At 40.1% G+C, this 58,806-nt stretch overlaps 2 protein-coding genes and 1 long non-coding RNA gene across 5 annotated transcripts; 1 reads left to right on the top strand and 2 right to left on the bottom strand.

The window, feature by feature from the left end:
* Positions 1 to 19,116: 19,116 nt before the first annotated feature.
* Positions 19,117 to 58,213, top strand: LOC137193554 (tissue factor-like). 3 transcript variants are annotated; one of them, XM_067604764.1, is made up of 7 exons: positions 19,122 to 19,326; positions 20,687 to 20,801; positions 21,673 to 21,762; positions 28,028 to 28,134; positions 29,481 to 29,659; positions 43,432 to 43,582; positions 57,274 to 58,213. In XM_067604764.1, exons 1-7 carry the CDS (start codon positions 19,260 to 19,262, stop codon positions 57,420 to 57,422), a joined length of 858 nt encoding a protein of 285 aa, XP_067460865.1. In that variant the 5' UTR covers positions 19,122 to 19,259; the 3' UTR covers positions 57,423 to 58,213. The 3 variants fall into 3 exon arrangements, with proteins under 3 accessions (XP_067460866.1, XP_067460867.1, XP_067460865.1); XM_067604765.1 differs by lacking the exon at positions 57,274 to 58,213 and having other exon boundaries at positions 19,117 to 19,326; positions 42,157 to 43,520; XM_067604766.1 differs by lacking the exon at positions 43,432 to 43,582 and having other exon boundaries at positions 19,119 to 19,326; positions 57,274 to 57,387.
* On the bottom strand, positions 34,764 to 39,908 carry LOC137193553 (uncharacterized). Its single transcript, XM_067604763.1, has 2 exons — positions 35,000 to 39,908; positions 34,764 to 34,834 (listed from the first exon to the last, which is right to left on the bottom strand). Exon 1 carries the CDS (start codon positions 39,849 to 39,851, stop codon positions 35,376 to 35,378), a length of 4,476 nt encoding a protein of 1,491 aa, XP_067460864.1. The 5' UTR covers positions 39,852 to 39,908; the 3' UTR covers positions 34,764 to 34,834; positions 35,000 to 35,375.
* On the bottom strand, positions 40,882 to 41,687 carry LOC137193555 (uncharacterized). The gene is made up of 2 exons (XR_010930844.1): positions 41,492 to 41,687; positions 40,882 to 41,326 (listed from the first exon to the last, which is right to left on the bottom strand). It is a non-coding gene; the product is annotated as an uncharacterized lncRNA (long non-coding RNA).
* Positions 58,214 to 58,806: the final 593 nt, after the last annotated feature.

The raw sequence follows: 58,806 nt of genomic DNA, 5'->3' as shown, positions 1-58,806 counted from the left end.
CTTTGAGTGGTCAGAAGACTAGAAAGGCGCTATACAAGTACAATCCATTTACCATTCCATTTAGGAGAAACTCCCATCTCAGATATCTACGAGTCAAAGGAATAGCGCCAAAATGCTCCTTACAGAAAATGGGAGTCCATTGCAAACTCCATTTCCACGGATGCTGGAAACAGTCAACATACAGTCTCTCATTGGCGGAGACGCTCCTGCGCAGCGGAGCGTCCTGATGACGCAGCCATGACACTGCCCCTTTTAAAAACTGAACGTGCTCTGAAGCATACGCCTTTCCCATGTCACTGAGCTAGGGGTAACTTCTGTTCCTCTGTGAGTCAGCTTGACTAAAGGGGGTACCCCACGCACGTGTTTTCCCCTCATCGAAGACTCCCCTCGCCGGACGAGACGAGACTTCGCCCGTGTTCACCTAAACACATTCCTGGATCCGAGAGAGACCGCTGCTGCAACCAGCGTCCTCAAATTCCCTTGAGAAGGAAGAAACGCTCCTCTCTTCTTCACTGAGTTGAGCTGTTCTCTTCGCCACGCCGCTGAGAGCCAGCTGCCATGATTTTCGCCGACTGTGCGAGAACGGCCACCGTCTGCATCTGAGCCAAGGACAAAGCCAGACAGAAAGACGGACTACACATACACCCTGCTCGCTTTCTGAAGCGGCCAAGTAAGAGGCATAAGTCTGGGCAGTGTTAGTTGTGTGCTCTTTTCAGCATTAATTGCTGTTGTTTAGCATTTAGCTTTTTAGCTTTATTGGTATTGTTTTGTTGTGTGAGTTGACGGACCGCCAAGTCCATTTTTCTCTGCTTTAATCTGAGGAGTATTTTAAGTTTGCTGCCTGTTTAGTTGTGTTCACCATGCTAGACTGTTTTGTGTTTGTGACTGTTTTGTGTTTGTCCCGCTCAGGACTACCGCTGTGTTTGTGCCATGGTGAGTGAGAAAGTAAGTTGCTTTGTTGATCAGAAACTAGACAACGTGCGTCACAGACTGCCGTCCGTACGTGTGCTCTCTGTGGACAAAGGAACCGCTTCTCTCTCTCTCACGATCACTTTCTCTCCTTCTTCTCTCTCTTTTGACTAACACATACACGCGCACACACACACATACACGCACCGACATCTTTTTGTACATCTGATGGTCAGATAATGCTTTGCTTTGTCTTTTATTATCCGCCATCAGACACATGTGTTTTGCACTGAATTGGGTGAGTGCAAGACGCCAACCACCAGGCGGCGCCATCTTGCTTCTGTCTAACCAAGATCCCACCATACTTCCGCCATTCGGTTCTCGCGTGACGTGACTTCCTCCCATAGTCATGTCTGCGTCACAGACCGACAACGTCATCACGTCAGGCCCCGTCACCACCATCTTGTCGCGCGCGCGCACACACACACACACACACACACACGTATTCCCCTGCATGTGTCCAACCCTGTACGTAGCTGTTGTGTTTTGTTTGGTAGAATTAGATTTTAGAATAGTTGTTTATTGAATGAAGTATTTGTTAACTTTGTTAATTTTGCTAAGTTTAATAAACACTGTTATATCTTTAAAGAGAAGTTCTTTTGTCATTATCGTGTGTAACATATTGTGAAAAGTGGTTGATTGAAGGAGTCAGAGCTCGAATTCAACCCTTCTTTGTTCACCCTTGAACGTTGATATCTCTCAGATATTAACATTCTAGGTGAACTCCCATTTATGAGACTACATTGTTTGGTTATTGGTCCCGGTTTCCAGGTGGTGCCCCATATTTGTTAATTCATATTAAAAATTCTATTAATTGTTATAATTAGTTAATTATCTTTGATAATTGATCATTTTTGCAAATAATCAACTGTGTTCCTCACAGATCCAACAGTTGGTGCCCAAATGATTAATTAAGGTTAACAATATCTTGATTTCATGCTAATAACCAAACACACTACTGCCCGTCCCAACACTAGCCATAATTCTAATTCCAGATATCCATGATATAATTTTGAATATTTAAAAATACATTTTGACTAGTAAAAATGTCATTACAGAAATCTACAATTTCAATTTTACTAGGAAAAATACAATTGTGGACATCTATATAAATATAGTGGATATCCATAATTTTAATTCTTCCTCTTCAGAATGCAGTTTTTGATGTTTGAAATTGTAACTGACGTAGATCGACATGTACTGCAAGTTGGGCGGTACTTGGTTTTTGCTCTGCCGTTTTCAACATGGTGGCTGCGTTACAAACAATCTCACTTTACAGCTAAACAGTAAAATACAATATGTTTCTGAAAACATTTGATGTGAGAAATAGGCACTATAGTAACAGAATCTTGTTTCATATTTGAACAACACTGCCTAGTTTGACCTGATCATCACTCAGTAACAATCATCTCTGAGTTTAGGACATGTGTGTGTATTTAGTGACCACTTTTGGTGGGATTTTTCTTTTTTCACTGAAGGCAAATGCCGATTTAAGTTATGACTAGTAAGAGCTGGATTGTAGATATCTGCAATGGGAGTTTCTCCCAGTAAGAATTGTATTGCAAATATCCAGAATGTTCATTCTAGATATCGAGAGTGTAATTGTGGATATTTGAAACTGAAAGCCCAATACACATGAATGGCAAAAGTGACATCATGTGTCCTAGGAAGAATGTCATTGTGGATATCTGAAATGTTCATTTTGACTAGGAAGAATTGAATTAGAGATATCTGCAATAAATATCCAGTCTAGCTATTAAATGTTAAAACAGCCACTTATACTTTTTAAAGATTTTTAGATACCTTAAATGTATTTTTGAATAGCACGATCAAAGTTGTAGATATCTCTGAAATACAATTTCTACTAGTAAGAAAGCTATGGTGGATATCTTTAATTACCATTCTGACTAGTGAGAATACAATTTTGACCGGGAGTTATGGATATCTAAAATGTAATTGCGGATAGTCAATGAGCACTTTTTATGTTAAAATGGCATCCTATCCAACAGATATCCACAATACATTTGTGGATATCTGAAATTGCATTTTTACTAGTCATAATTCTAATTGAAGATATCTGAAATTGCATTTTTCATAATACAAATTGTTTATATCCATAATGTCATTCTTACAAGGCACATTGTATTTTGTACTTTTCCAGTCTAGCTATTAAATGTAAAATTGGCCTGCCATACTAACATAACATTGACAAATCTGATTCGCTTGCAATAAAAATGCCAATGAAGTAATTAATTTACTTATTGGTTAAAAGTTGTAATCTCCTCTTTTTGCATGTTTTTCTTTTGTGTAGGGGGAATGAGTGGAAAATGGTGATCACTGGAAGAGGGTTCAGTGTGGTGAAAGTAGATGGAGGAGGCGTGTGTCAGTGCACAGGCCTTGATGAAGCCTTCAGTATGTATTTTGCTTTCAACATTTTATATCCAACACACCTGAAAAACATGACTTTCTTTCAGTTCACTGCTGTTTGTAGTTGTCGTGTATCTATTGTTGTTGCTGTTGGTGTTCTGCCCCCACCCCTCCCTTCTTTCTCTCTCAACCCAACCGGTCAAAGCAGATGGCCGCCCACCTAGAGCCGGGTTCTGCATGAGGTTTCTTCCCGTTAAAAGGGAGTTTTTCCTTACCACTGTCGCCAAGTGCTTGCTCATGAGGGAATTATTGGGTCTCTGTAAATTTAAGAGTACGGTGTAGACCTGCTCTGTGTGAAAAGTGCCCTGGGATGACTTTTGTTGTGATTTGGTGCTATATAAATAAAATTGAATTGAATTGAATTTGTTACATTATGTGTGAAACCAAGTTGTGAAATGGAGTTTTAATTCACTCAGTGATTAGTGAATGGCTCCTTAGGTCCTATGCTTCAGCTTAATGTTGAAACAGACTGCTTATTGCTATGTGCTGGAACTTGTTAAGGACAAATCAGTTCTAGTAGAAAAATGCATTGATTGAAATGCACGAAAACGAATTGGTTTACATGTGAAATATTGATTTTGTTAAAAGATGTAAATTAATTGTTATTCAAATAAATTTTGGTGAATGATTGTAAATGTTTTTGTCTCTGAATTTAAGGCTATGTTTTTGCCTCATAAAGGTACAAAATGACGTCGCTCCAGCTGTACCTCATTAGGTACCAATTCTGTACCTTTCCAATGGATACATTTTTGTACCAGGACATAAAGGTACATTTTTGTCTCTAGGGGTGCAGAAATGTTCTTTTAGAGGTACAGACAAGAAGGTACAAAAATGTACTATGTTCAAAGGTACAGTGCTTGTACCCTGCTAGGGTACAGCTGGAGCAACAAAGCATAAACATCACTGGAATCCAAACAAAAACTACACATCATAAGATCAGTCTTTATTATTTAAGTTATTATGCATCTCAAACATCTTTCAAATCCTTTTGCAGAGACTGGAACATTTAATTGGCATTAAAGGAACTGCATTAAGCTGGTTTAAGTCCTATTTATCAGACCGATTTCAGTTTGTACATGTTAATGATGAATCCTCCGTGAAGGCAAAAGTTAGACACGGAGTTCCACAAGGTTCTGTACTTGGACCAATTCTATTCACCTTATATATGCTTCCTTTAGGTAATATTATTAGGAAACACTCCATAAATTTTCATTGTTACGCAGATGACACCCAATTATATTTATCAGTGAAGCCAGATGAACCCAATCAGTTAAACAAACTCCAAACATGCCTTAACGACATAAAGACTTGGATGACCTGCAATTTTCTACTACTAAATTCAGATAAAACTGAAGTTATTGTGCTTGGCCCTAAACACCTTAGAAACACATTATCTAATGATAAAGCTACTCTGGATGGCATTACCCTGGCCTCCAGCACCACCGTAAGGAATCTGGGAGTTATCTTTGATCAGGATATGTCCTTTAACTCCCACATAAATCAAATCTCAAGGACTGCCTTTTTTCACTTACGTAATATCACAAAAATCAGGCACATCCTGTCCCAAAAAGATGCAGAAAAACTAGTTCACACATTTGTTACTTCTAGGCTGGATTATTGCAATTCCTTATTATCAGGCTGCCCTAACAAGTCTCTAAAGACTCTCCAGCTGGTCCAGAATGCAGCTGCATGTGTGTTGACTAAAACTAGAAAAAGAGACCACATTTCTCCCATTTTAGGTTCACTACATTGGCTTCCTGTAAAATCTAGAATAGAATTTAAAATCCTTCTCCTAATTTACAAAGCCCTTAATGGTCAGGCACCATCATATCTTGAAGAGCTCATAATACCGTATTATCCCACTAGAACACTGCGCTCCCAGTATGCAGGCTTACTGGTGGTCCCTACAGTCTTTAAAAGTAGAATGGGAGGCAGAGCCTTCAGCTATCAGGCTCCTCTTCTATGGAACCATCTACCGGATTCAGTCAGGGGTGCAGACACCCTCTCTATGTTTAAGAGTAGGCTTAAAACTTTCCTTTTTGATAAAGCTTATAGTTAGGGCCGACCAGGCTCGCCTTGGATCAGCCCTTAGTTATGCTGCTATAGGCCTAGACTGCTGGGGGACTTCCCATGATGCACTGAGCTCCTCTCTCCTCCTCCTCCTCTCCATCTGTATGCATTCATGTAACATCAATGCATGTCACTAACTTTGCTTCTTCCCCGGAGTTTTTTGTGCTTTCTCATCTCACAGGAAAACCTGAGTCCCGGGCCGAACCTTCGCGGTCCTTCACAGTCCTGATGGCATCCTTCCCTGGCTATTGCTGCTTGTGCTTGTTGTTGTTGTTGTGATTGTTTTTCTTCTGTCCCCCCTCCCCCTTTCCCTCTCTCTTTCTCTCTCTCAACCCAACCGGTCAAAGCAGATGGCCGCCCACCAAGAGCCGGGGTCTGCTTGAGGTTTCTACCCGTTAAAGGGGAGTTTTTCCTTACCGCTGTCGCCAAGTGCTTGCTCATGGGGGAATTGTTGGGTCTCTGTAAATTAAAGAGTACGGTCTTGACCTGCTCTATGTGAAAAGTGCTTTGAGATGACTTCTGTTGTGATATGGCGCTATATAAATAAAAATGGATTGATTGATTGATTGAATAACACTCTGATCACATTCCCTCATTTGGTCCAGAAGTACGGCATTGGGGAGAATCACTTTCTAGAATTTCTACAGGTAAAGTCCTCCATTCAAATCAAAATTAACATCAAATCATCTAACTTGGAATTACAATCATTACAATCAAACCTAATCAACAGCACAGGTAAAAAAAAAAACTAATCTACAAGATAATCTCCACATCTGACCCTTCCAAAAAACTGGAACAGGTTATACATATTAACCCCAGTGCCGACTTCTGGACTCAAATCTCCAAAAACATCTTCTCTCAATCCATTAACTTGAACATCCAGCTCATACAATATAAGATCATTCATCCAATACACTACACCGGAGAAAAGATGTTCAAAATGGGTTTTATAGACACTAAAATTTTTCCTTCCTGTACACAAAACACTACTGACCCCTACAGAGGGGTGACAAATTAAAGAAAAAATGGTCCAAGTCTGAATGCTTGACCTCTACAGTGAGGGGATCCGGTGGCTCTGTTATGCTGTGGGGGACATTTCGCTGGCATGGTTTGGGTCCACTTGTCCCCTTAGAGGGAAGGGTCACTGCAAATCAATACAGAGTTGTTCTGAGTGATCACTTTTATCCTATGATGAAACATTTCTATACTGATTGGAGTGGTCTCTTCCAGGATGACAATGCCCCCATCCATAGGGCACGAGAGGTCACTGAATGGTTTGATGAGTGTGAAAATGATGTGAATCATATGCTATGGCCTTTGCAGTCACCAGATCTCAACCCAGTTGAACACCTATGGGAGATTTTGGACCAACATGTTAGACAGTGCTCTCCATCACCATCATCAAAACACCAAATGAGGGAATACATTTTGGAAGAATGGTGCTCATCCCTCCAGTAGGGTGGGAGAATAAATGCCAAGGTGCGCTGAAGCTTCTCTGGTGGCACATGGTGGCCCAACACCTTACAAAGACACTTTATGTCCTTTAATTTCTCACCCGTCCATGCATGCCACATGGGAATGTACACAAATTAAACAATTATTCTGACAGGATACACTGACAACTTCTCTCTTCTTTTGGGCTGCCACATCCCACAATCCCCTTCATTTTGCCTACTAAGATACATTTCCAACATCAACCTAAACACATCCAGTAGAATACTCTCCATAGCTGTAACCATTGTCAAGAAAACTATCCTCATAAACTGGAAATCAAGGAACACAATCAGTATAACAATTTGGAAAAATCTACTTATTGAACACATATAAATGGAAAAATTATCTGCCTCCATCAAAAACAAAAGCAAGCAGTGATTTTGACATAATCTGGAATCCATTCATCAATAGTCTTAATTCTTAATCTTCACACATATTACACTCATAACCTCTTTTTGCCTGTCAACTATCCACAATAAATAGTCACGCCATCATTGCCCACGCATATATCTGTCATTCCATTTACATCGTGATCCCTACAAATTTTTAATCTGATCTGCACTTATAATAGCACATCACAAACACCCACAATGTCAACTAGAAATTAATAATGTAAGCTTGTCAAATTAAAAGCAAGATTATTTGTGTTCATGAACACCCCCAGTGGGGCCAGTAGGGGCCTGTCTAATAACAGGGACTGACTGGGATGGACAGACCCCCTCCTGAAGGTCTGTGGTTGCCCTTCAGGGTCCCAGCTTCAACCACGTTATTTTAGTAATAATAGTAAATTATAATAATAAATAAACACATAATTTTCTTTGGTTTCTGTACCTCAGAGCGCCGGCAGCATCCTATCATGCAGCCCTGTGCTCATCTACCATGTAGGTGTGGTGCCTTTGCTATGGGCCGGCTTCACTCCCCCTACCCCAACTCACACTCAAACACACACATACACACTGACATTCACTCACCCAATCACTTGGGACAGATCTTGCATGAGATCAACTGAATCAATTGACTGATTTGCTTATAAGTGTCCACTCTATTTACATATATATATATATATGTATATATATATATATATATATATATATATATATATTTATTTATTTTTACCACACATATAAGGGAGGAGGGATATATGCATTATGTGCATATGTTTGTATATCCAGTATGTGTATGGGTATGCGTGTATCTGTGAATGAACGCTACTATCTTGACTCATCTAATCCCCCCCAGTCCCCACTCCCATCACCCTGGTCTCATACAACACATGTGCAACAAACTCCACACACAGACACACATCCATCTAATCGCATACCTCTGTCAGAGATGTTATATTCCTTAGTTTGTCTTATCCCCCTTTGTTATTGCCCTTTCTTTTTGTCTTGCCATCTGTTATCTCTCTTGGTTGTTTATGTGTTCCTGTTCTTACTGTAACTTCATCTGTTTTGTACCCATCGTTAAATACAATAAAAATGAATAAGTAAATAATAAAAAAGATTTGTGAAAGATCATGGTCATGGATTTGACATGGTTGATGAGGTGCAGTGTTTCCCCTATAATAGTACAGGCCTGGCAGGCCGCTAGACCAATGAGAGCCCCCGCCAGGCCAAAACAATTTTTTTAATGCCAAAAATAATGCCAAATATCCACTCATTGGGAAATCAATAGCAATTGGGAGCTGTGCAGCGCTGTTCCGAAACGTGAGTTAACCTCTGTGTCATTGCCTAGGAAACTCTTCCTTTTAGGAATAGGGCAGTGCGTAAAATGTGGCATAGCAGGCAAATGAGTGGTTATGTGAAAGTAGCAGAAAAGTGACGGTGAATGCGAGTGGAGCAAAGGAAAAGGTTAACAAGAAGTTGTCAATCTGGTAATAAATGTACAGTACAGACTACAGTGTGTCAGTTAATAAATGTGGTAGCTTCTCAAGACCAAGAAAAGTCACGTCTGTTGTTTCCCAAACTGCTGGAAAAGTTAAGGGGTTTAGCTCCAAAATTAGCAACAATGGGTTAGCCTTACCTGCAGATGCTAAACAGAGAAATAGAGAACGGAGAAATGCATGGCTGCTGAGTCTCCTGCAACCTCTTACTCAGTAGTAATAATAATAAACTAACACAAACACAGGAGGGTTCTAACACCTTCAGGGTTTGAGAATAGAGTAACAATAAATAATACTCTGACTTCATAGACTAGTCAAGATTCAGGCTGTTAAGAAACACAGCAATAATTTCAGATTTAAGTGAAAGGTTTTAATCTGAGCTTTGTGAGTTTCGCCCTCTTCTTCTGTTAGAGTTTATGGCAGTTGGCATCCATAAGTGTTGCATTACCTCCATCTGCTGGACTGTCCCTTGCCCATCTATTGCTATGGCATGTGTGAAAAGGTGCAAGACAGAAATGTTCCTGAATGTAGCTGCATTGTGTTAATAGTGAAAATCACTAGTAGTGCCTGAAAGGTTATCCCAGTAATTTACCAGGAACTATGTGTAAAAGAGGCTATAGCGTGCAAGACTGCCACAACACTGCCTTTACGACATGAAATACAATCTAGGAAGTCCAGTTGGAGTAACAGATAGCATGTTAAAAGGCTTATTAGACTACTTGAGTGATTTTGTCCGGGAGTTTTAAGGTTGCAGTCGCCGGCTACAGAGAGTGAATGGGAGTGGGTGACAGCCTTTGTCAGTGTTGGACATTGTTGGATGTCTTGGAAGTAATACATTAGGTACCAGTGCACACCTGGTGTATACTAAACTTGGAAAAGTATTTGTACAAAAGATAGTTCATTCACTTTTATGCAGCTAATCTCAGAGGGAATGGATGGGAATGACTACAAAAACTACAAAAATAGTTGTAAGTTGTAATAAACCAAATTATAAATTTCTCTGACCTTAAATCCCATCTGTGGATCTACTCAGTGCTTCTGTACTACTAATAGAAATGAGTCAACTGGGATGTAGATGTTCCAGCTGCAGCTAACAGCCATTTATGACTACAAGGTTACAACATGGAAATCCTACAGAACTGTGACTGGGAAGTCATGAGTGATTGAGTGGGTCAGCTATTACATTTCCATTCAGCAGAAACAGCATGCTGAGCCTTCTCATTCACACCACAAAATGAAACCTGCATTCCTCACACAAATATCAACTGATAGACTTTTCCACACCCCCGGATAGTGAGGACATTTTAGCTATTATTCATAAAAAGTCTGAGTTTCTCCAGACTTGCTATCATATTTCCTGGAATCTGCCATCCCTAATGTATCAAGCCAGACTGAGTCGCTGCTTCAATCCCAGTGGAGTACACTCAGCTGAGTACAGATTTCTGGGATGTGTTGTTGTGTATAACTCCAGGGTCTGGTTGGGTAAAGGTTCAGATATTTTCAAATGTCATGTATGAAGAACTAGAGGCTCCTTGCTTACAAAAAGTGGAAATTTTTAGTAAAAAAAACATTGACCAGAGCACACAGAGGACAAGGTGTGAGTGCAACAAAATATACAGAAAAAAAGGAACATGTTCAGAGTTTGGAGGACTGATAGAAGAATATATTGATGGATTGCATTTGACTGTACGGGTGTTTGTACTCAATAAACTGATAACTCGGTAACTATACAAAATAAATGACATGTCTATGGCACAGTGTTCAGAATCACGCAGGATAACAATGGATTTTAAGAGCTGTGTTGGAAAAAAACATAATTGGCCAGGATTTTTCATTGTCATTGCCATTTGCAAGATGTTCTAGTCACCAGGCAGAGTCTTTGTTCATAGGGTTGACAGTACCCCAGTGTATTTTGAGAGGTTCACTGACATTTGTAAACAGTCATTTTATTGTCCAGTTGTCATAGTCCAAAATAAGAGATGGCAGATATGCACATCTGGGTCACCTTGCACTCATAGATATACAGGTTTCTAGCCTGGGGTTTCCTCTCATTTACCGGCTGTCCTAACCTCCTTATTGTTGGAACCTTGCTTGGGCCATAGTGAGACACTACTCAGGGGATGAAAAAATCCATAGATTTATATTTATAGTGACAATAATGATAACATTCTCCTTAAAACATGTGAGAATTGATCAATGCTCAGGCAGCAAAGGACAGTTTTTAAGAGACAGGAATTCATCTTTAGTGATTCAACATACAGTATATTCAGACTGAACTCTTTGTATACTGTACTATATTTTATTTCATTTCATTGTGTATTTTCTTTCATTGTTTTATTTTTGTGAATGATGATGTTAATACAGTTTTATATGTCAGTTTGCCATGAATGAAATAATGTTAAGTATGACCCAGTAGAGTCACTGCATTAATAATACAGGAAATAACCCAAAGCTTTTGTTTGTTTGTTGTTTTGATAGACCTACAGATGGCACAATGACCAATTTCATCATGATTTTCAATTCAATTTTCAATTAAATTTATTGATATAGTGCCAAATCATAACGAAAGTTATCTCAGGGCACTATTCACACAGAGCAGGTCAAGGCTGTACTCTGTAACTTACAGAGACCAGACATTAACCCACATTCACCCACAAGCAAGCACTACAGGTTGGGGCAGCTGTGGCTCAGGAGGTAGAGCGGGTTGTCCACTAATCGGCGGTTTGATTCCTGGCTCCTCCAGTCCACATGCCGATGTGTCCTTGGGCAAGACACTTAACCCCAAATTGCGCCTGATGGCTGTGCCATCAGTGTATGAATGTGTGTGAATGGTTAGCTTCCTCTGATGGGCAGGTTGGGACCTTGCATGGTAGCCCCTGTACCCATTCAGTGTATGAATGTGTGTGAATGGGTGAATGTGATTCATAGTGTAAAAAGTGCTTTGAGTGGTTGGAAGACTTGGAAGGCGCTATACAAGTACAGTCCATTTACCATTTACTTGGTGTCAGCAGTAAGGAAAAACTCTTTACTCTTTAACGGAAAGAAACCTTAAGCAGAACCATCCTCTAGGTGGGCTGCCATCTGCCTTGACTTGTTGGGTTGAGAGAGAAAGAGAGGGGAGAGAGAGACACAGAGAAGCATAATAACAACAATAAAATAACAATTTCAACAATAATAATAATAGTGATATGACTAGTAATAATAATAGCGGGCGTGGGATTCAAGGCAGGACACCCACAGGACCATGCTGTCCATAACCTGGATTCTGGATTTTACAGGAAGCCAAAGCAGGGGGTCTAAGTCTTGTGAGACGAGAAAGCACAAAAACTCCAGGGAAGAAGCCAAGTTAGTAACGTGCATTCATGGCACAAGAATGCATACAGATGGAGAGGAGGAGGAGTAGGAGAGAGGAGCTCGGTGCATCATGGGAAGTCCCCCAGGAGTCTAGGCCTATAGCAGTATAACTAAGGCCTGGTCCAAGGCAAGCCTGACCGGCCTGTAATAGAAAAATCACACTTTGTACTCTAGTCCACCACACTTCATACTTTGCACTTTGGATGAACTCACATTGTATAACCTTGAACATGTAACCACCTTGCATATATGCTCATTATTGCTTTTTTGGCACTGTCTGGTATGAAGTAGGGAGTAGCTTTGCCTTGAACATGTAATAGTTCCTCTCGACAGATTGACAGCTTTGACGACAACCGGCACTATACCACACATGCACATCCCGACACTGCCTTCCTTACTCCTTGTCTATAAAATGCATGTACACTTTGTAACCAACATCAGTTTGCAGTTAAACTCTGTATACTTAACTGTGTATATTGATCCCTTGCAAGGTTCTCATGAAAAGACAAAAAGACAACTTGGTTATTTGTCAGTTTTTTTATTTTCAGATTTCCACCACAGGCAGTTAGGGCCTGTGGTAAAACTTTCCTTTTTGATAAAGCTTATAGTTATAAGCTTATAGTCATAAGCTTTATCAAAAAGGAAAGTTTTATGCCTATTCTCAAATGTAGAGAGGGTGTCTGAAGATGGAGAGGGGCCTAATAACTGAAGGCTCTGCCTCCCATTCATTTCTTTTTTGGAGATTCTAGGAACCACGAGTAAGCCTGCATTCTGGGAGTGCAGTGTTCTGATGGGATAATAGGGTACTATGGGCTCTTTAAGATATGATGATGCCTGACCATTAAGGGCTTTGTAGGCGAGGAAAAGGATTTTAAATTCTATTCTGGATTTTACAGGGAGCCAATGCAGCAAAGCTAAAATGAAAGAAATATGATTTACAGTATCTTCCTAGTTTTTGTCGGTATGTGTGCAGCAACATTCTGGACCAGCTGGAGAGTCTTTGGAGACTTGTAATGGCCTGATAATAAGGAATTGCAATAATCCAGCCTAGAAGTAACAAATGTGTGGACTAGTTTTTCTGCATCTTTTTGGGACAGGATGTGCCTGATTTTTGCAATATTACGTAAGTAAAAAAGGCAGTCCTTGAAATTTGTTTTATGTGGGAGTTAATGGACATATTCTGATCAAAGATAACTCTTGATTCCTTACGGTGAAGCTGGAGGCCAGGGTAATGCCATCCAGAGTAGCTATATCATTAGATAATGTGTTTCTAAGGTGTTTAGGGCCAAGATCGATGACTTCAGTTTTGTCTGAGTTTAGTTTAGCAGAAAATTGCAGGTCATCCAGGTCTTTATGTCTTTAAAGCATGCTTGGAGTTAGTTAACTGATTGGATTCATCTGTTTCATTGATAAATATAATTGGGTGTCATCTGTATAACAATGAAAATTGATGGAGTGTTTCCGAATAATATTACCTAAAGGAAGCATATATAAGGTGAATAGTATTGGTCCAAGCACAGAACCTTGTGGAACTCCGTGTCTAACTTTTATGCGCATGGAGGACTCATCATTAATGTGTACAAACTAATATCAATATCGATTTAAACTAGCTTAATGCAGTTCCTTTAATGCCAATTAAATATTCCAGTCTCTGTAATAAGATATGATGGTCAATGAAAGCAATTGCAGCACTGAGATCTAACGAGACAAGTACAGAAAGAAGTCCTTTGTCCAATGCAATTAGGAGGTCATTTGTAACTTTCACCAGTGCTGTCTCTCTCAATCCAGACTGAAAATCAAATAAACTATTATGTAGAAAGTCACACAACTGATTGGCAACTGCTTTCTCAAAGATCTTAGAGAGAAAGGGAAGGTTAGATATAGGTCTATAGTTGGCTAAAATGCCTGAATAGGCTTTTTAAGAAGAGGTTTAATTACAGCTGCTTTAAAAGACTGTGGTACATAGCCTGTTACTAAAGACAGATTGATCATATCAAGTAAAGAAGTGCTAACTAAAGGTAAGCGGCCTGGTTGGGATGGGGTCTAAGAGACGGGTTGATAGAAGAAATCTTTGAAGTTAGTTCAGGACGGTTGATTGGAGAAAAACAGTCTAAATATATATCAGGTTTTACAGCTGTTTCTAAGTTTCCTGTGTTTGAGGGTAAATCGGTGCCTGTTGAGGGCAGGAGGTGATGAATGTTGTCTCTAATAGTTAGAATTTTATTATTAAAGAAGCTCATTAAGTTGTTACTATTGAGCTATAGGAATACATGTATCAGTAGAGTTATGACTCTTTGTCAGCCTGGCCAAAGTGCTGAAAAGGAACCTAGGCCTATTTTTATTCTCCTCTATTAATGATGAGTAACAGGCAGCTCTAGCATTACAGAGGGCCTTCCTATATGTTTAAGACTATCTTGCCAGACTAAGCGAGATTCTTCCAGTTTGGTGGAATGACATATCCTTTTAAATCTTCCCAATGTTTGCTTTAATTTGCGAGTTTGAGAGTTATACCATGGCGCCTACCTCCTATTTTTTATTATCTTCTTTTTTAAAGACGCAATGGAGTCAAGTGTCATTTGCAATGAGCCTGCAACACTAATAATAAGATTATCAATGAGGGAGGGACTAAAGTTAGCATAAAAGACCTCTGTTGTATTAAGACATGGCATTGAATTCAGTGCTGATGGAATTGCTTCTTCAAATTTAGCAACAGCACTATCAGATAAACATCTAGTGAAGACATTTTTGTCTAATGGCATGTAGTCTGGTAATAGGAATTCAAAAGATATTAAGTAATGGTCTGATAAAATAGGATTTTGTGGAAAAACTATTAAATGTTCAACTTTGATGCCATAAGTCAGAACAAGGTCAAGGGTGTGATTAAGACAGTGATTGGGTTTATTTACACTCTGAGAGAAGCCAATTGAGTATAATAATGAGACAAATGCAGTGCTAAGACTATCATTATCGACGTTCACATGAATATTAAAGTCACCTACTATAATTACTTTATCTATGCTAAGGACTAAGTTAAAAAAAACTCTGAGAATTCAGATAGAACGTGGGGGTGGTGCCCCAAAGTGCCCCCACAGTATGATAAAATGGTGCCCCCACATTATGATACAATGCCCTCTAAGGTGCCCCCACAGTATGATAAAGTGCCCTCTAAGGTGCCCCCACAGTATGATAAAATGCCCTCTAAGGTGCCTGTACAAAGGAGAAAACAAGCAATCAAATTCTGTAATGACTGTCTACTTATCAATCAGGATGACATGACAAGGAAAAAGTACAATTTAGCATTCTCCCAAGTCTAACATGCAGAAGTGCAAAATTGGGTGCCCTTTCAATGAAAAAAGATGCACTGTATGGGAGAAAAATATTGTCAAGTGGGAGCCCACTAAATGTATCGGGTGCCCTTTATATTTTTTTGCCCCTGTCCCTGAGACAGCCTGAGTTTGCCACTGGTTTAGACTATTAATTATTATTTGGTTAAACATGTCCTGTTTCACCCTTGAGTCAGTGTTGACCTTTTCATTAAGTAACAACAAATCCACCATTCCCAAACCTAAACCAAGTGCTTTGAATTACCTAAACAGAAACATACTGTAGAAACATACCAGGAGCAGATAAAAGATAAAAGAGCAGTAAAAAAGGTTCTACCAGACTTTGGAATCAACAAAGAACAGATCTCAAATTTGTTATTGTAGTAATGAAATATGTTGACAGTGAATGTTTTGCTGATACGTTCAATGGAGACTCCCGAGAAAAATTACAAAATGGGTCCATAAACAGTGGACTTTGCTATAGGAGACCTCTGTTTCATTTCCTGTTTCCAACCGCGAACAGGGACAGTTTTTTAGAAATTTAACTATGAGTGTCCCTTAACCTTAACCCTGTGGTTATTATGATAGCCATGACCATGAAGGTGGCCTAACTTCAAGGAAGTAGTAACCCACACCACATGTTTCTCTAACCTTAACCTTAACCATAGTGTTGTCACATTATTAAAAATCATTATTTTTTAACATTGGTTTGTAATGGTTTTGGAAAGCACAGACAAATGATGTTGTCCTGCTGATTAATGCCAATAGGGGCACCAGATTAGAAAACGCTCTTAAGTGCTGTTCTGGAATCACATGGTCACTCCATGCACTCCATGGTTGTTTAATTTGGACTTGTTGATTTAATGTGAACATTGTACTTTGAGCAATAAACATTTGTAGGCAGGTTCAATATAAATGTTTCCTCATTATGTTGATAAAAAACATAATCTGGGCAGCATTATGTGTACTACAAAATGTATTTGTTAATGAAAAATTGTTGTATATTGATGTAATTTTTAGGAGAGGTTGAGTAATACAAACTTACTGTCTTATTCACCCTATGAGAATGTCTGCGTGTTTCTCTGAGAGTCTGTGTATGTAGATGTGAGTGCTCTTATGTAAGCATGTGAGCCCTCTAGTCAGATGGTTTGTAATTGCTACCAGAACGTTTCCCCCACATGACACACACTCTGCAATGTTCCCATAGTTGCTCAATGCTTTTGTATCTGTCTGAACAAGTCCCAAACATTTACTGCAGTACTCTGATGGAGCCAAATACCATTACTTTAAACATATGAAAATACAGGCATCTTTAATCCCTACATGAATCCAAAATACCCCGCTTTAGCTGTGATCTTTAGTTCTTACTGTTCTCCACTCCCACATTCTTTAGCTTGTTTTTTTACTCTTCTTTCTCAGGGGGCTAACTGACAGAGGACAGAGGCTGGGTAAGTTATTATGTGCAGGCGTCATTTGATGAAATTGTCTTGAGTCGTTTTTAAAGATATATGACAGAATTTGTCAACTTAAGCAATCACAACAAGGTTCGAGGAGTTTATAGTTAAAAAGTAAAAACTATTGGAATTAGTTGTCGTTATCCTGTACTGTTAATGGAATAAGTCAGGAAAAAACATCAAAATACGTTATCATATTATTTAAGTGGTCAGAACTAAAAATAAACTTATTTTAGTGATAAAATATAGTGTTATATCTGTTCTGAAATATCACTTGATTTGACTGTTATCAGCCTATTGAATAGGTGTTATCATCACACATCTGTCCTAAATATTTGGGCTAGTAGGGGCCTACTAAAACTACGGGTAGGTTCAGGAGGCTGTTATCACCCATTTATTTCAGTGAGCCCATGTTGGTGAAGCCCAGTAGGCACAGAAGGCCTTTTATCAAGCATGTGCTGTCACGTGACTATCAAGTTTCTTCCTGTGAAAAAAAACATGTTTGAATCATTGTCTTTGCATTGTGTAGTTATCTGAGCTGTTATGTTAATTGTGTTATTTTATATAACTGTTTGACGATGTTCTTTCAACATAAAAACTTAGATTTTGAAGTGCCTTTAGATAGCCTAAGGGATAAATTGAATTTGAAATTGAGAATTTGAAGCTTTGTGATTGGCTGATTTATTGAGGCATTGCAGTTTGGGACTCATAGTTGAATTATGGCTGAAGTACATCAGGCTTGGACGCGATGCATCATGTAAGCAGGGCAGAGCATTTTTTTTTTTAAGTGTTACACCAAAATACAAAAATAAGACCTGTCTACATGTGTACTGTAAATTTATTTTCATATATATTGTAAGGGATTTATTGTGTCAAAGTATGTGTCTTAACTTTTGTAGACTGCTGAAGGACATCTGCACAATGAATCTTGTTAGAGACACCTGGTAGTAGAATTGACTGTGTCAAATTTGTTAGGAGGTCATCAAGAGTTTAGCAGTGTTCATTGGTTAGGCTATGTGCTTTATTATTTTACGACATTGTTACTTTATCACTTTATTACCCTCTCTCTGTTAAATTCCTACTAGGACATACTGTATTTAAGCTGAGACTGTTTGGTTGTTCGGGAGAACGTCTGTGTGCCCTTCTCTATGCTGGCATGTACGAGTGAAGAGAGAAAGATTCATCACTCTGTGTTTTTAATTCTTCAGAGAACTTCAATTCTTAAGAAATTCTCCTACAACATATATATATATATATATATATATATATATATATATATATATATATATATATATATATATATATATATATATATATATATATATATATACACACACACACACACACATATATATACATATATATATATATATGTGTGTATCCCTAAGACCATTGGTTCCTACTGGTTCCAACATAAATCTTTATAGACAGCTCACAAAGATATAATTTCAATTTTTTAACAGGCTCAGTAATTTCCTAAAACAGCTGGTCACTGTAGTTTTTAGCAAATGTTACTCAAATAGGAGGAAATAATGCATTTGTTGGGAGCTATTTTCAGCAGCTGGTTAATCCTAATTTGGTGCTGTGATTGACAAGTCAAACTGTTCTCCATAAGAACATAATGTATACAAATCATATATCAGTTATTTGGAATTTAAATTCTAATATTGGGTGTCAGCACTGAAATCATATCAGTCTATCTACTTTTTGCAGGTACTGATTCACCAGTGTTGTGTGTGAGATTGGAAAGTGATGAAAAAGTTTCCTATTAAACTACAGAAATTGAACTGGACCACTTGGAAAAATGCCCACTGGCTGCCAAGACAACAGGACATCAAACTTTGCTTTACACAAAAATACGAGCATCTTGATGCTGAGAATCTCATTCTGACAAAGAAAGACTCCACTATTTGGTTCTTGTAAAGGTGGGTGTAACTATTGCTAAGTAATTACTCATGTTTCTGTTTAACACTGGGCAGTTATAGAAGGAGACATTCACAGTTTTAAGGGGCAGTGGGGTGTTGGCCCATTGAGATTCTTGTTCTTAATCCATGTTTTGGTGAGAGGCAGAGTTCAAGATGAGCAAATAGTTGTAGAACCTTCCATGAGCAGGCAGGCATGTGGGAGGGATCAGCCAGCAGAACACAGAGGCCTAACCCTGAACAGACCCCGAGTTCCCGCATCTGCAGCTCCCACACTCTTTGTCCCACTGAACAGAAACTGCAGCTTAAACCCAGAGAAAAATCTTATCTACAACAAGGTTATAGGATTTTGGCTAATGCGGACATGGCCTCTCTGAAAACTGTATTTTATCTGGGTGTCTGCTTGTCTTCTTGGATTATCACTACTGCAGGTAAAAATACAAGATAGATAGATAGATAGATAGATAGATAGATAGATAAATAGATAGATAGATAGATAGATAGATAGATTTTTTTTCTGGGCTGACTACTGCTCACTTTGAGCTAGTACAGAAATTTGTCTTTTATACTGTATTTTTGAGTGTAACAGTGCTGTACAGACATTAGAGGGTGATGTTTGTTTATGGCTAATATGTCTTTTGCATGTTGTCGAACTTTATGTTCTTTGTAGCTTGTGATGGAATCTCTTTGGTTTGGGATTTGGTTCCGACATTCCTGTGCTAATTTAACATGGACATAATGCTCAATGGTGAACTGGAACTAAGTGTGTTTACTCAAGTACAAATTTGAGGTACTTGTAGTTTACTTGAGTATTTCCATTTTATGCTACTTTGTACTTCGACTCCACTACATTTCAGAGGGAAATATTGTAATTTTTACTCCACATATTCTGTTGTTTAAATCGTCTGCTCTTTTCTTTTTATAAAATGTGTTATGCATTTTGTGTGAAAGGTGCTATATAAATAAAGTGTATCATTATCATAATTATAAAAACATATGATACACATATATTATGATGCAATACTATTACTATTTATCTGCTCAAAGTATCAAAATTGGCTATACTTTGAGAACATTTTGCTGATAATACTTCTGTTTTTTGTGTGGATGTCAATTTTTTTCTCCAACTCATTTATCAATGTTGGTTTTGATGTGATTACATTCATTCACTAAAATTATGTCTGGATGTGAAAATATCCATTCGAAAAATACACTGAAAAGTGGACATCTTGACTTATTTCAATGAAAAATTCACTGAAATCACAACAAAACAAAACAGAACACAAACTCAAGAAGGGGGAATATTCAGAGATCATGGAAGTGTGGAAAAGTGATATGCATATACATGTGCATCATCAGCAGCATGGCAATGATATGATGTCATGAAGCAATTTTGAAATGTGACCCATTATCTCGTGGTGTAAAAGGATGGGTTCACATTTCTTCAAGTCTGTCTTAATACAATGCTCACATCCTCACATGTGCATTGAAAGCCTTGTTTGTGGTTGTAATTGTTCGACCTGTCCATACAGGAAACCTGCAAAGAGATCCCTTTTTAAAGTGATTTTAATTTAAGTGATGGTGGACAAAATCCACAGTCCTCATTCTGTGTAAGAATAACTTTTAAAGTGTAGCTGAAACTAACGTGAGGCCCTAGCAGTCTAACTTGCAAAAATCAAGGAACCTCCAAGGGAACAAAATTTTATACTAAAAACACAGCTACTTTAGAAGATACGCACTTGATTTGTCTAACTCAGACCTATACTTCAAATGTCTTATTGTCATTCACAGATGAAGACTCTGTGCCCAAAGCAGAGAATGTGCGCTGGGTGTCTGTGGACTTTAAAACCACCCTCACATGGACTACCACTCCGTCTAACTACACATACACTGTCCTGTACTCTATGTGAGTTCACACACGCACACATGCACGCATGCACGCACATACACGCGCGCACACACACAGAAAGAGAGTTTATATGCTGGTATGTGTTATTGCAGAAGTGAGTTAATTAAAGAAGAAACAAAACGGAGAGTAAATTATGGTTTCCATCCCCCATTAATTACAGCATATCACAATTATGAGAAACTCATGAGAATTCTTCCTTGTGATTATGAGATCTTCAGCTGGGAACTGGATTCAAGAGCCCAAGATGACATCCAATCATTTGAATGAAAGCCTAAAACACTTTCATGCTACCTAGTTTGCTTCCGCATTGGGCACAATGCTCAATATTTTCTCTCTCCCTGACCTCACCCCCTCACTTCTGCTGGGCCCACAGATCTGCTTTAGATCCATACTTTCACCTGAACAGTCCCAACAAATTATGATGCCTGTGTAATGTTGACATGATTATCACATCATCTCATCTCAGTAAGCACTATAGGGGCATAAAAACATGCCAATGTCTTAAACTATGGCAGGAAGTGTTTTCAAGATCCTGTTTTTTCAAATCGCATACTTACAATTCTTCCTATTATTATGCTACATTTCTCTTGTAAAGATCACATTTGTGATATATTCTTACCTTTTATTTTTTTTAATTTTAATCTATTTATTTATTTATACAGTGTGCTGCTGTACTGAAGTGATATCACACTGTGTTCCATTGTGTCCGGTGACACTGTTTTTTAAAAACTGTATATTTATTTTTAATAAATTGTCGGGTCACGTTAGTATGTCAGTGATAAAAAAGTGTTGGAATGTCAGCAGTCTGTGATTTTTTTATTTAAAGCGTTATTATCATGTTTTGTGTGTTTTGTCATGTGACTATCAGTGATGACAGTGACTGGACTGAAATTCCTGACTGCATCAGATTGTCAGAATCAGAATGTGATCTGACCAACCACATCATGGCCCACGACAGGTAGGAACAGGACCTTGTTCGAGTTCACTTTGTTCATCATTTAAGGCCCTATATAATATCCCTATGTGGTAGGGTTTAGTGACTTTAGTCCCCATTGACATAACACATTTTACATTCTTTTGTAATTTCTTTTTTCGATCAATTTTGTATTGTATATCAGTATATCACACAAGTGTAAACATTATACATTTTACATGTTTTCTCCTCTCTTCCACTCCCCCCATAATGTCACATATATACAATCTTAAACTTTGCGAGATCTACTATGGAAAACGTTACAATTGTGCAAACATAAACAATTAACAGTCGTAATAACCAAACTCTCCCCCACCCCTTTACCCCAGTGGCGACCCCTGAAACCCCACCCACCCCCCCACCCACCTTGGATCTCTTACTCTCTTACCCCCCCCCCCAAAAAAAATTGAATAAGAATTAATGTCTATCACGCTGCATCATCTCCTTAACTAAATTATAAGCCTCCTCCCACATTTTAAGTGTCTTAAGACTGGCCCCATGCATTCGAGCCACTGACCACTCCATCAAGACGATTTCAATAAGCGAGTTGGCCCACTGTTGCATTCTATCAGCAAACTTGTAATGTATCAGTTGGTGATTGGGATTCTTAGACGTATTGAACAGATTTGTCCACACTGTGTCCCAACATATCACTTCATCATTTGCCCTAGTTAGGTCTCTATGCCATATGGCTTCTACTGGTAATGTCTTGTTGGGTTTGGAAATAAGTTTATATAGTTTAGAGACAATCCCTCGCGTGGGTCCAGGTGGGGCTAACACATTGTGAAGAGGGTGCGTAAGAGGTGCAGACCCCCATGGGACACTGTAGGCCTTCATGGCTGACCTTAACTTCAGATAGAAAAAGTATGATGAACCAGGTAAGCCATATTGGGTTTTTAGATCATTAAAAGCTCGCAGGCCACTGTTATAGTATAGTTCTTTCAAAACGTTGATTCCCTTACTCTTCCAACTTGGAAATGAGAAAGGTAAATTGCCGGTCAAGAGTAGAAAGTTGTTAAAAATCGGTGAGTGGTTATGCCATTTGAGATCTGCACGCATATATTTCATTACTGTATGGACAGTTGTAAGAAGGTATGTAATTAGAGGGCCTAGACACAATTTGGCTTTTTTCAATGGTATATTAGAATAAACCAGATCTTGCAATCTATGAGGCAGTGAGAGATTTTGCCCATTCCAGCCAATCAAAGGCTTTTTCAGCATCCAGTGATAGAGCCGAGCACGGAGAATCAATACTGCTAGCTGAATGGATAATGTGCAATAGGTGACACATGTTGTCTGATGCTTGACGAGTCTTAATAAAGCCAGTCTGATCATTATGAATTAATTTTGTGAGATTTACTTCTAGTCGGGTTGGGAGCACTTTGGCATATAATTTAACATCACTATTCAAAAGAGAAAGGGGTCTATAATTACCGCATTGAGACAGGTCTTTATTTGGTTTTAGAAGTACAGAGGTTATGGCTGTGTTGACGCATACATTGAATGCACCCTTATCAATTGCTGCATTAATCATTTCCAGCAGCGGTTTCCCCAATACATCCCAGAGGGCGAGGTATAACTCTGGCGGAATTCCATCCCATCCTGGTGACTTACCCTTCTTCATACTAACAAGAGCCATCCTTAACTCCTCTAAGGATATAGGGGCATTGAGCAACTTGGCTTCATCGTTTGATAGGGAGGGCAGATCTAACCCCTGAAAGAAATGGATACATTTGCCAGGGTCAAGTGGGATTTCAGACGCATACAGAGTGGAATAAAAGGTCTTGAATTCAGTATTAATGTTGTGGGGGTTGCTCAAAGTACCAGCAGGAGTTTTTAATGGCCACAATATTTGAGTATTTCTCATTATTTTTCAATCTCAAAGATAGAAGGTGGCTAGGCCTGGCCCCATTAAAGTAGTATGTCCTTCTTGTCATATGCATCAAAAACTCTGCCCTGCGTCTTAACAGAGAATTCAACTCAGTTCTCGTTATGGTTATTCTTCGTTGTAGCATCTCAGAGTATGAGGCCTGTTGTTGGGCCTCTAGTTGGGTGAGAGTAGTCTCCAGCTCAGTTATTTTCTTAATTCTATTTTTGTTTAGATGAGAGGAACAAGTGATGGAGGAGTCTCTGATGCAGCCCTTAATCGCATCCCACACAAATCTGGGGTCATCTACAGAACCTACATTTATATTTATAAAGATATTTAAATTCTCTCCAAGAAAGTACAAGAAGTCTTCATTCTTCAGGAGAGAAGTATTAAACCATCACCGCAGTGCTCTGGTAGGCGTATCCTGAAGTGTGAAACGTGCTGCAATAATGCTATGATCAGATAGAGAGCAGGGTTTGATTAAAACATCATGTATCTCTGAGAAAGATGCGGGTGAAGCCAGTATATAATCTATTCTGGAGTAATTTTGATATCTAGCTGAATAAAAAGTATACTTTTTAGGTGTGGGATTGACAGCACGGTACAGGTCTGTTAGACCAAGTGCAGACAGAAATTTTTGAAAATCTGTGGATGCACGTGATTGATTGTATGTGAGACGTTGCAGTGATTTATCCAGTGTCATGTTCGCAAAGCAATTCATGTCTGCACCAAGAATCAGAGAAAAATCTTGTAGTTGCAGTAGGGTTGCAGTTAAGTTTGGAAAAAACTCTGATTCATATTGAGATGGCACATAAACAGAAATAAAAGCGAAATTGCGCCCAGCTATAATAGTCTTGATATAGGAAACCCTGCCATCATCACTACCATATTTCTCCAACACAGTAATGGGGAGCTTGCTTTTTAACAATACTAATGAGCCTGGTTTTTGTATCTAGAGATGCAGATGCAGCCACATAGATGATTTTTATCTCTGTCAATGAAACGCAGCAGCTTCATGATGACAACGCACGGGATGGATTTGCCGTTCACGTCTCGTTTGGTAGCACCTAAGTGGTGTGCATGCATTATTTCCACAGGACCCAAATCTGGAAACCACCATGAGATAGAATCCGACATGTAGTTTAGGAGATGCGATGTCTCTGCAGTTTCAGGGACTCCGTGCACACGTATGTTGTCTCTGCGAGACCTGTCCTCCATGTCCGCAATTCTCTCCTCCAGTTGGTCATGCTGTGCAGTAAACTTTTTAACAGATGCTGAAAGCCGGCTGTCCACCTCTGCCAAACGGTTCCCGTCTTTCTCCAAACAATCCATACACTCCGAAAAGCCCGTGCGCATGGCCACCATCTCGCCCCGAAGTACAGCGACTTAAGCATCCGCCAACTCCTGCGTCTTGCTTGTCAGCTGCGCCACCACATCTTGTACGAGTGTAGGGATAGCCTCCTTCATAGCTTCTGCAACCGCTAGATTAACAATGTTAGCTAGTCCCTCATTGTCGGATGACGGGGCTGTAACCACCTGTTTGCCGGCTGCCTTTCTTGAACTCGTCGCCATTTCGTTATGAAAAAATTGAAATTAACACAGCGAAACTGAAAAAACAAAAAAAGAACAGCTTAAGGTATGCAAATAATGTGAAAATTTGGGAGGACGCTGCAGAGCTGCAAAGGAAGCGTCCTACATCCCCCGCGATGGCCACGTGACTCATTCTTTTGTAATTTCTAATGGTTTCTAATATGTATACTCCTTATGATATTTCTCTGTCATCAGCATTATATTTATGCGTCTTGACTTTATGACAACTTTATCTTAGTTCCAACTTATCAAATAATATAGTCACATGTTTGGTTATAGCTATTCAACTCTGAGTTTATGACATTTCAAAGATGATTAAGTATAATATTATAGGTACTCAGTGTCTGTATGTCTTGTCCAGCAGCTCTCCAGAAACAGGGGAGAGAATTATTCATTTCACACCCATATCAGATCATCATGTGGACAATGAGAGAATTTGTTGAGTCCAGAGTGACCACACTCAGCAGATTCTCCCAGTTTACCACTATAAAACTAGAGACATATACCCTCAGCATGCAGACGAGCAATAGTTTTTAATACTGAAATATAACCTAAAAACAGATTAAAAACATTCAGTTTAAGCAGTCAACTATTATCAATTTTATTGCAACCATCTAAAATGAAGTGATGTGAACTAGAATATGTTATTACAAATGTATGATCCATCAGAAAGACAGATTGACATTTCTATGTGGTATCATCTAGATTTTTAAACTCTGTAAAACAGAGCCAACAAATGCAGCCAACAATTTTGAAAGGTACAATGTCTCCAGTGGTCAGACAATAACAGGTCCTATTTGACTGTTATCAGCCTATTGAATAGGTGTTATCATCACACATCTGTCCCAAATATATGGGCTAGTAGGGGCCTCCTAAACCTACTAGTACGTTCAGGAGGCTGTTATCACCCATTTATTACAGTGAGCCAATATTGGTGGTGTCCAGTAGGCGCAGAAAGCCTGTTATCAGGCATATGCTGAAGATTCCACATGGCTCCTGCTTTGACATACTGACCTTTGAACCTTGACCCCGGTGGATGTTTGAGGGCTTATAATACAGCAACAAAAGAGGCTACAGACATGGGACCAACTGAGAGCTCTTGACCTCAGCTATCATGTGAGTCAACAACTGGGTTTGCTGTCAAATGTATAAAATATGTTTAAAATTAATTTCCACCCATTTAACAATTAGATATATAAAATCTGATCACACCAGTAAGTACTGAATTAATCTCTCAATCCAGTACTTACAACCTCCAATCCTAGGAAAAAATGTAAAAAGATTTTTTTTTTTTTAAACCTAGAGCCATGCTATGCAGCTTCATACAAATCAGCACCACAGTTGTAATTCCTCTGGTTTTCAAAGTAGGATCAAAGGAGAAACTGAGCCTATCGTATTGTCGAGTTATCAAGGACAATTTCATGTTTTTGTGTTTCAGAATGTTAAAGATATCGTTAAAAGAAAACCATACCATGGTGACAGTGAGGAAAATACTTTCAGGCAGCAGGTCCTCCAATAAGCTAATCGCAAAGCTTCAAATTTGGGATTTCAAATTCAATTCATCCCTGGGGCACTCTAAAATCTAAATTTTTTATTGAAAGAACATGTTCAAACAGTTTCATAAAATAACATAAATAACATAACAGCTCAGATAACTACACAACGCAAGGACAAAGATAATTGAAACAACATGCAACTATATGGTTTCAGCGATAGCAGCATCCATAGTAAGCACCATAGCAACAATAGATGAAAGAATCTCATAATAAATAACAAACTAAACATCATAAACATTCACTGAACAAAGATTATGAAAATAAAATGCACATTTCTCGCTAGAAATATTATCAAAATGCATTTTAATGCTGAAACTAAAATATCTTAAAATATTGCGTTTTCCACTGAGAATAAAAGGAATATTAACCAGTTTGTTTGTTTTTTAGCAGAGAAACTTGATAGTCATGTTACAGTCTTAGCTGATAACAGTCAAAATGGGTGTTGGATTTGGTATTTGTGTAATTAATCCCTGTATCATAGAGGAGATTCATTCTCCCAAAAAAGTACATGTTTGTACCTCGCTTTACCTCTTTTACACTTCCTGTTTGGTCACAATTGATTATCTTTTATTCAATATTAATACATATAGAATAACATTTAGAATACATTACATTTTATTCGTAAGTTCTTATAAAATATGGGCAGTGGTTTGAAGTTTCTCTGTGATGTATAATACCCTATAGTATAATACAGTTCAAAAAAGAAATGTTTCCTTTTTCCAAATCAGAAAAAATACTTGAAGCTCCTCCATATTTTATCCATCCATGTTTTTTCTCGCCTGGATATATGTTCGTCTGTCTTTATAAATGTTTTTAGTTTCAGTAAGCTGACTAGTTTGGCTTTTAATCATATTTCCTTTTCCCATTTAAGGCCCTATTCACACCTGGCATTAAAATTAAACTTTGGTGATCCAATCACAAACTCTAAGTACAAGTGTGAATGGGCCCAAGATGCACACATAGGACACATTGAGATCAGATTAGCAGTATGTCCACGGATGCATCCTGGGCCATATTGAAGGACTGCCTACTCAATTGATGTGTGATCACAACACTTGTGATCAGATCACCCAAGATGCATGTTAATGCCAGGTGTGAACATGGCCTAATTTTAGGAATTTCCTGCCCTCTCTCTATACCAGTCACTGTAACGTCTTTAAAAAAAAAAGAAAAACCCTGTATTCACCATATTGCTTGCTCTCCGACAAATACTGATGTAGTCCTATTTTGACAGGACCTACACTGCTGACATTCAAACAGAACCTGCTGAAACGGACCATTACTTTGACCAGGAGGAGCCCCCTCACACTTATTCCTCAAACTTCAACCCCTATAAAGAGAGTAGGTGACACACACACACACACACACACACACACACACACACACACATTGCAGTTAAAGTTGTGATATACAGAAAGGTAAGCTAGAAATATCTTGCATCCATTTCCAAAATGGCTCAGAGAGACACAAAACTACACTAACTGCTACATGTTACAAGCAAGAATCTTCCCCCAATGTATAAATATTACTTTGATAAGTAAAACACAGCTTGATCAATTATTTAGTTGCTGATTATTTTTACTCCTTTGGTTGTTTTTAATAATAATAATAATAATAATAATAACAATAATAATAATAATAATAATAATAATAATCTATAGTTATAGGAAACTGTGCCCCACATATAGGGGCATTTTTATTTTCAAAATATTTCTAAGAATAGACATACACACAATTGGACAAGTCTCATTGTTGTCACAGGTAAGTCACTGTGATTTATTGGTGTGTTCAGAGAACCAGTGAATGGCCAAATTTGTCTTGTGATATAGTGAGACTCAATAATCAAGATTTCTACCCTATAAGAGTTAAGTTTGAAAAGTGTTGCCCATACAGTGAGGAACACACAGAGAATTATCAGTGACTCTGCAGTTCCCCTCATCTCTACAGAGCATTCTAGCTCGTTGTTCTGGTTTTCCAGCGCACAACTTTGTACACTACCTACCCAAGACCAAACAGCAGCTGGTGAACATGGTGGAGCATTTAGCAGTTCAAATAAGACATATTTTTCTCAGGAGTTGATGGAGACCAAATCAGAGCTGGAAGGAGACTGAATGTGCAACTTAGATTTGTCTGGTGGCCAGAAACACAACTCCAAATGGATGCTAATGTCACTGTGCAATAAGACAATAGTATGCTTAAATATTTGCCATAATGACTTGACGATATGTCAGATGTGTTAACAAGATGTCCTGCTGCCCCCAAGGGCCCCCAAAAATAAATCAATGTAGCTTTAAGGACATTTATAGACGTCCATTACAGTCATTACAGTTGGCGGGCATAACAGAGAGATACAACTGAGTGTCATCTGCACATTTGTGAAAGAGATGCAATTTCTACGGATGACGTGCCTCCAGAATCATGTATAAGGAGAATAATATTGGTTCAAAATTGACCCTTAAGGACCAGAATTTCAACAGGAGGAAATCCAATTTAAAGCAGTTCAGGATATACCCACACAACACCCTAGGCTGTTAAACAGAATGTTGTGAGCAACTATGAAAACACAAATGATAGTGTCACTAAAACTGACTCACACCTTTAAGCTTTATGAATAAAACACTTTCATTTCATATTAATAATAAGCCTGTCAGGTAGTTTGACCGTAACTGTGATTTCTCCTCTACCAGGTAAGATCAGTGCTGTTAAGTTCCGTGTGGAGATTGTAGAGGAGAGCAGTGTGACTGTGACCATCACTGATCCTGTGACCAGTATCCATGTACAACAGAAGCAACTCACAATCAGAGATATTCTCAAAAATGACCTCAAGTACAAGATCAGCTACTACAAGTCTGGAAGCACAGGGAAGGTATTCCACTGCCAACATTCACCCTCATATACAAGTCTGTCATCCAAATTACAGTTTCAAAGAAATGTGATTAAATGCCTACTAACATTAACCACAATAATCAGGAATGTTTAAGTGTTCAACTTATTGGATGTAGTTCATCAGCTGGTTATTTAAAAGATACAGGGGCAAATTCACAAATAATGGATTGCTGCTGCTGATAGCACCATGAATTGCATATCATCTGCAACCGCTATCTGCCCCGTCACAAAGTCCAATTCACAAAAGATATTGCACTAATGATATGATGGCGTAAACACACCTGTAATGTTTTGCAGCTGAGTGCTATTTTCCCTTGTTTTGCATCTGATTGAATGAGCGGAGTGGTTTTCAGTGTTTCAGGCTTTTCTCCACATTTCAGCAGAAAGATCAGTCCATAATGAATGTCTTTAATTAGCAGAGTAGAGAGGGTGTCTGCCTCCCGGACCAAAACTGGAAGATGGTTCCACAGGAGAGGAGCCTAATAGTTGAAGGCTCTACCTCCAATTCTACTTTTGGAGATTCTAGGAACCACAAGTAAGCCTGCATTCTGGGAGGGCAGTGTTCTAGTGGGTTAATAGGGTACTATGAGCTAGCTCTTTAAGATATGATGGTGGCTGACCATTAAGGGCTTTGTAAGTGAGGAAAATTCTATTCTGGATTTTACAGGGAGCAAGTGCAGAGAAGCTAAAATGGGAGAAATATGATCTCTTTTTCTAGTTTTTGCCAGTACACGTGCAGCTACATTCTTGACCAGCTGGAGAGTTTTTAGATACTGCGGACTATTAATAAGGTATTCCAATAATCCAATAAGCCTAGAAGTAACGAATATGTGGACTAGTTTTTCTGCATCTTTTTGAGACAGGATGTGCCTGATTTTGGCAATGTTACGTCTAGAGTAGGTAAATCATTGAATAATGTCTTTTTAAGGTGTTTAGGACCAAGCACAATAACTTCAGTTTTGTTTGAGTTTAGTAGCCGAAAACTGCAGGTTATCCATGTCTTTATGTCCTTAAGGCATGCTTGGACTTTAGTTTATACGAATATTTGTTTCATACTAATATTTTAAAAATTATTTGTTTTTGGGAAGAAAAAAAAGTCATGTAAAATACCAAAGCGCAGGTTGGTTATATCACTATCTCAGTCTCTCTCCTCTGCTCCACTGTTACGTCTATCAGCAGGTCTCATCGAAGGGAGTCACATCCACCTGCTACATGATGCACATTTCCTTCACATCACTCCTGGAATTGGGGGTGTTCCCCAGAGATAAAGCTGAGCTACTGACACAAACAAAGTGCTTACAAGGGACTCTCCATAACCTGTTGTTCCCCTTCTCCTTTCCACAAAGTTAGGTTGTAAAAAATAGGCAAAAATGAAAAGTGCAAAACAAGACTCCTTTGAAGTTCCTCCCTACATGTTACATGCTGTACTGTCTCTGTGTTATGGGTGTATAAATAGGTAAAGGTCTGCCCACAATGAGGCGATGAGTAAAGTTTTAGCTCAGTAATCAGCGCAGTTGTCTATGATCTGGGAGACTCCAGTTCAAGACCCGGTGTGGGGACCTCCTTTGTAAGGTAGTTTATTCATGAGCACTTATTGTAACACTTTCAATTTCTAAAATTTAAATCGTAATAAAAACAAAAACAGGATTTTCAAGCCTCTTCCCACTTTTATTTGAATACAAATAGTTTTTCTGCCTCCACAAATACAGATACAAATACAAATACTGGGCTCTCTGCACATCCCAAGTAGAAAGTCACACAACTGATTAACAACTGCTTTCTCAAGGATATTAGAGAGAAAGGGAAGGTTAGATACAAGTCTGTAGTTGGCTAAATGCCTGAATCAAGAGTAGGCTTTTTAAGAAGAGGTTTAATTACAGCTGCTTGAAAGGACTGTGCTACATAGCCTGTTGATAAAGACAGATTGATAATATCTAGTAAAGAAGTACTAACTAAAGGTCAGACTTCCTTAAGCAGCCTTGCTGGGATTGATTCTAAGAGACATGTTGATTATTTAGATGAAGAAATTGTTGAAGTTGGTTCAGTAAGGTCGATTGGAGAAAAACAGTCTAAATATATATCAGGTATTCCACCTGTTTCTAAGTTTCCTGTGTTTGGGGATAAATTGGTGGCTGTTGAGGGCAGGAGTTAATTCATTTTGTCTCTAATATTTAGAATTTTATCATTAAAGAAGCTCATGAATTCATTACCACTGAAAGATATGGGAATACATGGATCAATAGAGTTATGACTCTGTCAGCCAGGGCAAAGTGCTGTAAAGGAACCTGGGGCTGTTTTTATTCTCCTCTATTACTGATGAGTACTAGAAGGCATTACAAAGGGCCTTCCTATATGTTTTAAGAATATTTTGCCAGACTAAGCGAGATTCTTCCAGTGTGATGGAACGCCATATACTTTCAAGTTTTTTCAATGTTTGCTTTAATTTTTGGGGGTTCGAGAGTTATACCATGGTGCTTATCTCTTTTGTTTTATTATATTCTTTTTTAGCAGGATTATGGAGTCAAGTGTCATTTGCAGTGAGCCTGCAGCACTATCAACAAAATGATCAGTTTGGGAGGGACTAAAATTAGCATAGGCATCCTCTGTTGTATTGTGATATGGCATTAAACTCAATGCTGATGGAATCACTTCCTTGAAATTAGCTACAGCACTATCAGATAAACATCTAGTGAAGACATTTTTTCTTTCTTTTCTAATGGCTTGTAGTCCAGTAACAGAAATTCAAGAGTTATTAAGTAATGGTCTGATAAAATTGGATTTTGTGGAAAGACTATTAAATGTTCAGTTTCGATGCCATATGTCAGAACAAGGTCAAGGGTGTGGTTAAAACAGTGAGTGAGTTTATTTACATGTTTGGGTTAATTCTCTAGGAGGAGTTGGTTAAAATACAATGTCTACAAATAGCAAAAACTGTGCAAAAATTGCACAGTATATTCAAAATGGCCGACTTCCTATTGGAATTAGGGTATGGCTCCAGAGGCTTTTTTGTGCATCTGGACATGATACATGTGCCTACCAAATTTTGTTCATCTACATTACATTTAACGGTGGGGGCTTTTAATTTTAAATTTTACAGGGGGCGCCCTTGATCCATTTTAGAACACCCAGGCCAAAAACCCATATCCAATATCACGTTTCACCAATTCTGATGGATGTGCTAAGCTTCATGAGTTTTCAAAGATTCTTGGCACCTCAGAAATGTCAAACGTAATTAGGGGTGCTATAGAGCTGCCGTGTCACACAAGCCCATTTGAGATAACAAATCAAAGTACTTACTCATTCGAACAGGCGTGCAAAGTTTTGTGAGTTTTCAAGCATGTTTAGCCCCTCAAAAAAATTGTTTCATTGTGAAGAAGAAGAAGAAAAAGAAGAAGGATTCTCTCAGATACGATAGGACCTTTGCATCATTTGATACTTGGGCCCTAATTACAAGAGGGCCTTCACACTGTTTGGTGCAAAATCAGATGATGTTTGTCCTATAAGGATGACTTCCTGTTGTCAATAGGTAGCACTATGAGTATGATCCAATATTGACATGTAGATGTGGTCAGGCTGGGACTCTTATCAAGCATGAGAAATTTTGTACAGGTTAGCCAATGTACATTCAAGTTACAACAACTTCCTGCTTCATCGAGAAACACTGAAGTTCACCACATCGCCACATCAAGGGCATTCGATGAAAAGTCAAGTTTTGATAACTTTTCATTGCAAAGTTCTTTAGATGACACTATCCCGATCTGAAGTCTCTTGGCTTAAGTCTGTAGGAGGAGTTTGTTAAAATACAACACCTACAAATGGCAAAACCTGGAGTAGAGTGAGTTAGAGTTAGACCAGAGTTAGTTAGTGAGTGGAGTTAAACCAGTTTGTTTTGCAATGACGATACATCGAAATTCGCTGTGTCACCATGGCAACAGTGTTACATGAAAACTCACGGTCTTCACAATATATCATCATCAAGGTCTTAGGGCTTTTCTGACCAGATTTGAAGTGTGTGGTGTGTTCAACCGGCAAGGCAGAGGTCATAAAAGAACAGCACCTGTAACTTCCTCTTGCCAGTAGGTGGCGCTATGACTATGAGTCTGGACTGACATGTAGATGCATTCAGGTTGGCACTCTTATCAAGTGTGAGAAATTTGGGGCAGATTGGACAATGTATGTTTAAGTTATAACAACTTCCTGTTTCATGAACAGCAAAGTTTGCCATGTCGCCATGGCAACAGTGTTAATTGAAAACTTTAATAACTTTTAATTGCAAACATCTTTAGATGACACTGACCAAATTTAAAGTCTGTCAGGTTAAATCTCTAGGAGGAGTTTATTAAAACACAAGGTCTGCAAATGGCAACAATTGTGCAAAAATTGCAAATTAAATTCAAAATGGCTGACTTCCTGTTGGATTTAGGGTATGGCTCACAGGAGGCTTTATGTTTGTCTGGCCATGATACATGTCCCTACCAAATTACGCTGATGTATGACAATTTTGAGGGAGGGGCTTCAAATTTGAAATTTTCTAGGGGTTGCCCTTGAGCCATTTTTCCATGCCCATGGCCAAGACCCATAACATTTTTCACAACTTCTGACATATGTACAAAGTTTTGTAAGTTGAGAGCACGTTTAGCCCCTCAAAAATGCATTTCTTTTGGACTGTTCGGTGCTCGGGCCCTCGGGCAGCGGTAGTATTGCTACTGTAGATTTATTTTCACGGCTCTGAATTTTCAGGATTATCTGACACTGTGTGAATGGGTAAAATATTATTTCTGGTGTGCAGTAGTGGTGCTGGTGATGACTCATTGGAAATTATGTATACATTTGATGAACTATGTGTCATTTAAGCCTCACTTCCTGTTGCACGTAGGCAATACTACATAAGTGTCCACTATGTAGCATTAGAGAACACCCACTAATTATACGTCATGTTGCTATATATCATGTGTAGACCCCACCATGTTGATAGGAATTATCAATTGGATGATGTTTGTCACATAAGGCTGACTTCCTGTTGCCATTATGACTATGACTCAATGTGAGCATGTAAATGTGTTCAGGCCTGTTGTAGCATACCCCACCGAAAGATGGTCTGACACTTGAACTGATGATTTTAGGTTTAATGACAATCCCAAAACCAACGTAAGAGCTGGGTACAAATCACAAAACAAACAATATATTAGCCACCTTACATAGCTTAACATTAGCTCGTATTAAGCTAAAGCTAACTCAATTAGTTAAACAAACCGTAATATAACGTTACGTAAATTACTTTAAGAACTAACCACACATTAATATTACACTAAATGCTAACCTTGTGCCTCTTCGGGGGGTGCTAAAACATTGCATTTTTCCTTCTTAGTTCTTTCATCTTACTGTTTATCTTTACTGTTTATCTTTACTGTTGCGTGAAGCAGGACCTGGGCGAGTACCAGAATGCCACCTTCAAAATAAAAGCCCTTCTAATCAAAATAGGAAATAAGGCACTACAAACCTGAAACAGATCAAATATGTAATAAAAAACATATTGTAACAAAATGATGTTCAACAGGGCTATCTTTTCTTTAGAGCTAAGACATAAATTGGGTTATTTACACTCCCACCAAAATTATGAATGTTTCATAATAAATGATATGAACTATGAATAATTTTCACATTAGGAATGATAATGTTTGCTTACAGTCATGGGCTTAAGAAGCCTCTAACAACAGAACTAACTTCTGCACTGGTCGCTCTAATATAGAACGTGTACCAAGGCGTTCACCCTTCTTGTTCAGTCTTTTATCTCCTACTGAGATTTTCACTCTCCTTACAAGTCCATCTTTACCACTGACAGTCTCTAAGACTCTTGCGAGTCTCCATTCACTTCTGGGCAACAGTTCATCAATGTCCATCACTACATCACCCACTTGTATATTTCTCATTGGCATGTGCCATCGTTGCCTTGTGGTGATGTTGTGAAGATACTCCCGTTTCCAGCGGCTCCAAAACTGCTCTGCCAGATATTGTACACGCCGCCATCTTTTCACTCCGTACAAGTCCTCTCTGGGGAATGTGCCAGGGGGAGGCAGTGCTATGCTGGATTTCATATTGATCAGATGATTGGGGGTGAGTGGCTCCAGGCTATCAGGGCTATTTAAGTTATCCACGGTGAGAGGTCGGCTGTTGACTATAGCCATGGCTTCATAAAGTAGAGTCCGTAATGAGGCATCGTTGAGTCTGCCATGAGAAAGTGATAGAGTGGAGTTCAGGACACTCCTGACGGTCTTTATCTGGCGCTCCCACACGCCGCCTGCATGACTGGAGTGGGGTGCGTTCATGACAAAGTCACACTGCTTTTGTGACAGAAATGTACAGAGTCTCTGTGTGTCGAGCTCCTGCAGAGCTGCCTTGAATTCATTCTTTGCGCCAACAAAGTTAGTGCCTTGGTCGCACTGGATTTGACGGACTGCACCTCGAACAGCAATGAAGCATCGCAGGCCGTTGATGAAAGCATCGGTGGACATATCGTCTAGCATCTCCATGTGGACGGCCCGTGAGCAAAAGCAGGTAAAGAGCAGGCCATATCGCTTATGCTGTTTTCTTCCCTCTGTAGTAACAAAAGGACCAAAACAGTCCATACCACAATATGTGAATGGTGGGGAGGGCTCTACACGTTCTGTAGGTAGGTCACTCATTCTTTGGCCCTCTGCAGGTCTCCTAAGCTTACGGCAAGTCACACACTGACGAATGTATGAAGCAACTGCTCGGCTCATACCAGGGATCCAATAGCCATTGGATCTGATTTCATTTGTGGTGAAGCCTTTTCCCTGATGTTTTGTCTTTTCGTGGTTGTGAGCTATTATTAGTTTTGTCACATGATGCTCTTTGGGGATGACAATCGGGTGTTTGAATGAGTCAGCAAGGGATGAGTGGCGGAGTCTTCCCCCAACCTTGAGGATACCGTCCGTGTCTAGAAAAACATCAAGGCGGTGCAGTTTGTTGCAATGTGGTAATTGACTTCCTTTGTTTAACAGCTGGATTTCCTTCTCATATGCTTGACTTTGCAGGTCTTGGATTATGACACGTTCAGCACTTTCCTGTTCACTCACTGTAGAATGAACACATGATTTGATTTTCTTAGCCCGTCGCAGAAGGCGGGCCACAGCCTCGGTGGCTCGGGACCATGATGAGAACTTGGACAGACGGTCGGCAAGACTCACTGGTTCTGTGGTCTTTGTTTGCAGTGTTTGTGACCTTTTGATTTCTGGATCTCCTACGCTTAGGTCCGGTATTACATCCCTAGGTGCAGGTATTTCCTTTTCCCAGAGGAACATGGGACCAGTAAACCAGTTGGATGTGAGCAGTTCATTTACAGTTTTTCCCCGGGATGCGCTATCCGCTGGATTCTTATCTGTGGGGACACAAAGCCATTGCTGGGGACTTGTGCTATGGCGGATCTTCTGGACCAGGTTGGCGACAAAAGTGTGAAAGCGCCGTGCATCATTATTTATGTAGCCTAAGACTACCTTTGAGTCTGTCCAGAAGTACTCTTTCCCATCAGCATAACCAAGTTCCTCTCTAAGCATATTGCTGATGGTGACTGAAACCACTGCTGCAGTTAATTCAAGCCTTGGTATTGTAGTCAACTTTGTGGGAGAAACACGGGCCTTTCCTATCACAAGAGAACAGTGAATCTCTCCTCTTTGGTTTCTGACTCTCAGATAAGAGCATTGTCCGTATCCACTGGCGCTCGCATCTGAAAAGTGATGCAACTCTGTATCTATGACCTCTCCAAAATTGGCAGGTACATAACATCGAGCTATGTTTACTTTCTGCAGGTTGGCAAAGTCGTGACGCCAGCTCTCCCACCGTGGCTTCAGCATCTCTGGTAGGGGGTCATCCCAACCAATACCTTGGTGACACATTTCCTGTAAGATCCTCTTTCCTTTGAGAACATAAGGCGCAAGGAAGCCGAGGGGGTCATATATGGAGGCAACAGTAGACAGTATGCCTCTACGTGTCGCTGGTTGGTCTTTCAAGGTGTTGTTGAATCTGAAACTGTCCCCCTCTATGCTCCAGTGAATCCCTAGTGCTCGCTCCAGTGGTATAACGTTGAAGGTCAAATCTTTTGTCTTAGCATCTATCGCACATTCTGACGAGGGTACACTCTGTAGAACAGCATGGTTGTTTGACACAAATTTATGAAGACGGAGACCACCTTTGGCACATATCTCTCTTGCCTCGTGTGCCAACTGAATGGCCTTTTCCACTGTGTCTGTACTTGTGACTCCATCATCCACATAAAAGTCTCTGGTGATGAACTGGGATCCTGTTGGATGTGAAAGACTGTTTTCCTTGGCTAGATATTTCAGGCCATAGTTCGCACAGCCAGGGGATGACACAGCACCGAAAAGATGTACCTTCATTCGGTATTCCTGAGGTTGTGTGTTTGTATCTCCATCTTTCCACCACAGGAAACGCAGGTAGTTGCGGTCATCCTCTTGGACATGGAACTGGTGAAACATTTTCTCTATGTCACACATGAGAGCTATGGGATGCTGTCTGAACCGTATGAGGACGCCCGTTAGGTTGTTTATCATGTCTGGCCCTGGAAGAAGGTGTTCGTTGAGGCTTGTGCCGGCGTGCTTTGCAGAACAGTCGAACACGACACGCAGTTTTTCAGGCTTTTTAGGGTGGTAGATGCCATGATGGGGAATGTACCATCGTTCACCGGGAGTTCCATCTTCGCATACCTCCTCAACATCACCTCTCTCAATGATTTCTTTCATGTATGTTGTGTAGTCTCTTTTATATTTCTCATCCCTGTAGAACTTCCGTCGTAGATGACTGAGCCTGATTTCAGCGAGTTTCCTGTTGTCAGGTAAGTGTGGCCGTTGCTTAAAGGGCAGAGGCATCTCATAATGTCCCTGGTCATTTTTCCTTATGCCTTCATTTAGTTTGCTCAGGAAAAGAAGATCCTCTTGTGAGACAGTCTTGTCGTCTCTTTTAGTGTCCTTAAAGTCCGACTCCAGGACACTTATCACATCCATCGGTGTTACTGGAGGGAGTTCCTTTACTGTGACTCTGTGACACAGACTAGAGTCTGTTTCATCAACGCATGGTGTTGAGCAGCCAACAATGCTCCACCCCAAATCTGTAAGAATGGCATAGGGCTCGTTGTCTTTTCCTGTTAATACCTGTCTGGGGGTTAGTGCTCTCGGACAGTTGTATCCAATTAGGAGTCCTACATCACAGCTAAGGAGAGGTGGCACCTTATCGGTGATTGCTGTTAAGTGAGGCCATCTCTTTGCTGTTTCATGAGTGGGTATATGGTCACGGTTCCCAGGAATGCAGTCTTTTGTATACGAAGGAGGAAGGTCGATGTGAAAGCATGAGTTGTAGCCTCTCACACGGAGTCCAGCCACCCTTTGACTCTTCATGATCATGCTCTCTCCGAGCATAGTGGTAAATTTCAGTTTCACCGGGTGGGAATCTGTTTGTAATTCATTACTTATTCCATTGTCGATGAAGGTGCTGTCACTTTGAGTGTCTAATAATGCATAGACAAGCTGTTCCTTAGATGGGTTTGTAGCAGAGGACACCCATACAGGGACGATCATGGAAGTGCTGCATGACTGACCCCCTCTAGTGACATTGAGTGCCATGGCTGCTGTGGTTTCGTTTACTATGTTTGAAGCTGTGTTCACATTAGCTACAAGCCCTTCTCTACCTTCACGTCCTCTGTAGTTCTCATCATGGAGACAGGTAGGATGTCTTCCCTTGCATATATCACAAGTGTGGCGGTGACGACATTCCTTGGCAGTGTGACCGGGTTTCACACATCCGTAACACAGCTTATTGTCCTTCACATGTTTTCGCCGCTCCTCCAGAGACTTTTCCATAAAGTCTGCGCACTTTGGGAGTTGATGCTTGTCATCTTTGCACCACATGCAGGGGATTCTTGATTTTCCACTGCTTGATACTGATTTAACACTGTTTATGGCAGTTTGAGTGTTGAAGACATTGGCTTTGCTTCCCTTTACTTCCTTTGTGTTTCTTTTGTCCTGGAATGAGTTACAAGAGTGAAGAGCATGTAGGGAAGTGACTGGATTGCATGCTATCTCTGCTTCTACTGAGACAAAGTTAGCGAAATCCTCAAAGGTGGGAAACTCCTTACCTCCCATGAGGGCTGTTGTGACCTGACGATTCCAACGGGATGCTAACCAGTCAGGAACTTTCTGTATCAGCTTTTGGTTTTCTTCACAGTCACTTAATATTTCTAGACCCTTCACATGAGGCATGGCTTGCAGGCAGGCATTTAGGAAGTCTGAGAATGTTCTTAATCCTTCTGCATCCTTTGACTGTATTTTTGGCCATTTTGCCAGCTTGTCCCTGAAAGCTCGTTGGATGACAAATGGCTGACCGTAGCGTTGGTTGAGCTTATTCCATGCATCTCTGTATGCCTCATCATCGTTTCGATAAAAGGTGCCTTCAAGACATTTGTGAGCGGGGCCACTGACGTGCTTCTTCAGGTAATAAAGTTTATCAGCTGAAGAAATATCTTTTCTGTCTACAAGTGACTTGAATGAAGCCTTCCATTCAATGTAGTGGATTGGATCTCCACTAAACACTGTGGGCATTGGCATCGGGAGTCTGTTTATGGCTATGCTGTCTTGAATTGCTTGGGCCAGATAGGACACATCTGTAGGGGATGCTGGTGCGACAGTGTGAGGGTTTTGGTGGTATACAGGGGGGCTCTGTTTAATTTCTCTGTCATAGATATCCAGTCTGGCACGAACTGCCTCCATGTCCCTTTCTGCTTGTAGACGCTCTAATTCAGACCTCTGCATGTCTAATTCCTTCCTATGGTGCTCCTCCATTATTCTTATTTTTTCCTTTTGCTTTCTTTCTTCTTGCATTACTTTGTATTGAGCCTCCCTTGCAGCTAGCTCTGCGGCTGCATCAGCCCTTTTTGCAGCTATGCTTGTTGATTCAGAGTGGTGACTGGCACCTGACAGAGATTGTAAGCTCATTGTAAGCTCTCATGAGTCCATCTTTTCCTTTTTCAATGGTGTCTGCCATTGCAGCCAATTCTGTTTCTGATATGTCTTTCTTTAAATTTTCTTTGGATTTTCTGATTTGAATTTTCCATTGTTCATACATGCTGAGCAGTCTTTTTTCCTTTTTACTCAATTCCTCCTTTTGGTAGGCGAGCATTTTCTCTGTGGGCACACTAGGACGTTCTGAACGACGTGGTAATGTTAACCCATCAGTGTCATCCATTTTGTGTTGAAGCTCAGCTAGTCGTTTTTCTCTGCTTTCAATTGTCTCCTTTAATTCCTGCCTTGATACGTCTTTATTTTCCTCTTGATGTAGTAAGCTCCTACTTTCCTGTATTTCCGTTTGTAGCTTGTGTATCTGTTCCTTTATGTCATCCATTTTGAGCGTAGTCGTATTCCTTAACGTCTCCTTTGACCATACCGTTCAGTGCTGCCACTTGCTGCTCTGTGTGCCGTGCCGTCGTATCGTGGATTACATAGGCAGCATGGTGTAGCAGGTACAGGCGAAGCTCTTACTGTAGCATACCCCACCGAAAGATGGTCTGACACTTGAACTGATGATTTTAGGTTTAATGACAATCCCAAAACCAACGTAAGAGCTGGGTACAAATCACAAAACAAACAATATATTAGCCACCTTACATAGCTTAACATTAGCTCGTATTAAGCTAAAGCTAACTCAATTAGTTAAACAAACCGTAATATAACGTTACGTAAATTACTTTAAGAACTAACCACACATTAATATTACACTAAATGCTAACCTTGTGCCTCTTCGGGGGGTGCTAAAACATTGCATTTTTCCTTCTTAGTTCTTTCATCTTACTGTTTATCTTTACTGTTTATCTTTACTGTTGCGTGAAGCAGGACCTGGGCGAGTACCAGAATGCCACCTTCAAAATAAAAGCCCTTCTAATCAAAATAGGAAATAAGGCACTACAAACCTGAAACAGATCAAATATGTAATAAAAAACATATTGTAACAAAATGATGTTCAACAGGGCTATCTTTTCTTTAGAGCTAAGACATAAATTGGGTTATTTACACCTGTACTCTTATCAAACATGAGAAATCTGGGGCAGATTGGACAATGTAAAGTAAAGTTACAGCAACTTCCTGTTTAATGCCCTGAACATGTTTTGGGCAAACTTCACCGGCAAGCCACGCCTAGGGCATTCAATGAAAACTAAAAAGCTGCAACATTGCAAAGGTTTTTATATGTCACCTACCAAATTTGAAGTTGTTTGGGTTAAATCTCTGGGAGGAGTTTGTTAAAGTATAACACCTGTCAATGGCTTCACTTTATGAAAAAAATGCAAAGTAGATTCAAAATAGTGGACTGACTGTTGGATTTAGGGTATGGCAAGAGGCTTTTTTAAAGTCTGGAGATGGTCTGCCTACCAAATTTTCTACCTTTGACGTTTTCTAGGAGGCACCTTTGAGCCATTTTGCCACACCCATGCCCAAGACCCATATCCAATGTCAAGTTTCGCCACTTCTGATGCATGTGCAGAGTTTTGTGAGTTTTCAAGCATTCCTAGCACCTCAAAAATGCTAAAAGTAATTAGGGGGCACTATAGAACTGATGTGCCATGCCCAAGCCCAGTTGTGATATTAATCACAATATTTACTAGTTTGAACATAGGTGCAAAGTTTCATGAGTTTTCACGCATCCAAAGGCATAAAACGTGTTCAAAATGGCTGACTTCCTGTCTAGTGAAAACAAATGTATAAATATGTTTTATGACCAGCATCATGAGAGCAATGAACCCACCAAGTTTCATGAACATCCAAGCAACTTTATCCCAACCTGGCCATGCATTTGGGGGCCTACTGGCTGCACCTGAGCCCAATCACTGCAGAACAGTTCTGCCGTGCAAACAACTTCCAGCATGTTTTTCAAAATACAATCTTTCATCTCTGAGTGACTATTTTTCAAAATTACAAAATTCTACCTCATTTTCCAAAACACATCTCATTTTAATCTCTTTTATCTCTAAATAGTTATACATAAGCCAATCTTATTTCCATGTTTGTCTACAGTTGACCTTAGAATATGGGTTTACCATACTATTTATAAAGTATTGTATTCATGATCATTTTTTTCTTTTATAAGGAATGAATAATTGTATTCAGTAAAAACCTATTTGGAAAGATCATTGTAAACATGAATCACTTCTGAAATAAAAGGAACAATATCAACAGTAAAAATCTTAAGGAAGCAAACAATGACAAACTTCACATATTGACATGCTTAAGAATTCAAAATATGTATACATACTTTGAAAAGAAAATATTAACTTTAAAAATGTAAATTTTAAATGCATTCATGTACAGTGACTATAAGATTGTTACTACTTACTACTTACTTACTTACAGTATATGTATATATATACTTACTTACTTACAGTATATATAAGATCCAGTATTGTCTTTGAAAAACAGACACATGTGGAAGGCCGTTCAATGTTAAGGTATAAACACTGAAAATAAAAAAAGGTTCATACTAAAATAGAGCAGCATCACAATCTGGTTTGATATCAGAAATATACTTAGATTTGTCTTTTCAATTTTCATTTTTTACTATATAAATGCAGTAGTCACATCAAGAATTTCTGAGCGTCTAAATGTCAGAATGGTGAGTTAGATAGATGTATAGATGTTTAAGTGAGTGTTTGTTATATTTCCTATTTTTACCGGGCAGAGAGACATCATATCTAACTCCAGTATAGCAGAGGTGTCGGGGCTGGATGCAGGACAGAGTTACTGCTTCATGGTGGCAGCTTTCATCCCCTCCAGACCCAAAAACTCCCAGCAGGGAGCCTGGAGCATCCAGCAATGTACACCTGGACAAGGTACACACACACACTGTATACACTACACAGGGTATGGGCATCTGAATGGACACATAATGGTCAGTACAAGGTAATAATGTGACCTTTCTTTGATCCCTGAGATGACTATGTTTTAGTTTTTGTAGTCCAGGTGCTGGATAAATAGCCAAAAACAGTAGAAATACTGTACTGTACTCTCAGGTCATGAGTTCTGCTTGTGGCTTTTATGGATGGTGCTTTTGTCTGGTGTGCTTAAAAAAATGTCCCCAAAGTATGTTGTTAGTTTTGTTTACATTCAGTGTATATCACCCAAACACACTGGGCCTGACAAACAAGATTAAAGCATTTCTTACCTTGTAAAACATCTGCAAAGCCATTTTTAAATTTTTTTTAAATTGTTTGAATCCAGGTACAATTACACCATCATGTTTTATGCGCATGTTAAGTTTGTGTATAACAAAACCATGGAGTGGCTTAACCAGGTTGGAAAAGTTGGAAAAGACATATGAAAGTACTAAAGATGCAATAAAGGCTGATGGCAACAGATTTTTTGAATACACCTTGACATTGTAGTGCACATTTTTTCATCTCTGTAGATGAAGTATTCATGGTATGCCACTCAAAGTAACACAACTCCAAGTCAAAATGAAAGCCCAAAAAATGAAGAACACATGCTACACATGGATCAGGAAAAAAATCATCCATTTTCTCTGTAGTTTCTGAACTCTAGTATTCCTGCCAATGGTTTTGCAGCAATGTGCCAACAAAGGCAGGGAAAAAGAAGACTACAAGCTAATAAACTTGGATGTACTAAAATCTGCTTTTCAAATAATTTATGAGGACTGAAATGAATTCCACACATTTGTTAGACCTTAAGAATGAACACAGTGAATTTTGGTGGCCCTATTTTCTTGTAACGAGGCACAGGCACAGACACAAGTATTAATCCCTGGCACAGGTGCATGTGGGTGTGACCAACACCATAGGCCCTATTTTCGTGAACCCAGCACTGCAGCACAGATCACTGTCAAGTGCGCCCTGTGCAGCGTGCTGCGGGCACCTTTGGTATTTTCATGGCCAGGTGCACTAGTGGCACACTTGGTTACCACTTCTGGACCCATGAAGAGACAGCTAACATTAGCTAGACCCTCCTCCTTTGTATAATGCAGGACGAACACAGAGCACTAACAACAGGCAACAAACGCTGATCATTTTATGGCAGGCTGTGAGGTTAAATTATTGTATATATGTTGTTTTTTTTAATGATTGATAGTTTAAAAAATGTGTATATTGTGTAAATACAGTAAGATTTTTAGTTCTCTATAGAACGTACTACAGAGTATTGTACAGGAACAAGTCATGGAAACGCAGCAGGAAAACATTCAGTGGGCTTTATTTTTGACAATTTTGTCTTTTCTTAAATTAAATACAAACTACAGTACTTTATAATACTGTAATACAGTATCAATACGGTACATTAGAATATTGCTGTAAAGAAAACAAAAAAAGTATTGTAAATTCTCTAATGCAGTAAAAATCGACTATGCACAAAACAACTCTAACAAACAAAAAACAGACTTTACTCTCATACTGTCAGTTGCATTTGGCTACAAGTTCTTGTCAACATCACATTTAATGTTGCCTCTTGCCAAACACACTGAATGAATGAATGTAGTCACTGAATGCTGTTTGTGTGAAAACAATTCAAATGTGTCACAGTTTGGTCCATAATTGTTGCTGTTGTGTTGACTTTATGAGGAGTTTTGAAGAGTTTCTGAACTAATATTTTTATTCCTGATAAAGGAAGACAGACTTGTTTTCCTATTTCAATTCCACAGAGACATGGGGTAGTGTCTCACCCAAGACCTACACAAACTGACATCTTAGCCCAAGTGGGGGTCTGACAACATGACACCAACCAGAATCGAACAATGTGTCAAAATTCTTGGAAAAGCCAGATGGCAAACTAAATTATCACCTGAACTAAAAGCATAAATGACCTTTGGGATAATCTGAACTAGAGAAAGGACCAGATAACTCCACACAAACAGGAACTCTGGACTGTTAAGACTCTTTTTGGGTCTCACTTATCTACACATGGACTGTTGTAAATTTGTAGTACATTCCTGAATGACTTAACACTGGTAGATTCCCTTTTAGCCCTTTCTTTAAGCCAATGCCTGAATTAATGTGAAGCAAGGACCTGAGCATTACTTGAATCATTGTTAAAATATTAAAATTCAATTTTATTATATTTTTCATCATGTGACAACATTGCCCCCTGTTGACTTTTATAGCAAAGTCTTTTTACGGTATATGAACTGCATTTAATTTTTAAGTTTAAAATCACCTAAACTGTTTAACCTTTTTGCATGTACTACAAGTATTAGCCAAATTATATTTTGATCGTTAAATTAGACAAGTCGTATTGAATGTTTTTATATTATGAAGTAAGAGTTATGTTGAATTTACGTTTGAATCCAGGTAATACTGAACGTTTAATCTAGTCGCTACAGAAATGTTATGTTTCCAATCACCTAATTGTTGTTTTAATTTTACTTCCTTATATTAGTATACTCAATAGTTATATTAATCAGGAATGGTATGCTGAATGAGGAATTAAGAAATGCTGCTAAACTTTGTTTTCTGAATAGTCTTACAGTAAACTGATATCTACAATTTTGACATGAAGGTGGGCCATAAAGACGCTTTCAGTGTAATTATGTGCGTAAACCCTAAGTTTAATTCCCTAAGAGGAAGGATTAGTAAATCATAACTCAGTAACACCACATTTTTCAATTAAGAACAAAGAAAATTAATATTCATTAGAACTTTGGCGTGAGAAAGTTTTCAACACGCCCAAGACTTCAGAAACTGATAAAAAGCCAAAAGGCATCTCCCATTCCTTTGTGCTCAACCAAAATAATGGTTCTCGCCAGCAAGAGAGTCAGAGCAGCTAGAGAGAGAAAGACGATGCTTGAGCGGGACTTCTGCTCACAGCAGCTACAAAGATCTCTCCAGGACACAGTCCTTCTTAAAAAACCTTACTCATTTTCCCCATCTCTTGGCAGAACTTAAAGTTCCTGTTATCATTTGAAGGCCTTACTATTCTTTGGTTTTATTATTCTCATCATCATATATTATTAAGGTGTTAATAAATGTCTTAATTCATCTTAAGAAGTTATTGTTGTGGTTTCCTTTGAGCACAGCAGACAGAGTTTTGAAACAAACTTACAATTAATTTGAGACTGATCAATTAAACATATGTGTTCCCTTCAACAAAAGAATGGTGCCCCACGAGTTGAGATATTAATAACAAAAGCAGATAATGCTACAGTCATAACCAAAAATTGTAAAAGGAAATATGAGTCAAACATGAATTAAAAAGTTTGTCTTATTTCAGGGAGGTTTATATGGGCACATGTTCACCAAATAAAATGACAAAGTACTGTGGAAAAGAAGTGCGCCAAGCTTTCAACTTGCTCTGAGTGACTCATTCTTTGCACCCAGATTGCAGTGCACTACTGGATTGAAAATCACCACACCCTTAACTCTGCGCCATCCCGCACTGTGGCTCATGGCGAGTCACCGAGATACTAAACTGATGCAGTCGAGGAAATTACCTGATTGCGCCACAGGAAAGTAGTAGTCTGCCAGTGCAGAGAGTTAGCTGTAGCTTAAGTGTCTTCTCTCACACTCTCAATATCTTACGTGGTGTCAGAAGTTACGGAAATCTGTCATGCACAGAAGAGGTAAAGCCATGGCTACCACACAGTCTGAGCATCCGAAAATAGATTGGGATGCCAGTGATTAATCAAGAGTTCGAGAGACTCCGAAGTCATGTAGTATTTGTATTTGACGGTCCTCGGGGCAGTTGGCTAAACAACATGCAGGCTGGCTGGGAACATGGATCGGTGAGCAAGGCAGAGAGATATACAAAATGCTAGGCTGGGGTGAAAGAGAGAAAGAAGACCTGGAAAAAGTGCTGCACAAGTTTGCTAGTTATATCAGATCAAGAAAAAACAAAAGACTAGCTAGGCATCACTGCAAACAAAGGAAACAATGTGTGTCTGAGAGTTTTGACCACTCTATGAAAGATTTGAGGCTACTGCTAATGGATTGTGAATATGCTGATCTGGACAATGATAATTTATGCTGTTGGAGTCCATGAAAAGCGTTTGCACGAAAGACTGCTTGATAAAGGTGAAAACCTAACGTTGGCTAAAGCAATAGAAATTCCCCAGCAATATGAAATGTCACAAAAACCAACAGTGACAGCAACAGTGACAACACAGCATCAGATAAGAAAATACACAATCCAGAATATCCAAGCACATCAATCACAGACCAGTACCAAGCCAATGAAAAAAAAACTGTCCAAGATGTAGTAAACACCCCCAACACAGCTGGAATAAAGAAGTGCCAAAGGCTCTGTATGCTCCTATTGCCACAAATCACTGGCTGTTTGTCAAAAATGTGCAGTCAACACAGTGTATGTAGAGGCAGACTCAATCCCCTGTAGCAATACTAGCAAGTGACAAATGGGCAGTATACATCTCATTAGGATAGATACCGGTGCAAGGTGCAATATACTAATGCTGGACAGTTATCGGAGACTCATGCGCTCAGGCAAGCTGAAATGCTCTACAAGACACCTATAGATACCTATTCAAAGTCTCACTGGTCTGAGACCAGTCACAGCAGTGAATCTGCTGGTGAAATACAAGAACCGTGATGCAAATACAGAATTTGAAATTGTGGAGATACCTCAGGAAAATGTGCTCAATGGAGCTACAGTTAAGACCTAGCCTCGATTGTTCATTTGGATGCTCTGCAGAACACTACTGACAGACACAAAGTGGACACTGTAAATGACATCACAAGCACAAAAGGTTCCAGAAGGCCTGGATGATTGAGTTAGCTTGTGTAAAAGGAACTCTGCCAGGTAAATACACAATAAAAATTGACGCTGATGCAAAAGATGTAGTGCATCCTGTGCGTAGGCAATCAGCAACCAGCAACCAGCAGCACTAATTTCCATGAAATGGAGGAAAATGGCTACATCACCAAAATACACCAACCTACAGAGTGGGTTCCATGGTGGCAGTCGTGCATGTGGAGAAGATCAGGATTTGCATAGATCCCAGCGATCTTAACAAAGTCATAGAACTACACATTACACAATTCACACAGTAGAGGATTTCTCCAGTTCAAACTGAATTAAGCCTCATCCTTCCTCACAACCTTCAACACACCCATAGGGAAGTTCAGATGGCACAGGCTTCCATTTAGACTTATATGTGTCTGAAATTTTCCAGCACATCATGAATGAAATGCTCGAGGGCATTAATGGAGCAACAGCCATAATGGATGATATTCTGATTGCAGTACACAGAGACGCAGTATGATGGAATCCAGTACAAAGTCATACAGAGAGCCACAAGCTACAATGTGAAACTGAACTTCAATAAGTGACATGTGCACCAAGCTGAAGTGTCTTATATTGGACATTCATTGACTGCCAATGGTCTGAAACCAGACTCGGGGAAAGTGGAAGCAGTTTGGTGCATGGCAGCATCAACTGACAAAGATGGAATCCGCTGTTTCCAGGGTTTCGTGACATATCTTTCAAATTTCATTCCAAACTTTAGCAAAGGAGATGCCCCACTATCTGCAGCTCCTCAAAAGCAATGTTGAGTTTACATGGCAGTCAGCACAGCAGCAAGATTTTGAGGGGCTCAAAAACTGTGCACACATCCTCCAGTGCTCCAATGTTATGATTCAACTGAGCATGTGGAAATATTCTGTGATGCCAGCAGTTACGGTCTTGGTGGTCATTGACAGATCCTGAAAAAGGATATATACAAGTTGAAAAGGAGATGCTAACAATTGTCCATGCATGTATCAAGTTTCATTACTACATATTTGGTAAACATGTTACAATCTACAATGACCACAAGCCACTCGAGGATATGACAGTGGTATGACCTCACTGTTGAGTGCAGGAGGGGAAAGGACATGGAGCTGCCAGACACATTGTCAACAGCATAGCTGAGTGATAGTGCTCCAGAGATGGATGGCTTAGAGTGCGTGTCCGTGCTCAGCTACATTTCAGTGACCAGAAGTATATGGAACTACATTAACACAAAAGACGAGTTACGCCTTCTCCAAAAGACTATTCAGCAGAGCTGGCAAGATCACAGGTGAGAGCTTCCCCTTCCTGTTCAGCCATACTGGGACTCAAGAAGCCAGTTAGTTGTTTCTGATGGTGTATACGGCAAAGGAGTTTAAACTCCTCTGTGAAAACTACGGCATTCTTCACCAGATTATTGACTCTAACTCAACATTAACAAAAGAAATTCATTTTTTTAAATATTGGGGGCAGTATTGTCATATGTTAGCTTTAAAGCTTTCATCTGCAGTCCCTTACAAATAAAACATATAACAGCATAACAACAAACAGTACAAAGCAAAATACAAACAGGACATTTTATACAAAGCTATACACAATAGCACATCACATACACCCACAATGTCGACTAGAAATTAATAATGTAAACTTGTCAAATTAAAAGCAAGATTATTTGAGATTATATGAGAAGACCATGAGATGAAATCACACAACTATCAAAGTTATACAATTCTTCTTGTATTTACATGACAAATAACATTACATAACTTGCATAATGATTAGACATTTCATTGACATGAAATTCAGGTTTGGCTCTGATTTGCAGGGGTTCTTCACAAAAGTCAGGAATGTGACTTAGAGTTTATGACTCTGGTCTGGTAAGATAAGATGCCCAAAAGGGTAGAGTTCTCTGTTCATGTTTATTGAGTTGTTGATCTTTCTCCTGGTTCAAATAACCCCAGAGGTCATTTATGCTTTTAGTTCAGGCCATAACTCAGTTATTGGTCGGAAATGATTTCTCAGGAGGTCTGTTCTTTTGGTACTGGTAGGAGAGTGTTTGGTTATTAGTAATAATTAATAATTATCATAGATAATTATGAATTATGAAATCAAGATATTGTTAATATTAATCAATAATTCGGGCACCAACTGTTAAAGAACCTAACGGGAGGGACACAACTTTCAGATCTGTGAGGAGCATGGTTGGTTATTAGCAATAATCATCAGAGATAATTATTAATTATAAAATTAATAGAATTATTAATATGAATTAACTAATATGGGGCACCACTCGGAAACCGGGACCAATAACCAAAAAAGGTAGTCTTCTACATAAGCAAACACAAACAGCTATGTACAGGATTGAACACATACAGGTGAAAGCGTGTGTGTGTGTGTGTGTGTGACAAGATGGTGACATGATCTGGCGTGATGACGTCGTTTGGGACGCAGACGTGACTAGAGGAGGAAGTCACGTCTCGCGAGAACCAAATGGCGGAAGTGACGGCGGTGTCTTGGTTAGATAATAGCAAGACAGCGTCGCCTGGTGGACGGTGTCTTGCACTCACCCAATTCTGTGGAAAACACACGTGTCTGATGGCGGATAAGGCTGGACAGAACCACACTTTGTCCAACGTTATCTGACCGTCAGATGTATAAGAAGATGTGTGTGTATACATGCGTGTGTACGCGCTTGTGTGTGGTTTAGTCGCAAGAGAGGGAAGAAAGAGGAGGGATGCAACCGTGAGGGGGAGAGAAGCTGTTCCTTTGTCCACAGAGAGCGTGCATAAGGACGGCAATCTGTAACACACGTATGGTTTCTGATTGACAAAGCAACTTATTTTCTCACTCAAGGTGGCACAAACACAGGACAGTCTAGCATGGTGAACACAACTAAACAGGCAGCAAACTTTAAATATTCCGCAGAGTGTGGCAGAACAAATAGACTTGGCGGTCCATCAATCGATACAACAAAACAATAGCCATAAAGCTTAAAAAGCTAAAAGCTAACAACAGCACTGAAGCTGAAACTAACACACTATAACCCTGTCTCTGCCCAGACTTAAGCCTCTTACTGGGTTGCTTCAGAAAGTGAGCAAGGTGTGTGTTAAGTCCTTCTTTCGGTCTGGCTCAGTTTCTTGGCTAGGATGCTGACGGGGGCTGTCCTTGCGCTATCGGCATGGTTTTACGGCAAGCTGCTCCTCGGTGGTGTGGTGGAGAAAACAGCAGTCGACTCAGTTGAAGAAGAGTGGGGCAGAGAAGTTATCTGCATCTTCCTGAAGAAAATCCTTTTCTTCCTTCTGCAGGGAAAATGAGAGCGCTGGTTGCAGCAGCGGTCTCTCTTGGATCCAGGGATGGTGTTTGGGTGAACACGGTGAAGTCTTGTCTCGTCCAGCGAGGGGAGAGACTTCTAGTCGGTGGGGAAAACAAGTGGGTGGGGTACCCCCTTTAGTGAAGCTAGCTCACGGCGGGACAGACTTCCCCCCAGCTCGGTTCACAATGAATGCATGTTTCTCTGTCTGTCCTCAGGTTTTAAAGGGACAGTGATGTCACGGCTGTGTCATCATGACACTCCTTTGTGCAGGAGCGTCTCTGCACTCCTGACTGTTTGTTGGGACCATTTTCTGTTTAGCACCTAGGTGCGAAATTGCAAAGCATCATTGGAAATGGAGTCTGTGAGCAGCATTTTGGCGCTGTTCCTTTGTTTCAGGGGAACAAAGGAAAAGAGGCTCCTTGTGGCCAGGACTCAGAGTTTACATGTAGGCCTTTGTTTGTGTGACCCCATGGTTGAGGCCCAACATCCACCCTTTGGTCTGAAGAGTGGGGTGCTGGCCACAATCTTCAGAGTAAACCAAGGGCCGAAACGTCCCTGTGGGTTGGAAGTAACCTGGTGGTTACACAGTCCATGTGCTCCTGAGACAGGTGGGAGGCTGGAACATACCGTATATTCCTGAGAACAAGAAAGGGTTGAAACAGTCCATATAGCGCATAGTTCAGAGTTCACAGAGGCTTGTCTGGGCAGCTACTGAGGCAAAGTCTGAGGCAAAGTCTGGCTAGTTACAGAGGCAGAGTCTGGGCAGTGTTCTAACAAATATCTGTACATTCAGTATTAACAAACACAATCCTTTTGCTGCTCTTTGGTTATCACCAATAACACAACACAAAGTCATGATAGAAAAGAAAAGGAAAAAGGAGAGGTGGTTAGGTTAATAGGCTCACTCCTGAAAGAGGTTGGGGTTAGCCAGAAGAGTGGCACAGACTGATGGGCTGGATGGGAAGGAGGGAATCCAGTCTGGCCCGTGTGTGTTGAATGTACCTGTGAGGTGTGTGAATCCTAGTTGTAACTGGATTGTAAGTGCAATGCAAAAACTATATGTCGGATGTGTCTGTGAAGGTTGCATAACAGTAGTAGTAGATCTAAGGACTTAGTCTAACTTACCTACTCACCTATGTTACACCTGACATCAAACCTGACACAGTATCTAAGGCATGCAAAGGTTATGGGGAAAACAAACTACAAACTGACAGTGACCATGGTACCGGAGGGAGTGGTAGTAAGCATTAGTGCATGCTGAGGTTGTGGGTACAGTACACTACACCTAACTGGAGGGGACGCTACTACGATGGCTCCACCCCCTTTCGGTGTGGAGGCTGCTCTATGCATCTATGGAGTGGAAAGAGCTGAAGAAGTGGTTTTGGTCATCACCCCTGTGGTTTCGTTTCCCACCCCACTGATGAGGTGGTTGGCACCTGGGAGGTCCTGTTCTGCCGTCCATCTTGACACGAGGCATCTTGTTGCCTTCCAGAGCTAGGTTGGCATTTCCTGAGGTGTGGATCCACAGGACTCCAGCATCTCTTCTTGCCCCCTAGCAGGTCGAATGCTACCTGGGTAAGTTACCTCACCCAGGTAGCATTCAACTTGGAGATAGTCATCGATGTCTGAATCTTGACTATCTGAGTCGAAGCAGTCAACGTCATTTGGGAGGGACTCGAGCTTTCAAGTGCGCAAGCATTGGCATAGATGTGGTGGCGGACTGTCTGCAACATCAGAGACTCCAGAGTCACTCAGGCGGTGCGTGATCCTCCCCCCTTCGATCTGGACATGAGGGGATGTGGTTGAGGATTGAGGGGGGTGCACCCTTGGAATGTGGGGCACCTGCATCCATGGGGTGGGCTGATGGAGGCACTTGGCAGTTGTCTGGACTGTTGAGGTCGGAGACTGCACCACCAGGGATTGCTGGGCTACTAGACCTGGTGGACTGGGGTCATCTGCTCCTTTACCTGTAGGGCTTCTCTGGGCAGGCTTCGGCTGGTCGCACTGGGAGGAGGGACCTCTTTGAGGTCAGGAACATCACTTGGCTCCTGGGTGGCCATGTCGGCAGCGATGCTCATGTGTCCGGTCTGACCCTCTTTGTGACTGTCCTCGGCTCTGGTCTAAACAGACTGGATCTGTGGGTGCAGGGTTCTGTTGGCATCCTGCAACCACAGTATCTCCGTAGTGCCTACCAGTCTTAACGCAGCCTGCGATTCTCCTCTAGTACAGCCTGGTAGCTGTGTGGCAGCTGGCTCAGCTGTGCTTGGTGCTCTGCGGTTAGCAGCTGTGCTTGGCGCTCTGCGGCTAGCAGCTGGGTTCTGCGCTGATGGAGGTGAAACATCTCGCCAAACAGGTCTGGGATGGTGCGCCTGGGCTTCCCGGCTGGGTTGTAGGCATACTCAAACATTCCCTGAAATAAATAATCACAGTCGCTAATACTGTAGCAGTTGAGAGTCTCCTGTTCCTCTATGGAGAGGTGGAGGAGGGCAGCGACGACATCCTGCATGTCTTAGTCATCTGGCCTCTGGGGAGCTATGGCTCCAGCCACGTGGGATGACTGGTGGACTCATTGTACTTGTAGTAAATGCACAGTACATGGTGGCTCTAACAATATGTTGTGGTACAACTGCTAATGCTGCAAGAATGCACAGGTGAGAGATAGACCTGTGACTTACACAGTTGGTTACTCAAAAGTGCAACCTATCTTGCCCTGACAGGACCCTAATGGTGACTCTAGCACCTAGGTGAGTAACAACCAGTTAGTGCTTATGCTAATTACTCTACAACATATCCTATTAGGATGTTAGTGAGGTGGCTTCAGCACTTCTGGTGAGTAATAGCTGGTTATTGTGTTAGGGGGCTAAACAACCAGCATGCAAAATGCTAACAACTCTCTGCTAACACAACCACTAGTGCACACTGTATATAATACACTAGCACACTGTACATGCTTGGCAGAGCCTTAGAGAAGTCAAAATTTCAAAAATTGAAATTTTCGAAAAATTATTAATAATCGTGTATAAATATTGCAAAAAAGGCTGATATCAGAGGAGCCTCACATGGGATGGCACCAATTTGTTGGGCCTTGGCTACAAGTTTGGCTATCAGCAATAATTAATGATTATCAGGATAATTATTAATTATTAAAATCAATAAAATTATTAATAAGAATTTATAATAACAGGGCACCACCCTGGACTCAGGGAAAAAGATAGCCAATTCAGTCTTAAAATTTACTAATCTATCAATTTGGAACTTTGATCAATAATTTACCTAATAACTATAAACAAAATCACCATATCAATAGCTAGGTATGGTTGAAGGATTTTGGAGTTCTTCACAGAGCAGAGGTTGGCAAAACTCATTTTTGTGCAACATTAAAACAGACAACAGGTATATCCAAAAGCATTTATTTAACAAAAAGGTAAAAGAGCAAAACACACAGTATTAATCTAGCTAAGTGTACCTATATACAAGTGTACGTGTGTGAGTGTGGCAAGATGGCTGCAGTCACCTGGTGACTGAGCACATGGCATGCAGACAACATGGCTGACAAAGGGAAGCAGAGGGACAAAAGGCCAGACCATATGGTGTCTTGAACCGCATGTGCTGCCTGAACCAAAGTTGCAAAGCTAGGTTTTAAACCTCTTAACTGTGTGGTTCTCTATTCAAGGCCAATTGGTTTAGGCTAAAGGTGCCAGGTTAGGAAGAGGTTAGTTGCATGCAAGGCCTAGTTACTGGATGTAACATGTGTTAAGCATGCTAACATTAACCTAGTGGTGTGGCTATGCAATAACCTGACTATGAACAACAAGGACATCACAATAATAGTTCAGTGAATAACCTTAGCCAAATCAATACATGTACAGTACATTGATTAAGTTAAACATTCTTGCTTAGCCGTGCTATGCTTCACTATATGTTGCTAGGCTATGCCCAGTTGTTACCAAGTCCCTGAAGAAAGAGATGCTTTGTGGCGTGCTGCTTCTTAGCTGGCAATCTGTGGTGGAGTCAGGCTGAGAGGAGTTTGGCTCCACGGAATGATGCAGCCTTTGCTGGGTAGACAGTGCTTCAGTTGTGCAGGTCAGAGGGCCCAGTCACTCCTTTGTAAAGTCTTTACAGAGTTAGCGGCAAGCTAACTCTGTTTTGTGGCTCCTATACTTGTTAAATCAGCCAGCAGACTTGTGTGGTAGCTGCTGGCACTAGAAAACTTAGTTTCTGAATCTTAGGCAGGCTCTCGTGTCTTCTGCCATAAAGAAAAGAGTTCTGTGTGTGTCTGCTGTAAGCAGACCACACAAGAGAGTGGAGAGCTGCTCCAGCAGAGAACTACTCCAGCAGCAGCCATGAGGAGAAAGAGGGAGAGAAGAGGGGGTTCTCTGGTTTTGTTAAGCTGGTTCCATGGGTGGAGATTCACACCTTAGGTGTGAGCAACCAAGGGCTCAGTTTTCTTAGTCTTGAAACATCTGGTCAGCTAGTGAGACCCAACAATTCAATCTCCATTTTGTCACAGTGTTTAAGTTTGGGGTCCAGGGGTGAGGCCTTCTCCATGTCTCTCAGTTTGAAATTAAAGAAAGGATGTTATATCCATGAATTATCTATGAATCATCCAAGGTGTCATACAATGAGGCCACATTGTGTTCCAGCATAGAAAGACTGTACACATTGCATGGGGGTAGGGGGTTGCGGGGTGTTAATAGAGTCCACTTTGCTAATTTCCGTCCTGGTGCCTCTCGCAGGTTAATCTGTCCATGGTCAGATGGCCTATTTTCATTCCCAGGGCATCGAATATTAATGTTTTGTCATGCCCCTCGGCATCTGATACCAATGCACAAGGCACCCTTTAGTGTCTGTACGAGACGCACTGGGCTTTCAGCTAACTCCAATGTAAACCCATCCATGCCATGAGACTGATGACATCTATATACGGTGACGTTTTCCTTTTAAGGAGGAGGCAGGTTGAGCGGATGGCTTGATAGTTAGATGCAAAAAGTGGACTTTGCTGCAGGACGCCACTGTTTGCTTCCCACTTCCAACCATAGGTATCATGTTTCCAACCACAACCTGAGACAGCTTTTTGTTGTGGTGTTTACTGTTGCCATGATGTTTCAAGTAATCATTTTAACCCAAACCATGATCTTTCCTTAAACCTAACCAAGTGTTTTTTGTGCCTAAACCTAACCAAGTGGTTTTTGTGCCTAAACCTAACCAAACCACACCAGTTACTCTGAACGTGTAATACTGCCACCAATGGGTCTACATTGAATTTGGGTGAAAGCCCGGTGTGTCGCTATACAGACACCAGAGAGTTATGTGTCTGCATAAGACACCAGAGGGCGTGACAAAGCATCGGTATTTGACCAACATGTTGGGTCAGCAGAGATATGCTTTTGCATCCACAATAATGTGGTCAAAACCTCAATAGTGTACCTTAAAGTGTAACATGAGCCAGATCCCTCTGATTAACTCTGACCCTCACTGTCCCTCCAGGGTTGAGTCTTGGAGCGTTGGTAGGTGGACTCTTCATCCTGCTCATAATCCTCCTCATCATCGTCACCACGACCATCTTTTGCTGCAGATGCTGCCGACAAAGAAACAAAGCCCTCCAAACATCTCAGTCATCATCTACAGTTGTTTAGTCTATGACTGTGTGTGTGTGTGTGTGTGGGAGGGGGGTGGGGTCTTTCAAACACAAGGAGCTGGTCTTCCTTTAGTTGTCCTGTCTGGAAGACATTATTTTAGATTTCTATGCTCTACAGTATCTTTACAGCATATTTTAGTCAATAGTTTTTCTATTTGATATTATATTTCACCGTAGAAGGGAACATATGTAGCTAGCTCTTACCAATTAAGTATAATTCTGCTTAACATGAAATACCAGCTGCGTCTTCTAAGACCCTACCTGTGCATTTTAGCCTGTGTGTTTGAATGGGCTGCACAGACCCATGCCATACATAAAGAGGTTGGAAGGTTTAGAACTTAGAACTGGAGTAGTTTTGTTAGAAGTTCACTAAGAACATATGAAATGTAATTTTGTCAACCCAGTAGATTGTGCAAGGGCAGATTAAATGTTTAAAATTCCCTCACACCTTTACTAACAAATCCATCTAACCCAGTTTGACCCTCAAACTGTTTTTTAACATATTTTTCTTAAATATATTATATATATTATTCCTCAAAGTTCTGTCACGACCACAACCAGTAACTACTAAGTAAATAAAGCTCTTTAGTAACATCTAGTGGCCACGCTTTGAAACCACAAATTACATCTACAAACTCGTCTCTACAAATCTATATTCAGCTATATTTTTATCCTGATGTGATATAACTCTTTATGTTTGATTATTGTGTTGTATTTTTTGTGTAAGAAATAAACTTTTGTTGATCAAAATGATTTAAAAGCAATAAAAGACAAAAATGAAACATTTCAGCACCAGACCCTGTTATTGTCTTCTTTGAGCAGTCACCAGTGATGTGATGTGATGTAATGCAATGCTACAAAGTAAGATCTTCAACCTGCTTCCTCACTCTTCAAAGTTTTTCTCCTCTGTGCTATGACTGCAAATGCAGTGATCAAAACCTTGCCCTGTTTGCAAAACAGACAGTAAGAGAAGGTTTCATCTGTGGGTCTTCTGCTCATATTATTCTCAAACTTGTTACATAACATCAGTACTCTATCTTCTGCCATAATATACACGTCTTTCCTTAGTGAAAGTGAGATTTGTGTGGCAATATTGCAGTAGGTGTGATGTGATTGCAAATCAATGGTCTGATGTAAATGACAGGCAACATATTAAGTACACAAACTGCCTAAAAACATTTAGATTGTCTTATTTTCAGTTATAAATTATTCATCACTAAATGAGCTTTGAACTTGGGAACATGATTTGATGCAGTGTGTGGAGAGGAAGTTTGTGGTTGTTTTTTTCATTCTAAGGGGAATGTTGGGTCTTTATACAGTCTATACCTGCTCTTTATGAAAAGTGCCTTTAGATTGCTTCTGTTGGGATTTGATGCTATATT

The sequence above is a fragment of the Thunnus thynnus genome, chromosome 12 (assembly GCF_963924715.1).
Source record: "Thunnus thynnus chromosome 12, fThuThy2.1, whole genome shotgun sequence".
Taxonomy (NCBI): Eukaryota; Metazoa; Chordata; class Actinopteri; order Scombriformes; family Scombridae; genus Thunnus; species Thunnus thynnus.
Note: the sequence above shows the minus strand (reverse complement) of the source record. Positions and strands in the feature narration are given on the sequence as shown.

What these genes read in the sequence shown, in the direction of transcription:
- LOC137193554 (XM_067604764.1), top strand. Translation starts at nt 19,260, where the DNA reads ATGGCCTCTCTGAAAACTGTATTTTATCTGGGTGTCTGCTTGTCTTCT. An exon ending in TACACTGTCCTGTACTCTAT is followed by an intron (nt 20,802 to 21,672) that starts GTGAGTTCACAC and finishes TGTGACTATCAG; the next exon opens with TGATGACAGTGACTGGACTG. An exon ending in GCAATGTACACCTGGACAAG is followed by an intron (nt 43,583 to 57,273) that starts GTACACACACAC and finishes CTGTCCCTCCAG; the next exon opens with GGTTGAGTCTTGGAGCGTTG.
- LOC137193553 (XM_067604763.1), bottom strand. Translation starts at nt 39,851, where the DNA reads ATGGGAGGTAAGGAGTTTCCCACCTTTGAGGATTTCGCTAACTTTGTC.